Source organism: Triticum urartu, chromosome 6, assembly GCF_003073215.2.
Source record: "Triticum urartu cultivar G1812 chromosome 6, Tu2.1, whole genome shotgun sequence".
NCBI classification, from domain to species: domain Eukaryota; kingdom Viridiplantae; phylum Streptophyta; class Magnoliopsida; order Poales; family Poaceae; genus Triticum; species Triticum urartu.
Window position 1 is genome coordinate 24,860,167 of NC_053027.1, and position 72,089 is coordinate 24,932,255.

The 72,089-nt window shown below is 46.1% G+C and overlaps 1 protein-coding gene, 1 long non-coding RNA gene and 1 pseudogene across 3 annotated transcripts; 2 read left to right on the forward strand and 1 right to left on the reverse strand.

The window, feature by feature from the left end:
• The first annotated feature begins 15,931 nt into the window (after window positions 1–15,931).
• Window positions 15,932–16,666, forward strand: LOC125516436 (annotated as a pseudogene).
• Window positions 16,667–33,905: 17,239 nt separating this feature from the next.
• On the forward strand, window positions 33,906–34,954 carry LOC125514457 (probable LRR receptor-like serine/threonine-protein kinase At3g47570). Its single transcript, XM_048679800.1, has 2 exons — window positions 33,906–34,221; window positions 34,302–34,954. Exons 1-2 carry the CDS (start codon window positions 33,906–33,908, stop codon window positions 34,682–34,684), a joined length of 699 nt encoding a protein of 232 aa, XP_048535757.1. The 3' UTR covers window positions 34,685–34,954.
• LOC125514458 lies at window positions 34,413–37,380 on the reverse strand. Of its 2 annotated transcripts, none has more exons than XR_007286453.1 (6): window positions 36,865–37,380; window positions 36,460–36,789; window positions 35,856–36,043; window positions 35,625–35,765; window positions 35,413–35,532; window positions 34,413–34,634 (listed from the first exon to the last, which is right to left on the reverse strand). It is a non-coding gene; the product is annotated as an uncharacterized LOC125514458 (long non-coding RNA). The 2 variants fall into 2 exon arrangements; XR_007286452.1 differs by having other exon boundaries at window positions 36,460–36,765; window positions 36,865–37,378.
• Window positions 37,381–72,089: the final 34,709 nt, after the last annotated feature.

Below are 72,089 nucleotides of genomic sequence, written 5' to 3' on the forward strand. Positions count from 1 at the left end.
ACCGGACATGCTAGATCTGGCCTCCGTCGCGCGTCATCCACGCGTCATGTTGTGTCGCACGACAAGCTGCCCTTTCATCAGATTCAGGGAGCCGCCATCACGGGCTCGGCAGTGCGGGCACGAGCTCACAGCGCGGCCGGTCAGAGCAAGGGCCAGAAGTGACGGGCGCAGAGCGTGTCGTGTCAGTGGGGACTGCGACAAAGCACGCGGAGCTTAAGCTAAGCCGCTAGACCATCGGGGTGGGCGCGGAACACGAGCTCCCCCCCCCCCATTAGTGCAGAACCGGGCAATAGCACCGGTTCGTAAGGCCCTTTAGTGTCGGTTTGGTAACCGGCGCTAAAATATAGGCACTAAAGGCCCCTCTTTAGTACCAGTTCAGCACGAACCGGTGCTAAAGGGCAACCACGTGGCATGAGCCAGCTTCGGGGACAGGGAGCCCTTTAGTACCGATTGGTGTCACCAACCGGTATTAAAATGTTGGAGTTTTTTTGGGTTTATGATTTCTTTTTTATTTAATTTTTTGTTTTCCATTTAATTATTTTTCGTTTGCTGGTATTTTACGATATTACATATTATACACATTATGCATATATATAAATAGAATTTCTAGTAGAACCGATCATAATATATATATATATCATCGAATGTCTCACAACCACGATATAATTTCTCCTAATTGGTGCCTTCGGAGCCAGTGACATTAGCCTATAGCTAATTGGTGCCTTCGAAGCACGATAACAATTGGAAGTGATTCATGGGGGCGGTAGCGGGTAATAGTATTCTCCTTTGGGATCTATGACATGGTCGAGCAAAAATCCCGCTATTTCCTCTTGAATTGCTTCTATGCGGTCCGGTGCTAGGAGCTTGTCCCGCACCTCTTTGAACTATTAAGAAGGAGATCAATATGCATGTGTATTAGTTGTGTGACTAGATATCGATAATGGTGTAAAAATTGTGAATAGTGTTCTGACAATCAATATCGTACCCACTTCTGTCTTTGAGATTTGCTCTTTTCGGACGCCATCATGTGAATGTTCTCGCAAACGTAGTATGCACATAGATCATTCCCCGGCGCCTGCTTCAGGGCCTTTACGAGAATGGAATTTGATCAGATAATAATAAGCATGATAATTAAAGAGATGGCAGCTAGCTAGTACTACTTAATTACTTACCTTGGGTCGATACCATTTCAGACTTTGTTTCCATAGGCCTGGAGTGACCCTGATGAACTTTGCCCAAGCCCTGCCCGCCGACAAAGAAAATGAATAAATGGGTTATTAAATAGTTGTTATCAGGAAATGACGAACTAATTAAATAGGCCGAGATATAGTTAATAATGATTGAAATTACCTATTGACTATCCCCTTCACGATGGTGTAGTCACTTGCTTTCTTAAGTAGTGAGTCTAGTACTTCAACTGTTCCTTCATCAACTTTAATGATTAACAAGATCCAGTGAAATCTGCATGCACACACGTTTGCATGTCTTAATTAAGCGGGCATATGTAAGCAAAAACATGTAGCTATAGCTAGTAGGGAAAAACAGAATTTATAGTACAAGACAGTGTGACTCACTGGAAGTTGTAAGGAAGTAGTATATCTTCATTGTATTTGAGTTCCTTGAAGAACTGTATCATGCTTTCCTCTACACTTTTTTCGTGATATGGATATATTTTCCATGTGTATTCATTAATGGTATTTGGGTCAACGAACCCAATGCCATAGCGTCGACCTTTTTTTATTTCATAAATCTTCATCCTGCATAATACCACAGAAAAGAATATAGTGAGGATAAGTAATGATTGATCAAAATGATCACTACAGCTAGCTTGAGACTTAAATTACAGAAAGAAATCACTTACAGACAATAGCAACTGACGATAGATTTATCGAGTGCGTCTTTATTGTATAGCTGAAATAGTTCTGAATACTCAACGGTCACAGCTTTTTCATGGTAGTAATGCTCCTTGTTGACATTCACCATGAGGGACTCTCGATTGGAAATCTTGGTAATGTCCATGTACCATTGATGCAATTCATACATTCTCGTTGGGAGCTTATTGACCTCCTCTGCCTCGACCAAAGGTTGGCCCCGGGCATATTTCCGTTTTATTTCCTCCTCTCTAATCGGAGACATGGGCTCGATATCGAGGAGTTGTCCAATAGTGATCCCGATCGATTCAGCCTACGCAATATGCTCCTCGGTTATTACCACATCACCCACCCCGGGAACGTTAACGGTTTGCCCACAATAACATTGGGCGCGCCTACTCTCATGTGTTGTTGGCAAAACAAGCGGGGGGATTGATTGCGCCGCCTGTTCTCCCAGCTGGGGAACGGTTTTACCGCTCCTTTTGCCAGCTGATTTGCTCGAGCTCGAGCTCGCCTCTTTCTGTATACGTGCTCGATTTAACTTCCTGAGGTGGCGCTCATAGTCTGTGTCAACAGGCTTGGGAGCTGGTGGTCTAGCCATACGAATGAAGTGGTCAATCTTTTCCACAGGCACTTTCTCCCTTGGCGGCGGTGGCGGTTTCGGTGCAAAATGGGCTTCCACCTCGGCCTTCGATATGGCTACGTTTTCCTCCTCGGACTTGTCGTAAGGCCTCTGCGGAAGAGGCGCGAGGCTTGGACCATATTGAAATCGCTTGCCTCCGCCTATACCTGCAGTACTACCTCGACTTGTACCGCTACGCACCATAGCTGAGGCGGCTCTCTTCCGTGATTGCTGAGGCGGCGAAGACGGCTGACATGGCTGAGTTGGAGGAGGAGGAGTGGCCTGAAGCTGTGCCGGACTTGGAGGAGGAGTGGCCTGAAGCTGTGCCGGACTTGGAGAAGGAGTGGCCTGACGCTTTGCCGGACTTGGAGGAGGAGTGGCCTGAAGTTGTGCCGGACTTGGAGGAGGAGTGGCCTGACGTGTTGGTGGACTTGGAGGAGCGGGAGTCTGCTGACTCGGTGGCGGACTGCGACGAGGAGTTGGATGACGCGGTGTCGGTGGCCTTCGAAAGATGATGCAATCCTTTCTCCATAGGATGATACGATGGTTGGCCTCTCCTAGTGTGTGCTCATCGTCACCTCTAGGAATGTCAAGCTCTAGCCCCGAATATTAGTCCACCACCTCATCAACCAAGACACGAGCATAGCCCGCTGGAATCGGGTTGCAATGGAAGGTTGCCTTGGGGGGATTTGTAAAAGCAAGGGCGTTCGCCACCTTCATGGATATGTTCTTTATTTTGAAGTGTAGCTCGCAGTTAGTGTTCTCCATGATGTCATCCACTGGGTAGCTATCCAGCAATGCGTCGCCCGGGGCGAAACCCACGCTGCTTCTCGGCATGGATGGGACGGTGCTATCCATTGGTGGATCATCCGCTAGCTGCTGAGACCCCCTTTGCTGGCTAAGTGAGTCGATCTGCTCCTGCTGCCGCTGAAATTTGATTGCCAAGTCCGCGTGCGCTGATTCTAGTCCTTGAAGGCGTTCATAGTCTAGCTTCCTCTGCTCCTCCTCCATCTTCCTCTTCTTCTCCTCCGCAATCTTCTTTATCGCACGGGTTCTGTAGTCGGCGTTCCAGTCCAAAAACCCCTCATACCACGGAATAGCGCCCATGCCTCGTGTTCTTCTCGGGTGTTCAGGATTTCCCAGGGCACGCGTAAACTCGTCGTTCTCTCTGTTGGGCTCGAACAACCCGGATCAAGCCTCTTCTATTGCAACAAGTAGCTTATCTTCGGCTCCGTCCAGACATGCCTTCTTGGAAACTTTGCCTGTCTTTGGGTCCAACTCCCCCCCATGCGCATAGAACCAAGTCCTGCACCTGGGGGGCCAGCTCAATGTTTCTGGAGTGACACCTGCATCCAGCATCTCTTTCTCAGACTTATCCCACTTAGGCATTCCCACCGCATAGCCACCTGGCCCCAGCTTATGAAACTTATCCTTTTTTGCGGCATTGGCCTTATTTATTCTCGACCGTTCCTTAGATAATTCCGAATCCTTGAATTTCACGAAATCGTCCCAATGAGCACTTTGGTTATCTAGTGTTCCTCGAATACTGGAGTCTTCCTTCCTCCGTTGACGTACTTGGCCTATTCACGAATCTTGTGGTTCTTGAATGCAACCGCCATCTTCCTAAGAGCAGCGTCCTTGACTTTATCCACATCTGCATTTGTGAAATGATCTGGTAGGGTGAAATGTTCCATGAGCGTTTCCCAAAGCAAATGTTTTTGTCTGTCGTAGACAAAAGTAACTCCTGGACGTGGCTTTGCTGGCTCTCTCCATTCTTGAAGGGAGATCGGGAGTTGGTCCTTCACAAGAACTCCGCACTAACGAACGAACTTGTTCGCAATCTTCTTAGGCGCGAATGGTTCGCCATTAGGTCTGATTGCCTCAATATTGTACTTTACGCCCTCCTTCAACTTTTTGTTCGGGCCTCGTTTTGTCCTGTTGCCTGAAGATTTGCTCGATCCGGATGGCTGAAAGAAGAAAGATCGATTCGTTAATATATCTTCAAGTCATTTAAAACATGTGATGATCACCAGATGCCTGCTTATATAAATATATATACCTCGCCGGTCTTTGTTGTTTCAAGATCAACATTTTCTTCGCCATGTTCATAGTTCACGACTTCATCAATTCGGTCGTCACGATCGAATATCATATCACCCTCCCCGGTGTTGTTTAGATATTCGGAGCCGTCATAATCTTCTTCATTCTGATCATCATCTGGCCCGTGAGGATTGCGTATGATATTGAACAGGGCCTCTTCTCCCTCTCTGCCGGTATTGTCCGCCATAGGTTTTGTTTAACTAATCCAAAAGAAATATATTCAAATTACAATGCATGGATGCAATCAATTAATAAGGAAAAACTGAATCAATCATAGTACATAATAAGCATCATCGAATATAATCTTGAATACGTTGTCTCGAATAATAGATATAATCTCGAATACATCGTCTCGAATAATAGATATAATCTCGAATACGTCGTCTCGAATAATAGATATAATCTCGAATACATCGTCTCGAATAATAGATATAATCTCAAATACATCGTCTCGAATAATAGATATAATCTCGAATACATCGTCTCGAATAATAGATATAATTTTGAATACATCGTCGGATTATGCGACGCGGGCGGTGGACACCCAAAGAGAAGGAACCCTCACAGGATCATAGCTGAAGTAAGATCCCTGAAGAAACTGCCAGGTATTGGAGAACCTGCCGCCCTCTAACGCAACCATATAGTGATGGACGTGCTTGTTGTTGGAAATATTCCCTAGAGGCAATAATAAAAGTTATTATTATATTTCTTTGTCATGATAATTGTCTTTATTCATGCTATAACTGTATTATCCGGAAATCGTAATACACGTGTGAATACATAGACCATAATATGTCCCTAGTAAGCCTCTAGTTGACTAGCTCGTTGATCAACAGATAGTCATGGTTTCCTGGCTATGGACATTGGATGTCATTGATAACGGGATCACATCATTAGGAGAATGATGTGATGGACAAGACCTAATCCTAAGCATAGCACAAGATCGTGTAGTTCGTTTGCTAGAGCTTTTCCAATGTCAAGTATCTTTTCCTTTGACCATGAGATCGTGTAACTCCCGGATACCGTAAGAGTGCTTTGGGTGTATCAAACGTCACAACGTAACTGGGTGACTATAAAGGTGCACTACAGGTATTTCCGAAAGTGTCTGTTGGGTTGACACGGATCGAGACTGGGATTTGTCACTCCATATAACGGAGAGGTATCACTGGGCCCACTCGGTAATGCATCATCATCATTATGAGCTCAAGGTGACCAAGTGGTTGATCACGGGATCATGCATTACGGTACGAGTAAAGTGACTTGCCGGTAACGAGACTGAACAAGGTATTGGGATACCAACGATCGAGTCTCGGGCAAGTAACATACCGATTGACAAAGGGAATTGTATACGGGGTTGATTAAATCCTCGACATCGTGGTTCATCCGATGAGATCATCGTGGAGCATGTGGGAGACAACATGGGTATCCAGATCCCGCTGTTGGTTATTGACTGGAGAGTCGTCCCGGTCATGTCTGCATGTCTCCCGAACCCGTAGGGTCTACACACTTAAGGTTCGGTGACGCTAGGGTTATGAAGATATGTATATGCAGTAACCCGAATGTTGTTCGGAGTCTCGGATGAGATCCCGGACGTCACGAGGAGTTCCGGAATGGTCCGGAGGTAAAGAATTATATATAGGAAGTGCAGTATCGGCCATCGGGACAAGTTTCGGGGTTATCGGTATTGTACCGGGACCACCGGAAGGGTCCCGGGGGTCCACCGGGTGGGGCCACCTGTCTCGGGGGGCCACACGGGCTGTAGGGGGTGCGCCTTGGCCTGCATGGGCCAAGGGCACCAGCCCCAAAAGCCCATGCGCCTAGGTTTCCACAAAAGGGAAGAGTCCCAATGGTGGAAGGCACCTCTTGGTGCCTTGGGGGGGAGGGAAACCTCCCCTTGGCCGCCGCACCTAGGAGATTGGATCTCCTAGGCTGGCGCAACCCCCCCCCCTTGGCCCTCCTATATATAGTTGAGGAGAGGGAGGACTTCATACCTCAGCCTTTGGTGCTTCCCTCTCCCCTGTTACATCTCTCCCTCGTAGTACACGGCGAAGCCCTGTTACTGTGACGCCCTGCATCCACCACCACGCCGTCGTGCTGCTGGATCTTCATCAACTTCTCCCCTCCCCCCTTGCTGGATCAAGAAAGGAGGAGACGTCATCCGTTCCGTACGTGTGTTGAACGCGGAGGCACCATCCGTTCGGTGCTAGGATCTCCGGTGATTTGATTCACGTCGTGTTCGACTACATCATCCCCGTTCTTTGAACGCTTCCGCTCGCGATCTACAAAGGTATGTAGATGCATCCGATCACTCATTGCTAGATGAACTCCTAGATGGATCTTGGTGAAACGAGTAGGAAATTTTTTTGTTTTCTGCAACGTTCCCCAACAGTGCTTGTCCTCCTCCCTGACACGGCGGCGTACCATCTCCGGCGGGGCCGGCTCCCTCCGCACTGAAACTGGCCCACGCGAACGCCACCAAACGAGATCAGGGTCGACGACCGGGGCCGGGTTCCTCATCAAGCGGCGCGCTCCTCCAGGCAGCACCTCCCAGTGCCAGCCCGGCGGAGCCCAGTCCCAGACATGGGTCAGCCGGACGTCGTCGCGGACAGGTCGACGGCGAGGATGCGGGCCGGGCATCGTCGAGAACAAATACTAGCTATATGCCCGCAAAAAGTAACATTTTTTTAATGATTCGATTTTGATAACTAAAATTTCTAACGTTTCTATATAACTAACATTCCTATAACATTTGTATAACATTTCTAATATTTCTATAACTAAAAAACAGGAAAAAAAATTTATAACATTTATATATATATATAACTAACATTTGTATAACATTTCTAATATTTCTATAACTAAAAAAAGAAAAATTTCTAACTTTTTTATAACTATTTCTATAACTAAAAAAAGAAAAATTTCTAACTTTTTTATAACTATTTCTATAACTAAAAAATAGAAAAATTTCTAACAATTCTAACATTTCTATAACATTTCTAACAATGCTATATAACTAACTATTTCTATAACTAAAAAAAGAAAAATTTCTAACATTTTTATAACTATTTCTATAACTAAAAAACTAAAAAAATGTATGTGTGTGTGTGCTCACCGGCGAGGCGAGAGGCGACGGGGACGGCGACGACGAGGACAGGGACGGGGCGGCGACGACAGGGACGGGCCGGGGGGGCGACGACGGGGACGGGGACGACGCGGGAAGGGCCGGGACAGCGCGGCAGTGACGACGGGGACGACGGGGACGGGGACGACGGGGCGGCGACGACGAGGACGGGGCGGTGATGGGGGCGGCGACGAGGGATATGGAGACGGGGGCGGTGGGCGACGGGGCAGAGGAGAAGAAGCAGATGAGAAACTGAAATTTTTGAAGTGTTTAGTTATATAGGATGGACCTTTAGTACCGGTTGGAGCCACCAACCGGTACTAAAGGCCTGTTTTGGCCAGGCCAAGCGGCGGGAACCGCACCCCTTTAGTACTGGGTGGTGGCTCCAACCGGTACTAAAGACCCCCCCTTTAGTACCGGTTTGAGCCACCACCCGGTACTAAAGGGGGTGCGCTGGCGCAGTTGCGGTGCGAAATGTTTAGTCCCACCTCGCTAGCCGAGGGGCGTCCGCACTGGTTTATAAGCCCCAGTGCAGTAGCTCCCTCGAGCTCCTCTCCAAAGCAGGCCTGCTGGGCCTAAATGATCTGTGCTGCCTTGTGGGTCTATTGGGCCTTTGTGGGCCTGCATCCTGGCCCAACAACAGGTTGGGTTTCTAGTCGTATGCAGGCCGCTGTGGCGCAGTAGGTGGGCTTTTTTTTGCTTTATTTATTTTTGTTTGAGTTGTTTTTTGCTGTATTTAAAGTTTCTTTGTGAATATTTTTGCTTTAGGTACAAAAAATTACAAACTTTCTGTTAGTACCGGTAGTTTACAAATTTGAATAGTTTAAATTTTGATTTATTTGAAATTTGTGTGAATCACTAGTTTGTGAATAACTTAACTTTGAGAATAGATTTTCCAGTGATTCTTTTTTCTTATGTTTAATATTAGTGTGTTTTATCATTATATTTAATTTGGTAATGTTTAGGTTATTTAAAAAATGAAATGCCTTTTGTAACGGATGAGTTTTCGTCCGAAACCCTGATACTTCGAAAGAGATTGTCCATTTTGTACACGAACTGCATCCAGTTTTTGTGGTAACCCTCTCTACTTTTTTGCACATGCTATGTGGGTGAAATTATGATACCATGCCAACTTTCAACCTTTTCTGAGTTCATTTGAAATGCTTTTCAATTTCAAGGTCATTTAGCTTTAAAAAATCAGTAAAGTCATGAAAGAATTTGTTTGCACATAAAATTTCTTCGCGTTTCAAATGCCAAAACACATAACTACCCTAACTATTACAGAGATTCCCTTCTGGGTGTGAAACACAGAAGAAAGTGATGATAGTGAAGCCGATCACATCCCAGATCTTTGGGTGTGAAACTTTTTTTTCGCATGTGTCCCTTTGCACCGTAACCATGGAAAATCTTCTTCATTTAACGGGATGCTCGGGTCAATATTCACTCTGAATGGAGCAATTTCATCAAACTTTTCATAATCTTCTGACATGTCTGTCTTGTCATCCACTCCCACGATGTTTCTCTTCCCAGAAAGAACTATGTGCCGCTTTGGCTCATCGTACGATGCATTCGCTTCCTTATCTTTTCTTTTTCTTGGCTTGGTAGACATGTCCTTCACATAGAAAACCTGTGCCACATCATTGGCTAGGACGAATGGTTCGTCTGCATACACAAGATTGTTGAGATCCACTGTTGTCATTCCGTACTGCGGGTCTTCCGTTACCCCGCCTCGTGTCATATTAACCCATTTGCACCGAAACAAAGGGACCTTCAAACCACGTCGATAGTCAAGTTCCCATATGTCCTGTATATAACCATAATATGTTTCCTTTCCTGTCTTGGTTTCTGCATCAAAGCGGACACCACTTTTTGGTTGGTGCTCTTCTTATCTTGGGCGATCGTGTAAAATGTATTACCATTTATCTCGTACCCTTTGAAAGTCATTATATTCGAAGATGGTAACTGGGACAGCAAATACAGGTCATCTTCAATAGAGGTGTCATGCATGGTACGTGTCTACAACCAGCTGGCGAAACTCCTGGTTTGTTCACGTGTAATCCAGTCATCAGACCGCTCCGGGTGTTTGGAGCATAGCAAATTCTTGTGTTCATCCATATACGGAGCCGCCAAGGCAAAATTCTGTAGAACTGTGTAGTGTGCTTCAGTGAGAGAATGTCCGTCCATACATATTATTTGTTCCCCTCCTAGCGTGCCTTTTCCATACAGTCTGCCCTTATGCCGCGATTCAGGAACACCAATCGGCTTAAGGTCAGGAATAAAGTCAATACAAAACTCAATGACCTCCTCATTTTCATGGCCCTTGGAGATGCTTCCTTCTGGCCTAGCACAATTATGAACATATTTCTTTAGGACTCCCATGAACCTCTCAAAGGGGAACATATTGTGTAGAAATACAGGACCCAAAACGTTAATCTCTTCGCATAGGTGAACTAGGACACGCGTCATGATGTTGAAGAAGGACGGTGGGAACACCAACTCAAAACTGACAAGACATTGCACCAAATCATTCTCTAACCTTGGTATGAATTCTGGATCGATTACCTTCTGGGAGATTGCATTGAGAAATGCACATAGCTTCACAATGGCTAATCGAACGTTTTCCGATAGAAGCCTCCTCAATGCAACCGGAAGCAGTTGCGTCATAATCACGTGGCAGTCATGAAACTTTAGGTTCTGAAACTTTTTCTCTGCCATGTTTATTATTCCCTTTATATTTGACGAGAAGCCAGACGATACCTTAATACTAAGCAGGCATTCAAAGAAGATTTCCTTCCGTTCTTTGGTAAGAGCGTAGCTTGCATGACCCTGATGTATGCCGTCTTTTCCGTGCATATGTTGCTGGTCCTCCCGTGCCTCGGGTGTATCTTTTGCCTTCCCATACACGCCCAAGAAGCCAAGCAGGGTCACACAAAGATTCTTCTTCACGTGCATCACGTCGATTGTGGAGCGGACCTCTAGGTCTTTCCAATAGGGCAGGTCCCAAAATATAGATTTCTTCTTCCACATGGGTGTGCGTCCGTCGGCGTCATTCGGAACAGGTTGTCCACCAGGACCCTTTCCAAAGACCACCTTCAAATACTTGACCATATCATGTACATCAGCACCAGTACGGTGGCGAGGCTTCGTCCGGTGATCCGCCTCACCTTTGAAATGATTGCCTTTCTTTCTTACGGGATACCTGCTCGGAAGAAATCGACGATGTCCCAGGTACTCATTCTTCTTACAATTAGCCAAATATATACTGTCGGTATCGTCCAAACAGTGCGTGCATGCGCGGTATCCCTTGTTTGTCTGTCCTGAAAGGTTACTGAGAGCAGGCCAATCATTGATGGTCACGAACAGAAACGCCTTTAGGTCAAATTCTTCCCCCATGTGCTCATCCCACGCACGTACACCTGTTCCATTCCACAGTTGTAAGAGTTCTTCAACTAATGGCCTTAGGTACACATCAATGTCATTGCCGGGTTGCTTGGGGCCTTGGATGAGCACTGTCATCATAATGAACTTCCGCTTCATGCACAACCAAGGAGGAAGGTTATACAAACATAGAGTCACAGGCCAGGTGCTATGGTTGCTGCTCTGCTCCCCAAAAGGATTAATGCCATCTGCACTTAGACCAAACCATACGTTCCTTGCGTCATCTGCAAACTCCTTCCTGTACTTTCTTTCGATTTTTCTCCACTGCGACCCGTCAGCGGGTACTCTCAACTTTCCGTCTTTCTTACGTTCTTCTCTGTGCCATCGCATCGCCTTGGCATGCTCTTTGTTTTGGAACAAACGTTTCAACCGTGGTATTATAGGAGCATACCACATCACCTTGGTAGGAATCTTCTTCCTGGAGCGCTCGCCCTCGACATCACCAGGGTCATCGCGGCTGATCTTATAGCGCAATGCACCGGATACCGGGCAAGCGTTCAAATCCTCATACTCACCGCAGTAGAGGATGCAATCATTAGGACATGCATGTATCTTCTGCACCTCTAACCCTAGAGGGCAGACAGCCTTCTTTGCTTGGTACGTACTCTCGGGCAATTCGTTGTCCTTTGGAAGCATATCCTTTATCATTACCAGCAACTTTCCAAATCCCTTGTCAGATACACCATTCTCTGCCTTCCATTGCAGCAATTCCAGTGTGGTGCCCAGCTTTTTCTTGTCACCTACGCAATTCGGGTACAACAATTTTTTGTGATCCTCTAACATGCGCTGCAACTTCTTCTTCTCCAAATCACTTGCGCAGTTTCTCTTTGCATCGGCAATGGCCCGACCTAGATCATCAACGGGCTCATCCGATGCCTCTTCTTCAGCTTCTTCCCGCATTGCCGGCTCCGCTTCTTCCCGCATTACCGGCTCAGCTTCTTTCCTCATTGTTGTATCATCGTATTCAGGGAATCCATGGCCAGGATAGCTATCGTCGTCCTCTTCTTCTTCATTGTCTTCCATCATAACCCCTCTTTCTCCATGCTTGGTCCAAACATTATAGTGGGGCATGAAACCGGACTCAAACAGGTGGACGTGAATGGTTCTTGACGTAGAGTAATTGCGACCATTCTTACAGCCAGCACATGGACAATGCATAAAACCATCCGCTCGCTTGTTTGCCTCAGCCGCAAGCAGAAAAGTACGCACGCCATTAATGAACTCGGGAGAGCATCGGTTATTGTACATCCATTGCCGGCTCATCTTCAATACACAGCACCGAAAACATCAAATTAATACAATACATAAAGTTCATACATAAAGATCATACAACACTTAAATGCAACAAACAAATAACTCTCTAGCTAAAGAATTTAAATGCAACAACAAATGCGATCAAGATCGCAACTAAGGTAACAATTGATCCAACAGCATAATGATACCAAGCCTCACTATGAATGGCATATTTTCTAATCTTTCTAATCTTCAAGCGCATTTTCTCCATCTTAATCTTGTGATCATCGACGACATCGGCAACATGCAACTCCAATTCCATCTTCTCCCCCTCAATTCTTTTCAATTTTTCCTTCAAATCATCGTTTTCTCTTTCAACTAAATTTAACCTCTCGACAATAGGGTCGGTTGGAATTTCGAGTTCAACTACCTCCTACATACAAATATCTATGTCAACTTGATGGGCATAATTTGTCATAAACACGAAATGCAATGAATAGTTTTAAAAGAGAATATACCACATCCGAATCATAACCCGGACGAGGGCCGACGGGGACGGATATCAAAACCATGGCACTATGCATAACAAACAACGTATGGGTAAGATAATTATACGAGTAACTATATATCCAAATCACACAAACATCATTTTTTTTTTATATAAAACTTCATGAACAAGAGGCTCACCACAAGGTGGTGCCGGCGACGGGACGTTGCGAGCGATCGACGGTGGTTACGACGGAGATTTAGAAGGTACTAAGTAAACCACACCTACATATGCAAAACTAAGTGTTATTTTTGACCTCAAATTGCATATAAATCAAATACTAGCACATATATATAATTCCTCCCAAATTACTAAACTCAAAAATCAATCACTATATAAAGCATTGCACGAGCTAATCTAGCAATGAGAGATGAAAGGAAAAAGTTGCTAACCTTTGTGATCATTTGAATGGATGGGGGCCTTCAAATCTTGGGTAAAATGTGTGATGAGCTTGAGAGGAAGAGGGAAAAGAACAGAGAGGAGAGGGGAAAGGGGAAGAACAGAGCGAGCTCGGGTGGACGAAGGGTCTATGTAGGACGACCTTTAGTACCGGTTCGTGATACGACCCAGTACTAAAGGTGCTGGAGGGGCCCCGGACTGACAACATCTGCCACCACTCACTTTAGTACCGGTTCGTGGCACGAACCGGTGCTAAAGGTTCGCCACGAACCGGTACTAATGAGAGCGGCCCGGCTAGCCGTTGGAACCGGCACTAATGTACACATTAGTGCCAGCTCAAATTCAAACCGGCACTAATGTGCTTCACGTTTGACCCTTTTTCTACTAGTGCCCCCCCCCCCTATCCATCCGTGATCGGCGGAGGTCAATTCGAACGGCAAGCTCCTCATCTCCAAGGAGAAGTTCGATTCCTCCTTGAGAAGCACGTCTCAGTCGATGGTGTGAAACTAGTTGCCAGATCCGTCGCCAGAGCGGACTATCGTGGCTTGGTGAGGGGAAAGGATGGGGATTGAAGCAGAATGGATTGTGAGCGGAGCGATCAACACTGGTCTAGGGTTTGGTCTAAGGTTGTGCAGAGTGGGGTCGGACGGGGTAGGCCTGGGCCATTCCCACATGGCGGCCGCGTCAAGGTACATCCAGACATCCCCATATCTGCCACATATGGGCTACATTTGGGGAGTGTTGGACAACCCGGACATTTGGGCTTGGTGTGGGGGGCAGTTGAGCAGCCATTTTGTGACCGGGCAATCCACCCAGATGTTTATTAAGGGTTTAAGGGTTCTATTGTACACATGCTCTAAGGGCTCTAAAGTAAAATTCTTAAAGTAATATATCATGTAAAGTTGCTACAAAATTCCTCTAATCATAGAAATTACAAAAAAAATGTATGATTGTAATTCCATTGTATCAGTATTCAAAGTATTTTTGATATGTCATTCCAGACAACCCTGAACTTGTGATTGATGTGTCTAAATTGCTAATGGTGTGTGAGACATTGCACTTTGTAATGTGTCTGTGCCAATGAACTTGTCATATATTTATTTGACAATGAACTTGTGATAAATGTTTGATGATACGTATGTGTCAATTGCTTTATGATGTGACATGGCATTTGTGAAATGCTATATGAATGGTGATATGTGCCTCTGTTTACTATACTCCCTCCATTTCACAATGTAGTGCATATATATTTTTTCTGAAAGTCAAACTTTGCCAACTTTGATCAAAGTTTATAGAGAAAAATTTTACATCTACATGTACATTATGAAAATGTAACTCATTATGTATCCAATGATGTGTATTTGGTATTCTAAATGTACCTATTTTTCTCTATAAGTATGGTCAAAGTTTCTAATGTTTGATTTTTGGAAAAATCTATAGACACTACATTATAGAACGGAGGGAGTATGTGTTATTGCTGGGCTGGCTGCAAAACGTTTTCGAACAAAAAGGTGACTACACCTTGCCGAGTGCCTCTAGTATATCTAGTGATCATTTGCCGAGTGTAGCACTCGGCAACATGGCTACATGGCATCCTCTGGTATATTCTGATCATTTCCCGAGCTCTAGGTGTCGGGCACTTGGCAAATTTCCGTAAAGTAAAATAAACTAACATAGCTATTTGTGAGTGTCATCACTCTCGGCAAAACAAGCCATGTGGCAATACATGGGATCATCATAAGACCTTTGCCGAGAGCCTTGGCAAAAAAAACTCGGTAAATGGTTCCTGTGTTAAAGTATATGCCGAGCGTGCGTTGTGGCACACTCGGCACAATGGACCCCACCATTACAGAGCCATCAACCGCGGGCGGAAGGTGCATGTGGCGTCTTCTTTGTCAATGGCCGCGCTTGAGCTCTCACCTCTCGGTAAAAGGTAAAAGGTCTGTAAACCGAGTGTTTTTTGTTTGCCGAGTTTTTTGAAAGCTTTCTCGGTAATGGGTGACAATTGCCGAGTCCCTGTCTTTCCCGAGAGTTATACTGGGCAAAGAAGTGATTTGTTACGGATTTCCCAGCAGTGATTCAATGGAGTGTCCTTTTTTGATATATCAACTGTTAGCGTCGCATTATTTTAGAACAAAAAAAGAACAATCATACAGTTGGCCATCACCTGCATGTTAGCGTCATCGCTCCTGTCATCAGAGTCAAACAACGTTTTGCAGACATGAGAGACGATGAAGCGATCAACCGAATAAATTTGTCTTGAGCACCACGGCGGCATAATACACTATCAAGCAAGAATGATGAGCTTGACTAACTACTCCTACTAACGTGACATCTTAATAATTAGTTAATCCAAACTTCTCCGATCCACTTTCCAAGCCATCTATCACAACGTCAGCATTTTGAGCCATCGCTTCAGGTCGGAATCTTCCCAGGAATCAAGCAGAAGCATTGGTTCATTGACCAGGCTTGCGTACGTCTGACAAAGAATCATTTTCCGTTATAGTCACCAAGTTATAAAGCTCGGTCAGCAGGAGTTGGACGTGCAGAGCTGTAGCTAGCAAACAAGCAACAAGAACAAGAAGCAACTGACTCGATCGTGTCGAGATCGTTCGATCAACTTGGATTGACAAGATTTGATGGCGCGCGGAAAGGTGGCCGAGTGGATACGGAAGCGTACCATGCCGAGGAAGCCGGGGGCCAGGCAACAGAGCAGGAACAGCGGGGCGTCGGAACTGATACTGCGGAAGGAGGCAGCGTCGGAGAGCTGCGGCAGTGCCGCCAGCGGGGCGCCGGCGCCAACGGCTAGGAATGCGGCCGTGAGCACGGGAGCGGGAATGGTGCTGGCGGTGGCGGTGCTCCACCGGCGCATTCCAAGTCCCAGGCGAGGGCCTTCCTGTCGGCGCTTATGAGGTGGCGGCGGCGCATGAACGTGATGGCCGTGCTGTGGGACCATGTGGTGTACCACGTCATGTGGCTGGTGGAGTCCGTGGTGTTGGTGGGCAGGCTCTGCTTCTTCCTCATGCGCTTCGGCTTCAAGCAGCTCTTACTTCATTTCTCCCGTTACCGCCATGGCGTTGAGAGTGGAGGACATAGAAGGAGGTTGCTGTGGCTGGATTTCGTTTTCTTTTTCTTTCTTTTGTGTAGATTCGGTTGCCGTTTTCCGAGGCTTTCGATTCGTAAGAAGTTGTGTAAATGCCCTCAAGCCCCACTCTTGTGTATACAGAAATTTCTTTCTTGCTTCCAGGTAAATGGAAATGTCTCATAATCATAACATGTTCTGGTATTTCTACTTTCAGTCTATGGAACTTGGGATACACTCGCTCAACTCCTGAGATCGGCTCGGCCTCGTCCGCTCTTTTTTTTGGCTGGCAATTTAGAGAGCTTTATTCATAAAAAGCAGTCCTAGGACAGTCAGCCAACAGACTGGTCACTAGGAAGCTTGGAGTATCATTGAGCCAACACTCAGTCACATTCAAAGTGCAGGCACGCTTAGCACAGAGATGAGCTGGGATGTTTGCTGTCCTCATTACATGTTGAATCTCAAAAAGGGTAAAATCCCTAGCTAGCTCTCCAATTTCATCTAAAATAGGAGCCACAATTGAACATGTATTGTGGCGAGTGTTCCAGAGTGACACCACCTCTAGACAATCAGTTTACATTATCACATGCATAAAACCCCTCAGTTTGGCAAACTTGACACCTTCATGCATAGCAATAACTTCCATGATGAAAGGGTCCGAAATGCCTGGATGAGGTTTGCACCATGCCGCGAGCAGAGAAGTATTTGTGCGAGCAACACCTCCACCTCCTCCTCGCCTTCTTCAAAGTTTAGTGCCCCGTCAGTTGAGATCTTGATGATGCCTTGTTCCAGCGGTCGCCACCCGTGCCCCGGCAATACCACCGGCTCCTTCCTTGGTAGCTCAAGGATTGCTATCACTTCTCTTGTATGTCTTGCTGTAGTCACCGGATCAAGAGCTGCGCCATCATGCTTCACCCGATTCCTAGAATGCCAAACGTTCCACATGATGGTAATAATGATGGGTCGATCTTTGTCCATGATCCGCTGATCACATAAGATATCCCTCGCCCAACTGGCAGGGTGTAGACGTGGAAGAGTAATCTGGAACCATGCCCTCGCTGCATCCCAGAAACCAGCAGCGTTCACGCAATGAATCAACGCATGTTTTAGATCTTCTCCCATTGTATGAAAGATTTTGCATCCATCAACTTCTGCTATATGTCGCCATTTGAGCGTGGTCTCGTCAGGAAGGATTCCGCGGAGAACCCTCCACCAGAAAACACGCACTTTAGGAACAACATTGAGCTTCCACAAAGCCTTCCGTATCTGTTTTTCTTCATTTGAAGTTTCAGTAGTCGTTCCTTCCTCGAGAGCTGCACTCTCTTTCCGAGTCATAAGAATACGGTACATCGATTTAGCAGTGTATAAGCCTGATCGCTCAAACGCCCAAGCGAGGGAGTCCGCACCACTGTTCATGCTTAAAGGAATATTAAGTATTGCCTGTGCATCAGTTGCAATGAACGTGTCATAAACCAATTGTTCATTCCATCTACCAATCTGTGGATCCAGTAAATCTGCAACTCTGTCAACAGTGGTGCTCGGCCTTGTCCGCTCTTCTTAGCTGTGCCAGACCATGCCAGTTGTCACATGTACGGTTCATGTATTCATCAGCGCTGATCTTTAAAAGGATCAGCCAGGTCGCGAGCCGTTGGATACACCGCGCATCCACAAGGTTTGCAACATGGAGCATCTTGCGCTCGAGGTTGCAATATGGGTCATGTTGTGCTCAAAGACTTGCACGGCGAGTGCTTTGCAACATGAGCCATGTTGGACTTACAACATGACCCACATTCCGCTCAGTCGTCGCCCCCACGCAATATCAGTGCCCACGGAAACATTGCTGACAAGCTCGCATCACTATCACCTCCCACAACTGCTCGGATGTTGGAAAATGTCGTGTTCAAAAGCGTCCCGTTGCAACACAGTGACGCCTCCGAGCATTGTCAGCAGATGCGCCACTCCGCTGGCAACAACATTTTTACAGCGGTAGCCGGCCTCCTTTGACCGAAAATGTGGCAGCGGTGGTAAAATTCAGGCGACGGCCCTTAGCTTTGGGGAAGCGCATCCCGTGGCGTCTTACTGGAGGAAGAAGCCCATGGCGTAGGCACAAGAGAGAAATACAAAAGAGGAGGGGCGCTCCGGCGAGGCACATGCCATGGTGGTTGTTGGGTGATGGACAAAGATAGAAGAGAGGAGGCTGAGGAAAAACAAATGGATGTGAACCGTTCGGGCGAAAATAAGGTGGGGGAGATATAGTGGTACACGGGGCCCACCAAGTTGCATGGCATGCTAGCGATGCTGCCGTTCGGTCAAAGGATCGGCTGACTAAGATTACTCATAGTAAGAGTAATAAGACAATAACAGGAATGCCACATATGCAAAATAGATGATGTGGCAAGTAAGACGAGAGTGAGAAATTGAGTAATATAATATGTTATCATCATATAGCGCCTCCTAATGAAAAAATAACTCTACAAAATAGTCTCATATGCGTCTTAGTAATTCGTAGAACATGCACCTTTATTGACACTTCCTTTGCAAATAACAAAAGCTAGAGTAGTAGGCTAACATCGATTTTAATTTGCATGCTCAACGCTTTGGCCGACTGGGGCAAAGACTAGCCGGATGGCGAGCCGGCCATTGCATGTGATTACCACCGTGCGTTCGTCCCTCTCCCCGGCCCATCCCATGTTGCAACATGATCCATTTTGCAAACTCCGTCGCAACACGACCCATGTTGCAAACCCCGTTGCTGCACAACCAATGTTCAATGTTGCGAAGGCACATCCGGCGAGTCCGCGGCCCGACCCTGTAGGAAGCACCTCCGGCAAGCCCCCCCCCCCCCCCCCCCCCTTACATTGTATGTGTTGCCAATTCCGGCGTCCACCACAACATCGTAGATGCTCAAGATGAGTCCCGACTGCCGATCATCGCCTTGCCATACTTGTTGTAGGAGTGCCGCCCTGCCTTGAAGTCATGTCCATTGCCATTGCATCGGCGCCGAGATTTGTCCCTACTTGCAATAAACATGTTGTTGTGGGTTGCAACCATAACAGCGGGGGTGGCGGAGCCTTATCTTTCCTTGGACAACGATTGTTTTTAGCAGCCGTGGCGGGCGCAGCAACGCTCGACCGGAGATTTTCCAGAGAAACAAGAAGGCCATGATAGGATAAATGAGTGGACGGTGCTTCGCTAGGGGATAAGGCTTGAAGTGGTTAGCGGTGGGCATGGGATCCCATAGGACACACATCCCGCTGGGAAGGTGGTCGACGTGCGTCGAATTATCAAATAATTGAGTTCGAGGGTTCCCCTTTTAATTTATGTTGCAAGCTTCGTGTCCCGTTTGGACACATGAACTAAAGAAATAGAAATGGGAAAAGCATAATAATTAAGATGTCATCCACTCCCTTTGTACCAAAATATATGTCGCTGATGTAGCTGAGAGAGTATCCTCCAGCAACCGCCCCTGCTTGGGTTTGCAACAACGGCGGTAACTCTCGGGCCGCAAATCCGCAATGGTTGTCTGCTTACCAATGGTGGCCACTAGTTTGCGCTTGCCACTGGTAACAGCTGTCCGGATCTGTCATACTAGTAGAAAAAGAGCCATTTATCGTGGTTCATAAGGCCCATCTGTCCCGGTTGGAGAACCGGGACTAAAAGATCGTTACTAATGCTCTAGGCCTTTAGTCTCGGTTCTTATACTAACCGGGACAGATGGGCCTCCACATGGTCACTCCGGCGAGCCCAGGCACGAGGGTCTTTGGTCCCGGTTGGTAGCACCAACCGGGACCAATAAGTTTCCACGTGTCAGCATTTTAGGGGCTAGTTTTTTTTTTTGAAAGGAGGGTGGTTTATGGGTTTTGGGGTTAATTTAGGTTGGTATAGGTAGCTAATTAATAGAGCTGTGTCCTCTCTTATCTCGGTGTTACTACTACTGCTATGCCTAAACATGACTTAGATTGAAGTGAGGCAACATGTGGTGCATGTCGAAAGTAATACTAATCCTAACTTGATCAAGTTTGGATTGTACTACTTTTGACATGCACCACATGCATGTTGCCTTCACTTCAATCCAATTCATGTTTATTTCACCCGCTGATATATAATAACTCTTCATTCGCATCATGCATCATCATATATAATAACAAGTCTACTAATCATCATCATACAACTTCTACTCGTTATTAATAACAAGTCATACGATCATTATCCTCATAGTCATCGAACCAACCATACTTAATTATTCTTAGCACATGATCATCAGTATTAGGTAGGACCTAAATACCCTCTTTAAGGTAAAATAGCATAAAACAATATAGACCCTGACTCTCCATTTTGGAGAATGGAGATCATCCTGTCTCCAATTCTTGCGCTTCGCTTCCTTTTGCTTCCAAGAACCTCCTTACGTCTGTCCATATATTTTTTCCATCCTTTGATTTGCATGTCTCCATTCCTTTTAGAAATCTGGTATGGACAGATGAGATTCATAGGATGACCTGGCTGTATGTTCAAAACACTAAAGCTACCTTTCTGATACATCAAATGAGGCACACAGTTCTCTGAGATTATCTGCTGAAAAACATAGTAATAACTTCATAGTTAGCAATGATGTACTAGTTTTAGAAGTATGCAAAAGATGCACGAATGTTGTAATAGTAAAAAATCTTACCAGGGTATCTCCATGGTAGTTACCGTAGTTCAACACATGCACTAGTAGCACGTATTGACCATAATGTTGAGGAGTTTGATTGTAGATATTGTAATTCTCAATGTCAGTACAAAATTCGACCAGATGATTTTTCTCCTTGTAAGTTAATTCGGAGCCATCGGTGTAGTGGGTTTTGTCTACCATCTCCCGCACATTCTTTGAAGAATGAAAATAAGCTGTCAACTATTTTGAAATAAACAATATAAATTAGCTAATAACAATGTTTGAGAAACTCACATAGCGGTAGAATTGGAGGCGTATCAACAAGGACCCAAGTGTCCATATTGTCTTGCTCGATTTCAGGATCACCAAGATCCATGGTGACAAGCATACCCTCATCAAAACCATACATCTTGCAAAGTGCTTCCCATTTTTTGCAACCAAAATGGGTTACGCTCTCAGAATTGTATAACTTTACTTCAAAATCCACATCATGATGAGTCATTAGGTGAATTTTCTTTGTTTCGAAACTTTCATGGTCTTCAAAACCCATCCTCTCCAAGACATAGCGCCTTGCATGGCATGGGATAAGCTACTCGAATTATAAAAGATGAAAATTACACGTTGAAATAGTTGTAGTAATGCTTAGTTACGAAAAACACTTGTCGTCGTTGCATACCATTTCAACATCGAAGGTCTCCTCGAGCTTAATGCTGAAGCGCCGATTATCGTTCAGATGAGGCCTGTCGCACAGACCTCGATCGTCGTGGCACCAGCTGCACTCCCCCGGGAGACTTTCGTCGTCTGATGACGACATTTCCTACGTTCATAATTCAAAGATTAAACTTATACAATTAAATATATGTACTACAAAAACTAAATTAGATCATTATTATTCATCATGGGTTGACTATCGGCCTGTCGAGTCTTTTCTTGAAAACTCTTAGCCCACGTGGTGTATATATTCGACTCTCGGTGATGGTCGCTCCTCACTTCGTCCCCGAGTGCATTACACCAAAATGTCTAGCACACGGGAACGAAGGAGAAGCGACCCCCACGACAACAGTCGGGATTCTTCGTCCTCTATATATATATATATATATATATATATATATATATATATATATATATATATATATATATATATATATATATGGTGGAACTCTCCCTCACTGATTCCTCTCTGACATTTGCGACTGTCGGTGATGGTCATTACTCCTTCCCCTAGTGCATAACAAAGGTCTAGCACCCGGAGAAGAAGGAGAAACGACCCCCACGACAACAGTCAGGATTCTTCGTCCTCTCACATATATATATGGTGGAACTCTCCCTCACTGATTCCTCTCTGACATTTGCGACCGTCGGTGATGGTCGTTACTCCTTCTTCCCCTAGTGTATAACAAAGGTCTAGCACCCGGAGAAGAAGGAGAAACGACCCCCACGACAACAGTCGGGCTTCTTCGTTCTCTCATATATGGTGGAGACTCGACAGACTTAAAGTCAACCCGAAATATCGTTTAATTATCTTTCTAAAAAATGGTTTGGCTGGTCTCACATCGAGGTCGGAGGGGGTCGGTGACGGGGACGCTTGCAGGGATGATGGAGGGGGGCTCCTAGATTTCTGCGAAAACAAAAACCCTATAAGCTATCAACTAATCATATGCATACGCCTTGCATAGTGCTCTCCAATTTTAGCATTCAAAGTAGGCGTAGTTTTTCAATTTGAGCATTTAATAAGCAAAATCAAATCGCAAAATAAAGTAATATTCAAATTAGGATGCATTCAATTATAAGCAAAACTACATCATCGAATATTATCACTAATACACCTCGAATACTATCATACATATAACATCGCTAGTACAGCTAGAATCGTAGCGCCCGACGGGTATTGGCACGGGCGGTGGACACCCAAAGAGAAGGAACCATCACAGGATCGCTCCAGTGAGATCCCTGAAGAACTTGTCAGGTATTGTCGAACCTACCCTCCAACACAACCATGTAGCGACGGACGTGCTCGTCCTCCTCGCTGACACGGTGACGTACCACCTCCGCAGTGTCCGGAAGCCTCGGCACCGTCACTGGCCCACGCGACCGCCACCAAACAAGGATTGGGTCAACGACGGGCTGGCTCCTCACCAACCTACGTCCCCCGGAAGGTAGCACATCCCAAAACCATCCCGGCGGAGCCCAGTCCCGGACATGGCCCCTCTGATCAAGCCGGCCTCCTCCGCCGAGTCGACGACGAGGATGCGGGATAGGCATCGTCGACGTCGATGCGGGAATAATTGCTTTAACTAAAAAAATAAACTAGTTCTATTAATTTTCTTGCTAAAAATAAACTACTTCTATAGTAAAATAAACTAGTTTTATTAAATCAAGTAGTTCAACTACTAAGCACTTACTATAAATAGAATAAAGTAGTACTTACTAAAAATAAACTAGTTTAACTAGTTCTATTATTTTTCTAACTAATTATATTAAACACTTTCTAAGTAGTACTTACTAAAAGTTATCGGGGAGGGGGGGTATATCAACAACGACATACCCGATAAAAAAATAAGAAAAGGAAGAAGAATAAAAAAAGTAGAGGAGAAGAAAGGCTATTCATTCTTCTTCTCCTCTATTCCTTCTTCTTCTCCTCTTTTTTTTCTTCTTTTTTATCTTCTTATTTATTTCTCCTCTTCTTCCTCTCATCTTCTTCTTATTCTTCTTCTTCTCCTCCTTCTTCCTCTTCTTATTTTTCTTTTTTCTCTCCTTCTTTTTCTTCTAAATATGAACATATACATAAATGACCTTGATCATACACAATTTTCCTATACATACACAATATGAACATATACATAAATTGACAAAGAAAATTCTATGAACAAAAAAATCATAAAAATTTTATGAACAAAATAAAAATTCTATGAACAAAACTACAACAGAAAAAAATTATAAAAATTCTATGAAAAAATTGACATATTCTTTGCATATGAACATACAAACATTTGCATATTCGACAATAATATCACCAAAAAAATCTAAACTACACATATAAATTAATACAACTAAATTACAACAACTAAATTAACTACACATCCAAATTAATACAACTAAATTACAACATCTAAACTACACATAATATATAGGGGGCGCGGCGGCGCAGCGGCAGCGGCCATAACTAAATTAACTACACATACAAACATTTTGTTTCTAATTACTTATTTAATTTATTTTATGATAATTCTTTTTGCTATTAAAGTTTGTAACAAAAAGGTTCTTTATGAAAATTCTGTGAACTCCTGACTTTTTGTGTGTTTAAAATGCACCATTGAGCTATAAGCCACATCATCAATAAATTTTTTTTTTTTTGCTTTTAATGTTTTGAACAGAAAATACTGTGATAATTTTAGTTGCATAAATTCTATATAATTTTAGTTTCAATAATACTAGAGGTTTATAAAATGCAACATTCAAAGCATTTCAACAAAACATTCAAAGCATTTCAACAAAACAGACAATCTGTTTCGAGATATCAGGGTTTCATACGGAAACTCGTCTGTTACAACATGCATTTCAAATGAACTAGGAAAAAGGTTGAAAGTTGGCATGGTATCATCATAATAGTTATGGAGATAAAGTCTTCACTTTTCTTCGCTTGTGTGCTTTGCTTATTGCGCCGTAACCATGGATAATCTTCATCGTTTATCAGGATGCTTGGGTCAGCCTTGACTTTGAAGAGAGGAATTTCATGAAACTTTTCATAATCTTCGGACATGTCTGTCTTGCCCTCCACTCCCACGATGTCTCTTTTTCCTGAAAGAACTATGTGGCGCTTTGGCTCATCGTATGATGTATTCGCTTTCTTATCTTTTCTTTTTCTAGGTTTGGTAGACATGTCCTTCACATAGATAACCTGTGCCACATCATTAGCTAGGACGAACGGTTCGTCAGTGTACCCAAGATTGTTCAGATCCACTGTTGTCATTCCGTACTGTGGGTCTACCTGTACCCCGCCTCCTGACAGATTGACCCATTTGCACTTAAACAAAGGGACCTTAAAATCATGTCCGTAGTCAAGTTCCCATATGTCCACTATGTAACCATAATATGTGTCATTTCCCCTCTCGGTTGCTGCATCAAAGCGGACACCGCTGTTTTGGTTCGTTCTCTTTTGATCTTGAGCGATCGTGTAAAATGTATTCTCATTTATCTCGTATCATTTGTAAATCAATACAGTCGAAGATGGTCCCCTGGACAACGAGTATAGCTCATCACAAATAGTGTTCTCACCTCTGAGACGTGTTTCCAACCAACTGCTGAAAGTCATGATGTGTTCATATGCAATCCAGTCGTCACACTGCTCCGGGTGTTTGGAGCGCAGACTGTTCTTGTGTTCATCGATATACGGGGTCACCAAGGTAGAGTTCTGTAGAACTGTGTAGTGTGCTTGAGACCAAGAATGCCCGTCCCTGCATATTATTGAGTCCGCTCCTAGCGTGCCTTTTCCAGTCAGTCTCCCATCATACCGCGATCTAGGGAGACCTATCTTCTTAAGGCCAGGTATGAAGTCAACACAAAACCCAATGACATCCTGTGTTTGATGGCCCATGGAGATGCTTCCTTCTGGCCTAGCACTGTTACGGACATATTTCTTTAGGACTCCCATGAACCTTTCAAAGGGGAACATATTGTGCAGAAATACGGGGCCCAGAATGACAATCTCGTCGACTAGATGAACTAGGACGTGCGTCATGATATTGAAGAAGGATGGTGGGAACACCAGCTCGAAACTGACAAGACATTGCGCCACATCACTCCTTAGTCTTGGTATGATTCTGGACCGATCACCTTCTGAGAGATTGCATTGAGGAATGCACATAGCTTCACAATGGCTAATCGGACGTTTTCCGGTAGAAGCCCCCTAATGCAACTAGAAGCAGTTGTGTCATAATCACGTGGCAGTCATGAGACTTTAGGTTCTGAAAATTTTTCTCTGGAATATTTATTATTCCCTTTATATTCGACGAGAAGCCAGTCGGAACCTTCATACTGAGCAGGCATTCAAAAAAGATTTCCTTCTCTTCTTTGGTAAGAGCGTAGCCAGCAGGACCTTCATACTGCTTTGGAGGCATGCCATCTTTTTTATGCAAACGTTGCAGGTCCTCCCGTGTCTCAGGTGTATCTTTTGTCTTTCCATACACGCCCAAGAAGCCTAACAGGTTCACGCAAAGGTTCTTCGTCACGTGCATCACGTCGATTGAAGAGCGTACATCTAGCTCTTTCCAGTAGGATAGGTCCCAAAATATATATTTCTTCTTCCACATGGGTGCGCGTCCCTCAGCGTCATTCGGAACAGCTAGTCCGCCGGGACCCTTTCCAAATATTACGTGTAAATCAGAGACCATATCAAGTACGTGATCACCGGTATGCATGGCGGGCTTCTTCCGGTGATCTGCCTCGCCTTTGAAATGCTTGCCTTTCTTTCGACATTGATGGTTGGTCGGGAGAGATCGACGATGGCCCAAGTACACATTCTTCCTGCATCTGTCCAGGTATATACTTTCGGTGTCAGCTAAACAGTGCGTGCATGCGTGGTATCTCTTGTTCGTCTGCCCTGAAAGATTACTGAGAGCGGGCCAATCGTTGATGGTTACAAACAGCAACGCATGCAGGTTAAATTCCACCTTTTTGTGCTCATCCCACGCACGTACACCGTTTCCATTCCATAGCTGTAAAAGTTCTTCAACTAATGGCCTTAGTTACACATCAATGTCATTGCCGGGTTGCTTAGGGCCTTGGATGAGAATTGGCATCATAATGAACTTCCGCTTCATGCACATCCAAGGAGGAAGGTTATACATACATAGAGTCACGGGCCAGGTGCTGTGATTGTTGATCTGCTCCACGAAAGGATTAATGCCATCCGCTCTTAAACCAAACCATACGTTCCTTGGGTCACCTGCAAACTGAGCCCAGTACTTTCTCTCGATTTTTCTCCACTGTGACCCGTCAGCGGGTTCTCTCAACTTCTCGTCTGTCTTACGGTCCTCAGTGTGCCATCGCATCAACTTGGCATGCTCTTCGTTTCTGAACAGTCGTTTCAACCGTGGTATTATAGGAGCATACAACATCACCTTCGCAGGAACCCTCTTCCTGCGGGGCTCACCCTCAACATCACCAGGCTCATCTCGTCTGATCTTATACCGTAATGCACCGCATACCGGGCATGCGTTCAAATCCTTGTACGCACCACGGTAGAGGATGCAGTCATTAGGGCATGCATGTATCTTCTCCACCTCCAATCCTAGCTAGAGGGCATACGACCTTCTTTGTTGCGTACGTACTGTCGGGCAATTCGTTATCCTTTGGAAACTTCTTCTTCAATATTTTCAGTAGCTTCTCAAATCCTTTATCAGGTACAGCATTCTCTGCCTTCCACTGCAGCAATTCTAGTACGGTACCGAGCTTTGTGTTGCCATCTTCACAATTGGGGTACAACCCTTTTTTGTGATCCTCTAACATGCGATCGAACTTCAGCTTCTCCTTTTTCACTTTCGCACTTTTCCCTTGCATCAACAATGACCCGACGGAGATCATCATCGGGCACATCCTCTGGTTCCTCTTGATCTTCAGCTTCCCCCATTGCAGCATCACTGTATTCAGGGGGCACATAGTTGTCATCGTCCGCTTCTTCTTCGCTGTCTTCCATCATAACCCCTATTTCTCCGTGCTTCGTCCAAGCATTATAGTGTGGCATGAAACCCTTATAAAGCAGGTGGATGTGAAGGATTTTCTTGTCAGAGTAAGACCTCGTATTCCCACAATCAGGGCATGGACAACACATAAAACCATTTTGCTTGTTTGCCTCAGCCACTTCGAGAAATTTACGCACGCCCTTAATGTACTCAAAGGTGTGTCTGTCACCGTACATCCATTACCGGTTCATCTGCGTGCATTATATATAATTATGTGTGTCAAAAGTAAGAAAATTAAACAAGTATCTATCTAAAGTAAGATTTTTTTTCTTTCAGAAAAAAGATAAGAACAAGAGGCTCACCACGGTGGTGCCGGCGACGAGATCGACGCGGGCGATAGACGGCGGTGAAGATGAGGACGGGGCGTGACGGACCGCTAAACCAAGACAAATCTCGGAAAAAATGGAGAGAAATCTTAACTAGTGTGGCTCGGGCATTTCATCGAACACCTCACCTGCATAAGAGATGAGTTAGAGCACCCAAATGCCCTTCCTCGCCGGCCAGCAAAAAACAGAGCACTGTGGAGTGCTCTGCTCGCCGGCGATGGGGTATATATAGGCAACTCATTTGTCCCGGTTCATGGCTGGAACCGAGACTAAAGCCCAGCCTTCTGTCCCGGTTCGAGCCAAGAATCGGGACCAATGTTTGTGGGTCAGAAGCGAGGCCCATTGGTCCCGGTTCGTGCCTAGAACCAGGACAAATGGGTCCATACGAACCGGGACCAATGCCCACAAGGCCCCAGCCGGCCCCCTGGGCTCACGAACCGGGACGAATGCATCCATTGATCCCGGTTCGTGGAAGAACCGGGACTAATGGGCTGGCCAGGCCCGAACAAAAGCCCCTTTTTCTACTAGTGTCATGTGACAAAACTTACCAGTGGCATGCAAAAAAACGTGCCCGCCACGGCTGCTTGGGTTACCAATGGCGAGCAGCAATACGTGTCCAACACTAGATTGTTTGGTCCAGTGGCAAATCTGTCAAAAAATACCAGTGCGGGCACCAGTACGTGTCTGCCAGTAGTAACTCAATTACCAGTGGCAGACCTTGTTTCCTGCCCTCCGCTAGTAACTTTTTCTGCCTGCCACTACTAACATACCGTTCAAACGAGCTCCGAAATTGATGAAAATTCGCATGGTGTCTTCATAGAACCCTTGTAGGGTGTGGTAAAATTTTGAGAGCCTTACGGTAAAAAAATGTATGCACTTCATGTACAAACCGAGCGTCTCCAACGAAGTGTAAGGGTTTTGAATGGAAACCGTCACCTGCCACACTGAAGTCAACTTTTATACATTAATTGAACTTCAAGATTTTTCCATAATTAACAAAGACCATGGGAGCCCATGGCCAAATCTTACCACTTGTTGAGTTGGTTTGCTATTTTCAAAGCATTAACTAATTTACCAGCCACTAACAATGCCAAAACGCAATTTCATTCAACATACCGTGCAAAGGAGCTCCGAAATGCATGCAAATTGGCATGATGTATTCATAGGACCCCTGTAGGGTATAGTAAAATTGAGAGCGTTACAGCAAAAAAATATGCACTTCGTGTATAAACCAAACACTCTCCGGTGAGGTTTAAGTCTTTCTAATGGAAACCACCACCTGCGACATTGAAGTCAATTTTTATACATCAATTCAACTTCAAACGTTTTCCATGATTAACACAGACCGTTGTAAGCCCCATTGTCAAATTGGAGCATTTTTGAATTGGTTTGCTATTTTCAGAGTATTAACTGATTTACTGGCCACTAAAAGGGTCAGAACGCAATTTCTTTCAATATACCATGCAAAGGAGCTCTGAAATGCATGAAAATTGGCATGGTGTATTCATGGGAACCCGGTAAGGTGTGGTAAAAATTTGAGAGAGTAACCACAAAAACTTTATGCACTTCATGTACAAAGTGAATACTCTCCTATAGAGTGTAAGCGTTCCGAATAGAAAACGCCACCTGCCACACTTAATTCAATTTTTGTACATCAATTCAACTATAAACTTTTTCCATGATTAACACTACTCAAGTCTCCGGATTTTTGTTGCTTTCTTCGAATAAAGATGACAACAACTGTGTACGCCCCAAAGGTACCTAAGGGCTGAGAAAAGATAGCATAGACGCGAAAAAATATACAAAAAAGACATATACAAAAAATAGAACGACCGAAAGTATAAAACGTCATACGCGTGTAAGTAGAAGCTGAGGTTGCAGTAGCACAGTGGAAGCGACAGTGAGCTTAGAACGCCACGGCCGCACACAGTGAACGTTTTTATAATACGGAAAAAATTATACACATATATATACATCATATACTAAAAATGTTCAATATATGTACGATGAACGTTTTTATAATATGGAAAAAATTATACACATATATATACATCATATACTAAAAATGTTCAATATATGTACGATGAACGTTTTTATAATACGGAAAAAGTTCATGGTATATTTAAACAATGTTCATCTTATATTTAAATAAGATCATTGTATATTAAGAAATGTTCAATATATATATTGAACGATGTGATGACATTTTCTAAAATACGATATGCTTTTGTAATATACGATGAACTTTTCAATATATGATGCAATGAACATCTTTTTAATTATATGATGCAATGAACATTTTTTTAATATTATATAACCTTTTTTAGTATCGTATACCATTTAATATGAACATTTTGTTATACACATTTTTGTAATATACAGTGAACTTTTTTGTAAATAGGGAAACACAAACAAACATATATGTTCAGAAAGATGGCATATATGTTTTTATACACTTTAGACATGTCCTAGCCTTTTTGACTCTTCCAATTTTTTGCATATGTTTTTTTTATTCAGATTTCTTTTATCTTTTTTTCAGTCTTGGGTATTCTTCAGACATATGTCGTGTGCGTATTGTTTATTTAAATAGGAAAATGTCTTGCGTATTCTTCAGGCATATGTCGTGTGTGTATTGTTTATTTAAATAGGAAAAAGGTATCTGAATTATACAATTTTGCGTGCTGTAATATATATGCGTGTCCTACATGTATCTTACATTATTCAGCGGTGTATACACTTTAGACATTATCTTTTTGTTCATATATATCTGTGTGTGTGTGTGCGCGCGCGCTACATAAATTGTACAATTTTGTGTGCTGTAATATACAATATACGTAGATATCTGATTTTTTTTCAATATACTATTAGTTTTTCAATATACATATTGTATTATATGATTATAGTCACTGCCCATAATGTTGACAGTATACGTATTGTATGTTATCTGTATAAATACACATCGTATATTGCATATATGATAATTATACAATGTATACACGGTGACTATAATTTTTGAATAGTATTCAGCGACTATAATTTTTGTACACAGTATATTATATAATTATAGTCACTGCCCATAATGTGTACAATTTTTGAATATACGATACACACACTGCATACAGCTGAAAGAATACCTAAGATCTGAAAAAAGATAAAATAAATCCAAAAAAAAGACATAAACAAAAAAAAACGAAACAGTGGAAAAGGCTAGTACTCCCTCCGTTCGGAATTACTTGTCTCGTATATGGATGTATCTAAAACTAAAATACGTCTAGATACATTCATTTCTGTGACAAGTAATTCCGAACGGAGGGGGTACATGTCAACTGGTATAGTATAAATAGGCATGTGCCTAGTACATCAGGAGTGGCACAGTTGTCAGCACACGTATGTTTTGGGAGCCAGGGCGCGGGTTCGAATCCAGGCCTCGCGCATTGAAGAATTTTTATTTTCCCTGACAGGACCATTTTTGGGTAAAGAAGGATGGATGTGTGATTAAATAAAAAATAAGGGTCTTTTTTGCAAAAGATCATTCCACGTAAGCACCTGAGAGGCAGGTCCCAACGGTCAAATACAATGTCGTACGTGGCTTAGACTCTTTTGCAACAGACTGCCTCAAACATGGTACTGTCTTGTAAAAATTACAAAAAGTGATACCAATTTATACGCGCTGCCCCAATTGTGGTACTTTCGTGTGACTAACTCTATGCTATTGGTAAGCGGTGCCTGAGAGCCAGGCCCGTGTAAACAGTAGTAGCGCATGTTAGTGGGTTGAAGAATTTTTATTTTCCCTGACAGGACCATTTTTGGGTAAAGAAGGATGGATGTGTGATTAAATAAAAAATAAGGGTCTTTTTTGCAAAAGATCATTCCACGTAAGCACCTGAGAGGCAGGTCCCAACGGTCAAATACAATGTCGTACGTGGCTTAGACTCTTTTGCAACAGACTGCCTCAAACATGGTACTGTCTTGTAAAAATTACAAAAAGTGATACCAATTTATACGCGCTGCCCCAATTGTGGTACTTTCGTGTGACTAACTCTATGCTATTGGTAAGCGGTGCCTGAGAGCCAGGCCCGTGTAAACAGTAGTAGCGCATGTTAGTGGGTTGAAGAATTTTTATTTTCCCTGACAGGACCATTTTTGGGTAAAGAAGGATGGATGTGTGATTAAATAAAAAATAAGGGTCTTTTTTGCAAAAGATCATTCCACGTAAGCACCTGAGAGGCAGGTCCCAACGGTCAAATACAATGTCGTACGTGGCTTAGACTCTTTTGCAACAGACTGCCTCAAACATGGTACTGTCTTGTAAAAATTACAAAAAGTGATACCAATTTATACGCGCTGCCCCAATTGTGGTACTTTCGTGTGACTAACTCTATGCTATTGGTAAGCGGTGCCTGAGAGCCAGGCCCGTGTAAACAGTAGTAGCGCATGTTAGTGGGTTGAAGAATTTTTATTTTCCCTGACAGGACCATTTTTGGGTAAAGAAGGATGGATGTGTGATTAAATAAAAAATAAGGGTCTTTTTTGCAAAAGATCATTCCACGTAAGCACCTGAGAGGCAGGTCCCAACGGTCAAATACAATGTCGTACGTGGCTTAGACTCTTTTGCAACAGACTGCCTCAAACATGGTACTGTCTTGTAAAAATTACAAAAAGTGATACCAATTTATACGCGCTGCCCCAATTGTGGTACTTTCGTGTGACTAACTCTATGCTATTGGTAAGCGGTGCCTGAGAGCCAGGCCCGTGTAAACAGTAGTAGCGCATGTTAGTGGGTTGAAGAATTTTTATTTTCCCTGACAGGACCATTTTTGGGTAAAGAAGGATGGATGTGTGATTAAATAAAAAATAAGGGTCTTTTTTGCAAAGATCATTCCACGTAAGCACCTGAGAGGCAGGTCCCAACGGTCAAATACAATGTCGTACGTGGCTTAGACTCTTTTGCAACAGACTGCCTCAAACATGGTACTGTCTTGTAAAAATTACAAAAAGTGATACCAATTTATACGCGCTGCCCCAATTGTGGTACTTTCGTGTGACTAACTCTATGCTATTGGTAAGCGGTGCCTGAGAGCCAGGCCCGTGTAAACAGTAGTAGCGCATGTTAGTGGGTCGGCGCTACTGCCAGGGGCGAAATTGGGCCTGGGGCAGCTGGGGCTATAGCCCCAGGCGTGGCCCAAGTAGTGCTACACATCTAATAGGATTTTCTATCAGATTTGTAGCCTTATAGAGGCCCAGCCACAGGCGTGCTAACCCATCTTCAGCCCATGCCTCAGCCCACTCAACTTCTTAGCCCAATTGATCTCCCACGACGCAGCCCACTCAACTTCTTAGCCCAGTTGAGCTCCCACAACGCGCGCCAATCGCTAGTATTTTCCTTTTTTTAGGGCAATCGCTAGCGTGATGTGGCCAATCAGAAAAACTACTTCGTTCCCATGCTGCGCCGCCCCCCACTTGTTTCCCTGCTCCACAGATCGAACGTCCGGACCTGCAACTCTCCAGATCATCTCGCTTTGGAATAGGATCATCGCGGCATCATAGGAGCAGCCAGATCCATCTTCTACTCCCTTTCTGTTCCATCTCCACTACCGCTTGCACTGGTAAATTAGGTAATCTCTTGTTCTTGTATCAACTAATTTCCCCCCTAGTTCCTTTGTATGAGACAAAATCAATGAGTTGGTGCTGTTAAATTGAATTACGTTGCTCACATGTTTCATTTTTATTTGTTAACAGGAACAAAACGACTTCAAGGCCCTTGTGTTGGAGTTCATGCCTAATGGGAGCCTGGATAGGTGGTTACACATTGATGTACATGCATCACAGCAACTGCAAGGTTTGACATTGATGCAGAGATTAAATATTGCAGTTGATATCGCTGATGCATTAGATTATTTGCACAACAACTGTGAACCACCAATAATTCACTGCGACTTGAAGCCAAGCAACATTCTTCTTAACGAGGATTTAGTTGCGCACATTGGGGACTTCGGCCTTGCAAAGATTCTTTCTGAACCAGCAGCGGAGCAGCTGATTAATTCAAAGAGCTCCATTGGAATAAGAGGAACGATTGGATATGTAGCTCCAGGTAGCTCAAATTTTCTAACATTACATTCCACAACATACATTTTTGCATGCAAAATGACTATATTTGTCTACGATATGTAGAGTATGGCGAAGGTGGTCAAGTTTCTTCATGTGGAGATGTATATAGCTTCGGAACTGTCATCCTCGAGTTGTTTACAGGCATGGCACCAACTCATGATATGCTCAGAGACGGGTTAACCTTGCATAAGCATGCCGAGAATGCATTTACAGGGATGCTAATGCAGATTGTTGATCCAGTACTACTTTCCATTGAAGAAGCCAATCTGACTAGTCTGCAGGATGGAAGCAACACAATGGAACATGGCAGCAATGCCATATTGTCTGTCATGAAGGTTGCGCTATCATGCAGCAATCATGCACCAACAGAGAGGATGTGCATGAGAGATGCTGCTGCTGCGATTCGCAGGATAACGGATAGCTATGTTAAAAATAAGACAAACTGAGGAAGTTGTTGCAACTGCATATAACACAAAGCATTTTGCTGAAACAAGATCAGCACCTGAAACATCCAGGTCAGCCCCCCTGAAGTGGCGTCATGCTTAATTTGCTTTGTAGTGGTTATGATTTGCATTCCAAGTGTGGTGTTGTATATGTTAGTTTCTGCCTAGCCATTATCTTTTAGTTACATACATATGTAATTTGTTCAGAGAGGTCCAACGAGTGTTGAAGGCCTTAGCCTAGGCCAAGTCGGGCTTCCGAGCCTACTCTCTAAAAAGCATAGTTTTAAATAGCCGGCTATAGCCCCGCTATAGCTGTTTGAGGGTGTTGCCGCTAAATGATTTCATGTACAATTTGCCACTATAGCTCCGCTATAGCCCAGCTATAGCTGTTTTTAAGGGTCGCCGCTAAATGCCATAGCCCGCTATTTAAAGAGTTGTGTAAATGGAAGGCGGATACAAGTCGCATCTGGGTTGAGTTTGAATAAGACATTATATCTCATCAGATTTTAAATTGGTGTTGTATTGCATTTGAGTTGGGATGTATCGGACCCGTCCGATGTTGTTCTTGACTAGTTTTTCTAGTGGAACTTGTTCTATCTAACTGTGTTTAATCTTCTGATGTATGACGCGCAAAGCTTTTGTGTGTTTACAAAAAAAAAGGGGGGGGGATTCAATATGCATATCTTCTATTCTACAAAAAAAAAGATGGAGAAGGGATATTCAATACTCACCATACTTCAGGAGGTCATCACAACACCATCTCAAGTGCAATGCCAGTCTGGTCCGGGTGGCGCTTGCTCCGGTCGTGAAGGCACTTCAGACTTCAAGATTAGGAAGCCCACGTGCACTACCTGGCATATAATTAAGAAAGAGAGACTATAAGCATCATATTCGGGATTATTTTCCAACGTCTATCAGTGGGGCTAATGTAACTTCTCCGTACAAGTTCCGAGGCATTCATGGTTATGCAACACCCTGTGCGCACATAAATACCATACCAGCCTCCATCTTCCGTCCTTAACAGGCTTAGCATCGCAGGGCACTTTGTTCTAGCGGATGAACTGTTCTCCCTGTCCGGCTTGCCCTGCAGAAACACCACCATGTAAATTCATACTCCTGCACATAAATCTGCAAGCACTTCATTCCAGTAGAAAGGGAAAAAATAGGGACTCACTGCACAACTGCAAACAATCTCTGGGACGTTTTGGTGACACTTTCCTGATACGAACACCATACTCCCACGAGTACAGATTGCAGAATTCGCTCCTTGAGGAAAACTCCTGATTGCCGCCACGAGTGGAGGTACATGGTTTACAATGACCACTCTTCATCACGTACAGCACTACAGCTGGATGGTGCTGCCTGAAAAATGCCACCAAGACATACAAACCCACTAAAAACGATCACTATTGACTTTTTAGTGCTGATCAGAACCACAAACCATATCCGCAGGGAAAAGGATAGGGTTGAAATTGGAGGAGAAAAATAAGTGCACGCTATTATAGTTGGATTTTTTTCCTTGATTCAAAAACTTTAATTGGATTTGGGGATATGGATAATGTCTCTGCAAAAACAAATGCTGGATTTGTTTCCAGTAAGAGTTTTTTGCATGTATCTATCATGGAATGCACTTTTCTGAGCGAAAACTACAGGGCACACCAAGCTGGTCTTGTTCTCCGATAATAATAAGGAAACATCGAACAGGTGAACAGCAGTTAAGTAATTCGCAGAATTCTTCATACTGCAATTCAGTATCAACAAAGACAAAAAGGTTGTACCTGCGCTTCCACCCACCCGGGACACGTTGAGAGATGCATCCACAGAGCGGTTCGGATCAGGGACAACTGGACCGGCAGGCCGGTCCGGTATCGTGCCCGGAGCCCGGAGACCGCGCAACGGCCACCGGCTGGTTCGGCACAGCCGGCTGGGGATGCGGGCGATACAGTAGGGTGCTTGAACGGCCACATCCGCCAGACCCGGAGAGGCGTCTGATTCCCAAAGGCTACCTCAGTAAGTACTCCGCCCCAGCTATTGGATCTGCGGTCTCTTGGCCGTGCAGCGAGCCACCCTCTATATACAGGTACCTAAGAAACATAGCAAATATATTTCTATGGCGGCTTCAGAGCAGAAGAAGATGCACAATTGCTCGAGCTGTGTGCCAAATGAGAGCCCGGGGAACTCACTGATTTTCTCCCACGAAGCGCCGCCGTTACCGTACTCGATGCTGATGGAGCCACGGCCGAAAACGAGATTAGTTGGCGCATCTCCAAGGGCACGCATTTGATCGAACGCCTGGTGTGCACCATCCGGCTCGACGAGAAGCGTCCTGCTGCCTCCCGGCTAGTCGGCTACCTCCCTCCATTTCGTCGGAATGGAGCCAGTGCCGTCCGGTCGCGCCGCCCAACGCACAGCCCGGGTGCTTGGGCCAGAGTGCGTGCGTGTGCCAGAGAAAGGAGGCTGCTAGCTCGGGGAGATGCGGTAGGGACGACGGCCGGGCAGGCCGGCGATGATGCGTCATGGCACGGTGAGGCAGAGCTACGGGAGGAGGGGTCACGCGGTGGCGCCGGAGTGCTCGCGCGAGGTGGGCATCTACGGGGAGACGAGCTCGGCGGGGGCGGAGATTCAACATAGGGCTTGGGTCCAATCCAGACCTCGCCACCTGGACCGCGCCCGGCTAAGCACATGGCTAAATGCGCCTCCCGTGAAATCATAATCGTGGCTCCAGCAGAAGCAAAACCGTGCCTTTCTTAAAGAAGAAAAACAAAAAAATCCGAGAGGCACCTCGCAACAGCACAACCATACGCCCTTGAAACAAAACCGTACCGCTCGTGAAAGGAAAGAAAAATAAAAAACATATTTTTTTTCCGTTCCAAGAGGCACGGACATGTCTCCCACAAAAGCAAAATCGTGCCTCTCGTGAAAGAAAAAAAATGAAAACGTGTTTTTCACGCAAAAAAATATTTTTAAATTATTTTATTCAAAAGTTAAGGAAGATGGGTGAAAAACCAAAATGTTAAAAAAACCCAGAAAAAAACCATTTAAAAAGTCGAAAACGTGTGCGGAAAAATAAAAAAATTAAAATCTGAAGAAAGCGTACAGAGCACGACACATGACGGCCGGCTAAGAGCACATCAAATAACGTTGATAGTTGCGAGGCTTCCGAAAAAGTGCTCGTTAACTAATTGCTCTTTTGTTTTTGTATGTGCAAAAAAAAAAGGGAGCTCCTAACCGGCGTCTTCAACGCCCTCTGGAGTTTCTGGCGCCACACGCTTCCTAATATTGGCCGGCCCATGCTGTGGTAAAAACCGAAGCGCTCGCTGCTCACAACATAAACGCTCCAAACAGAAGCTTTACAAGGAATCGAACCCGAACGCTAGATTCCTTTGTGGATCTTGCGAACCACTGGACTATCCTGAAAAAAGTTCATTCAATTTGAGAAAAGTTCATCAAATTTGAAAAGAAAATAAAAAATCATCTATTCTGAAAAAAGTTCATTCAATTTGAGAAAAGTTCATCAAATTTGAAAAAAAAATCATCTATTCTGAAAAAAGTTCATTGAAATTCAATAGAAAATCATCAAATTTGAGAAAAGTTCGTCAAAATTTGAGAAAACGTCCATCGACTTTGAAAAAAGTTTATCAAATCCAAAGAAGTTCATCGAATTTGAGAAAAGTTCTTCGAATTTCAAAAAAAGTTCATCAAATTTGGAAACAAGTTCATCGATATTGAAGAAATATTCATCAATTTTGAATAAAAAATCACGAATTTGAAGAAAATGTTCACGCATTTAGCAGAAAAGAAACAAAATAAAGTAAAAAAAAAGTTCACTGATTTGAAAAAAAGTACATTGAATTTTCAAAAAAAAATCAGAAATTTGAAAAAGTTCATCGATTTTGAAAAAACATCAAATTTGAAAATATGTTCATCAAATTGAAAAAAAGTTCATCTAATTTGGAAAAGGTTCATCGAATTTGAAAAAGAGTTGATCAAATTTAAAAATATTCATGAAATTTGAAAAAAATTCACGAATTTGAAACAAAAATTCATGTATTCGCAAAAATTCACTATTAGGGAAATGCCTATACACAGGAGCTTAGTAGTAGCGCTTTTTATTATAAAAAAACACTATTACTACTTATCAGTAGCGCTTGCACATGATAAGCGTTGCTACTATGCATTTACCAGTAGCGCTGTGTTAATAAAGCACGCTCCTACTACAACTGTCAAACCGTTGCCGATAGGCCAGGCTTAGTAGTGGCGCTTTTATGTAGAAAGCGCTACTACTATTGAACATAGCAGTAGCCCTTTTCTGCATACAAGCGCTACTACTAAGGGCTCCTTATCCACACCCACGGCCCACGCTTGACCTTACTCCTCCCCACACACTCTCACTCGCGCGCCTCCGCCACACGTCGTCGCTGCTGTCGTCCCCCGCGTCGGCTCTCCCGCCGACTGCCCTCGCTCGCGCCGGCTCTCCTCCCCCGCCAGCCACCCTCCCCTACGCCGGCCTCCTCCCCCGTCGGCCGACCTCCCGCGCCAGCCATCCTCCCCCGCCGCCCCCTCCCCGTGTCGGTCGTCCTCCACCAAGAGGTACTCCTCCTCCCTCCTCCCTCTAGGTTAATTAGATTAACTAAGTGAACTAGCTAGGTTAATTTTGTTTACTAACTAGGTTAATATGATGTTTTTAGATGGTTGGTTAACTAAGTAGATGTTAATTAGGTTAGGGCAGTAGTGGTACTGTTAATTAGATGTTTTTTAGTTAGGGGAGTAGGTTAGGTAACTAAGTAGATGTGAATTAGGTTAGGCAACTAAGCAGATGTTAATTTAGGGCATGAGTGTTTAGTTTAGAGAAAAAAATAATATAGTTTTTTTACTGTTTTTAGTAAGTGTTTAATAGAATTAGTAAGAAAATTAATAAAACTAGTTGAACTAGTTTATTTTTTGTAAGTACTAGTTTATTTTAGTTGAACTAGTTGAATTAAAAGAACTAGTTTATTTTTAGTAAGAAAATTTAGGTATATGATATTTGATGATCTAATTAAAATTTTACTATAGAACTAGTTTATTTTTAGTAAGAAAATTAATAGAACTAGTTTATTTTTTTAGTTAAAGCAATTATTCCCGCATCGACGTCGACGATGGCTATCCCGCATCCTCGTCGCCGACTCGGCGGAGGAGGCCTGCTTGATTAGAGGGGCCATGTCCGGGACTGCCGGGCTGGTACCGGGAGGTGCTACCTTCCGGGGGGCGCAGCTTGGTGAGGAGCCAGCCCGTCGTTGATCCGAACCTTTTTTGGTGGCGGTCGCGTGGGCCAGTGACGGTGCGGAGGCTTGAGGACCCCGCGGAGGTGGTACATCACCGTGTTAGCGAGGAGGACGAGCACGTCCGTCGCTACATGATTGCGTTGGAGGGCAGGTTCTTCAGGGATCTCACTGGAGCTATGATCATGTGATGGTTCCTTCTCTTTGGGAGCATCGACCTCTTCCAAAAACTTGGTCGAAACGACAAGAACAATGTGCACACCTCGGCATGAAACAACACTTGAACACAAAAGAGGGAGCTAGAGCCTACACCACCAATCCTGCCATCATGACCCGCAACCATGGACCTCATAATGGCTAAAGCACCCTCTCACCAAAACAATAGACAACCAACGATGGTCAATGGCTTCAAGACGATGCTCAAAGTGGTTACGACGCCAAAGATATCGTCGTTGCCAGATCTAGAAGCTAGATCTAAGGCTTTTGCCCAGAGAGCAACATGCAAACAAGGAGCTGAAGCTTCACGATGAAAACAAAGGAAAGTGGAGGGAGTAGGAACGAAGGGAGGGGTGAGTGAGGGTGGAAGGGAGGAGGCAGACGGATGAGGCAGGGAGGAGAGGACGAACGAGGCAGGGAGGGAGGTGGGAGGAAGGAGGCAGGAGTGAGGAGGGAGATGGAGAGGGACGAGGAGGGGAGGGAGGTGGAAGGAGGAGGGATGGAGGAACTACCTCGGTGGAGGAGGAGTAGGAGTGTCGACGGCGGCGGGCGATGACGGTGGTAGGGGAGGGCCGAACGTCGGCGGCAACGGACGACGGGGTGCGTGGGGAGTGAGAGTGGGAGTGGAGAAGAGGAGAGTGAGGGGCGGACGACGGAGAAGATAGGATGGGTTTAGCAGTAGCGCGTGTTAGGGGAAAGAGCTACTGCTAAACTACCTAGCAGTAACGCGTTTTATGGAGAAGCGCTACTACTACACTTAGCCTAGCGACAACGATGAGGCAATTTTAATATAGTGCTCTTTGTCCTTGCCGCGTTGTTGCTATGTCTATAGCAATAGCGCATGCTTTCAAATACGCGCTACTGCTAAGTAGCAGCAGCACCTCATTTTATACAGCGCTACTGCTAAGATTATGTGTATAACGTTTTCTCTAATAATGCGGACCTTATTTATTCCCACCGAAATTCATAAGCCTGCTACTTTACAAGCTTAAGCTCAATGGAAGTGACCGTAGGACCGCTCGAAAGCCTCAATACAATACACAGTACCGTATGGCAATATCTTTCATCTTACATATCCATTTATTCTACTGTCTATTAGTACAAGTTACAACATACATTAACAATCTGCACTGTACCCGTACCGTGGCAACAATTGATCCAAGGTTCACCAGAAAGCCATCTTTCGATCATAGCAACACACTCCATGGGCATGTAGGGGCAGTTTGGTTCTTCCGGGAGGAAGGCCGAAACGAGCTGTTCCGGGAGGTGATTGACGGCAACGTGAGCGCGTTCGGCGGGTTCAACCCGCAGGACTACTTCCCGAGCCTGGCCAAGGTGGGCGCGCTGGCGCGGGTGTTGTTCCCCAAGATGACTCGGCTGAGGAAGAGGTGGGGCGGGCTGCTCGACAGGATCATCGACGACCACGCCAGCAAAGCTGCAAAGCTGGATCGCTGCAGCAAGAAGATGAGGAGGAGGTAGACTTCGTGGACGTTCTCCTTGCTCGTCAACACGAGTACAGCAGCATGAAGACATTAGTCTTCTACATTTTGAATGGCATCCGATTCAACACTCATGATTTCTTCATCTGTCAGTTGGCAGCTTCACGCATTAATCTTTTTGGTCTCAAATTCTATGCATCATGGATTATGCGGCTGATTAGGCTTGACTTCACCATCAACTATCAAGTTTCAGCGGAAATATTTCCTATTGATGGTGGGAGATGCCTTGAGTTGTCCCCTCTCCCCCTCTCCCTCCCGCGACGCTCTCGCGGGCGTCCGGGGGGCAACCCTAACCTGCGCCGCTGCCGGTCCCCCCCTCCTCCTCTCCCCCCTCCCTCGCTGCCGCCGGAGGACGCGAGCGGGAAAAGTCCGCTCGTCGCTGGCGGCGGCGGGGCCTTCTTGTCTCCGCTCGTGGGGGTTTCGGCGCGGGCCAGAGTCTTGCGGCCAGATGCGGCACTCGGCGCTGGGCGCGGCAGCTCGGCGGCGCGCCAGCGTCGGCTGGCGACGGCGTGTGACGGTGATGCGACGGTCGGCGTGGCCGTGGTGCGGGCTCGAGGATGGTGGCGGCTGCTGCGTCACGGCGGCTCGTCCAGATCCGCCTCTGGCGCCGCGGGTCGTGGGCGACCTGGGCCGCGGTCGGCCTTCCTTGCCATGGCTCGGGGGCAGGGGGCGGCGCGGCAGCGGGTGGATGTGTGCGCCGCGGCCAGGCCGGGCCCTTGCGGCTGGTCGCCGACGCATGGCACGGGGGACTCCCCTGGTGGCCATCCTTGGACGCGGCAGCAGGCTCTGCTCCCTCCTCTCTGGTGACGGGCTTCTGCCGTGGCCGTGCTCGGGACCGGGCCTATGACAGGGTGGGGGTGAAACGGTGGTTTCGGGGGAGGGGGGAGCCAGTTGGAGGGACGGGAGCTCCGCTACCGAGCTGCCCGTCGCCGGCACTGTGTTGTCGCTGGTCGTGGCCGCGGGCCACCCCTTCCCCTTCCCCCTTCCCCATCTCTGTTTGTTATCGGTTCCGGCATTGTTCGGCGGGTTTGCTGGCGGTCTCGAAGGTGGTTGTGGTGCAGATTGCTCAAAGCCTCGACCTTTGGTGGTTCTCGGGGCGGTCTGGATGCAGGGCGGCGGCTCTGGTGGTGGGAGGTGTGTTGGTCGTGGGCTGGCCGCATGGCTCAGGTGCGGGCGGGCAGCCATGGTCGCTTGGGCGGCATGGATGCGGGTGGTTGGCGGAGTGAGGTTGCCACGGAGGGGGAGGAGCACCGGGGTTCATCAGTCGCCCAGTCTCGATACTGGCCGACGGAGGCGGCGTCCGTGGATGTCGTTCTCCTTCTTGCAGGCTCCGTCATGGTGCTCCCATTGCCTTCGTGTCACTCCGGGTGAAAGCCTGATCTTTGGGATCAGATGGTGACGGCTTCCTACAGTCGTTTCCCTCTTGAGGGCATCGTATTGGAGTCCTCGCTCCGGCTTTGTCCGTCTCATTACCCCTCGGTGGATTGCTCATCTTCATGGTGGTCTTCGGCTTATCATTAGGGTGCTTAGTCGTTGTTGGGCTGGTGTTTTCGGTGCTCGGCACCTTTGTATCTCGTCTTGGGTGTGTGTGTTGAGTGTGGTGATGGCGTGCGTTTGTATCTTCTTACTCGATGTTGTGGTGATGGTGCTTTATATATAAAGCGGGGGGAAACCCTTTTTCTTAACTATCAAGTTTCAGCACGCAATCATGTTGTATTCCTGCCTGAAATTGATATGTCTCATGAAGCTATCCATATGCTATGTAAAATCTTGAATTCGTCCATCTTTGAATTCCATATAAGCGAACATGAGGGTGGCAAAGTCACCGAAGTGTATGATGAGGAGCATAGTGTCCGAAATGTATTACATCCGTATCTAGACAAATTTAAGACAACTAATTCAAACGGAGGGAGTAGAATATTTTCAGGACAGCCAGAGAGTTTGTTGCTGAAAATTAAACAATGTGAAAGCTTGAGCCTAGGCCGTGCAGTAGATAGAACTTCTGCACCATCATGGAATTCCCAGAGAACATCGCTTTTGAAGGAATATATCCTCCATAAAATCTCAAATTCGTCCATCTTTGAATTCGATCCAAGCAAAGATAGCACGGCAGTGGCGAACTCACTAAACTGACAGGATGTTATAACAAGCTAAATCAAATTTATCACAGGAGATAGTTGTGGCAAAAAAAAACAGGAAAAAAATCACATTTATCAGAGCCAAGTTTCAATCTTGAGACCTGTGGATTTTGGGCGCACCATGCTTCCGCTGCGCCACCCTGGTTTTTCTTGTCACAACTTGAATTTAAACCTTTATATACAAGCACTCAGGTCCTGATTCCGATAAAAGTGAAATCCAGAGAATTTGGCGACAGATGGATTCATCGGTTAGCGTAAGTAGGCCAACCAGTTAAGCTAACGGTGACAGACAGCTTAACTGATAATCAAAGTGGTTGGACATTAACATCAGCTACGTACGATCTACAGTACTTTGTTGATGATAAGACATGCAATGGATTTCCATTTAGAAGGCGTCTAATTGTTATGGACTACCAGCTTGAAAACAACAGTCGACTATAGGCTGAAGTCGCTGAGTATAACCTTGAATCGGTGGAATTTCAAAAAATGTCGTTCGTGATGCCCTATTGAAGTTGGACTTGAGCTAGCTTGGTCCATACGGAGCAAAATTGTTGGATTTGAAGGACCGAAAGGCCATGCCAAAGCTTGCAATTTGCATAAGCATTTATACATTATATTTAGTCTTTGTTCAGTGCCTACTTCCTAGCATGGCTATAGTTTACACCTATACCAAAGTTCAAAGTTGTGAATCTGTCGAGATAATATCGAGCAACATGGCTATTGTTTACACCTGTCCCAAAGTTCAAAGTTGTGAACCTGTCGAGATAATGTCGAGCAACAACAAGTTGGATCAGATTCAGCAATACATTAGGCCTTTTTCTCTTCTTGCTTGGACTGATGCATTAGGTTTTGGTTCAACAATACATATGAATGTATATTTTTTTTTCTTTTCATGGCGGTCAACAGACCAAAAATCAGGAAAAGAAAGGAGATACAGTGCGCATTTACTAGCATGATGGCAGTGTATTTAATTATATTACTGTAAGCACAAATGGTATCTGTTGATCTTCTGAAAGTATGCACCGAAAATGCTCAATTAAATACACGTGCCCTGAACCGGTTTACCACGATGTCATTTTCAGCCAAGTGGTGAAACGTCGAAGCAAAAACATCCCCAGAAATAGGAGTTTGGGTATATATAATATAGAAGCCAAACCTTTTTTTTTTGAGGTGATGCATATCAAGTTTTTAACTGTACCAGAACATCTTCTGCAGCAGAACAAAGCTTGAGGATAGGCCCTGCGGTAGATAGAAGCGGTTCAGCCGATTGTCTCCATATGTTGGAGTTGTGAAAGCATTGAGGCAGGATCAGTTCCAGTTCCAGTTAAATGTATTCATAACTTGTCCTCGTAGTTGGTCCAAGCATGGTTTTGCATCGTCACTCGAATTTCAGAGAACATCTGTTGGAGTCCAGGACACCTCCAGCTACACCCTCACTCTCTCTCTCGCACGGACGGAGGAAGAAGAAGAACAGTGGAGCACACAAAAGATATTCCGGCGACGAACGCCGCAGCAACGAACGCCTGTATCTTGGCCTTTTTATTTCTCTGGAGTCAAAACCAAACAAACATGAGTACAAGTGCTTAAGTAGCATCCGGCCACACACAGGCACGTAGTCAGCCGGAGCAACAACCTGCCCAGATTTTGTGCCACTCACGCACTAACCAACTAATCCACGCATGCACTATCCGACCATCTAGGCCACTAGCTAACCATGCGCACAATGCAGCTCGTCTTCCCTATTCTGGCGCTCGCGCCTTGCTTGCCCAGGCTAATCCACGACGCGCTCTAAAGCGTACTCTACGGCTGCTACTAACTACGCCAATGAACTACGCGACCGGGGCTCATACCATCGCGACGCACGCAATGACACACTCGTTGTTTATTTCCTAACATATTCTCCCTAAACCACAACGTCGTCGTCCATCTTGACGTACAAGACACCGGCTCCTCGTCGACTGTCGTGCCATGGCCGTCGCACCGCGCTGCTGTGGCCTCCGCCGCGCAGCACCCCACGTCCCGCGCTCCCAGGCTCGTGTACACGACACGCACGCACGCAGTCGCCACGACCCGAATCCAGCGCCCCGACGCGGTCAGTCCTCCGCTGCCTTCGCCATGCCGTCGTCGTCATAGCCGCACTCCCCACGTCCCCGCGCTCCCGGCCCGCGCTCCCGCCGCGCACGTACGCAATCTACGCAACCAGGTCCAGCGCCTCGACGCGGTCCACTCCCACGGTCCCGACGCGCCCGACGCGTCCGGTGTGCACCTATAACACGCACTGGTCACGCCCGGCTCGCCGCCGTGCTTATTGCCCTGCACCGCTGCGCCGTCAACCGCAGCGCAGCGCCTCCATGGTCCTCGCGCCGAGCCGCCGCGGCCTCTGCGACACCTCGCAGGTCCTCCGCGACCTCCTCGTCTCTGCGACCGCCGCTGCTCGTCGCGCGCACGGCATCACGCCACACCGCCGTGGACTCACCGCGCATTGCCAACGCCACGCGCTCGCCGCACGCCATTGCCAAGACCTTCATGTCCGCCGTGCACCGCGCGCACCGCGGACGCCACCGTGTGCCACGGCCGCCCCTCGAACCTGGCTCTGTATACCAATTGTTGGAGTCCAGGACACCTCCAGCTGCACCCTCACTCTCTCTCTCGCACGGACGGAGGAAGAAGAAGGACACTGGAGCACACAAAGGATATTCCGGCGACGAACGCCGCGACGACGAACGCCTGTATCTTGGCCTTTTTATTCCTCTGGACTCAAAACCAAACAAACATGATGTAACGCCCTCGATGCGGCTATATCTCCTACGTGTCGAAGCACGACTTAGAGGCATAACCGCATTGAAAGCAATGTCGCAAGTAAGGTAATCTTCACAACAACCCATGTAAATAGATAAATAATAAGGGGAAAGGAACATAGTTGGCTTACACTCGCCACGTCACACAAAGTACATAAATAGCATTACATCATCCAATACACTCATGGTCCGACTACGGTACCAAAATAAAAGATCAACCCCAACATGCGACACGGTCCCGATCGCCCCAACTGGGCACCACTACTGATCATCAGGGAAAGACACATAGTAACGGCGTGAGTCTTCGTCGAACTCCCACTTGAGCTCAAGCGCATCATCTGGAACGGAGTCCTCGGTCCCTGCATCTGGTTTGGAAGTAATTTATGAGTCACGGGGACTCAGCAATCTCGCACCCTCGGGACCAAGACTATTTAAGCTTATAGGTAAGGCAAGGTAATATGTGGAGCTGCAGCAAGCGACTAGCATATATGGTGGCTAACCTATTCGCAAGAGAGAGCGAGAAGAGAAGGCAAAGCACGAACGAAGAACTAGAGAAGAAACTACGACAAACATTACTCCAACATTGTGTTCACTTCCCGGACTCCGCCGAGAAGAGACCATCACGGTAACACACGCAGTTGATTCATTTTAATTAAGTTAAGGTTCAAGTTATCTACAACCGGACATTAACAAATTCCCATCTGCCCATAACCGCGGGCACGGCTTTCGAAAGTTCAAATCCCCGCAGGGGAGTCCCAACTTAGCCCATGACAAGCTCTCACGGTCAACGAAGAATATACCTTCTCCAGAGACATTCCGATCAGACTCGGCATCCCGGTTCTACAAGACAACTTCGACAAGGTAAAACAAATCCAGCAACACCGCCCGAATGTGCCGACAAATCCCGATAGGAGCTGCACATATCTCGTTCTGAGGGCACACTCAGATGAGCTCTCCATACAACTAAAACCAAACCTCGAGTTTCCCCGAGGGGGCGCTACACAGGACTCTAGTTTGGACCAACACTCAGAGGAGCACTGGCCCAGGGGGGTTTAAATAAGATGACCCTTGGGCTCCGGAAACCCAAGGGAAAAAGAGGCTAGGTGGCAAATGGTAAAACCAAGGTTGGGCATTGCTGGAGGAGTTTTATTCAAGGCGATTTGTCAAGGGGTTCCCATTATCGCCCAACCGCGTAAGGAACACAAAAATCCGGGAACATAACACCGATATGACGGAAACTAAGGCGGCAAGAGTGGAACAAAACACTAGGCAAAAGGCCGAGCCTTCCACCCTTTACCAAGTATATAGATGCATTAAGATAACAAGATAATATAATGATATCCCAACAAGTAAACAATGTTCCAACATGGAACGATCTCCAATCTTCACCTGCAACTAGCAACGCTATAAGAGGGGCTGAGCAAAGCGGTAACATAGCCAATCAACGGTTTGCTAGGACATGGTGGGTTAGAGGTTTGACATGGCAATTTGGGAGGCATGATAAGCAGGTGGTAGGTATCGTAGCATAGGCATAGAAAAAGAGCGAGCATCTAGCAAACAAAGATAGAAGTGATTTCGAGGGTATGATCATCTTGCCTGCAAAGTTGTCAGAGTTGACTTGATCCTCGTAAGCAAACTCAACGGGCTCCTCATTAGCGAACTCGTCTCCCGGCTCTACCCAAACAAGACAAACAAGCAAAAGGAACACAATCAACCACGTGCAAATCTCAAACAACATGATGCAAACATGGTATGCTATGCGGGATGCGATATGTGATGCATATGCAAGATTTGACAAGGAATGAATGAACCTGGCCTCAACATGGAAATCCAAGATTGCCAATGGAAAGGTGAGGTGATTTAGGTTGAAATCGATATAAAGAACACCAGAATCGGATGCACGGTTTGGAAATGGCAAGCAAAACAAATATGGCACCGGTCTGCGATAAACAGCAAGTAGCCATCTAAATGCATCAAGATAAATATGCTACAGAAATCGAACATGGCAACAAAATACATGGCAGGGATCCACTCATGATGCTTGACAAAAGATGAACACTGAGCTACGGCCAATTCATCCATTAACAGATTTAAACAAGCATGGAAAAAATGCAAACTATAACAGATTTCAGACTTAGTGAAATTAACACAAGCCTGGAATTTCAGATCAGGTAGCACACTTTGGAGCATGAAAACTATATGCTACAGGAACTTAACATGGCAAAGTAAAGCATGGCATAAAGCTACTCAAAGATCTTAACAAAAGTCCCTTAGTGACCTTGAGCCAAAAGGGATCAGAAAATACAATTGCAAGCATGTGAACATGGCAAATACACAATCAGGTTACAGACTTGGAGAAAAACTGGAGCATGCAAATCTGTTAACGAGTAGGCATGTTTATGAGCTCGATGCACTCACTACAGAGCATGGCACGAAAAACTAAGCATACACCCGTCAAGAATACATATTATATAAGCTAGACGTGGCAAGAACAACAACATAGCATGCACGGATCAACAACATCCTCAGCAAAATCGCTAACAAGTAGACAATCTGCCAGGAATCGCGAAATAGCAAAAGTAGAGCTCGACTGACTCAAGCTAGGTTGCTCTATAAATGCAAACAAAGACACGGATGGATAGAGCACCACAATATTAGCAAAACATCCTTACTGATCATCCTCAAAAGAGGCACGGATCACTAGGAAACAACATGAACATATGGCATATTGATAAAAACAGATCAAGGACTACTTTGCAGGCAAACCTGAAATCAGCATTAACGAATGCACTACTTTGCAAGCTTGTGCTAGTCACCACACATATCACAAAAATACATGGTAAGCACCTCTGTAAAGATGGCATGGCATATAACAAAACTCATGTAGAGCTCAGGAGCATATCATGCACACATTAATCATGGCAAAAATGACAAATAGCTAATTGGTGCAGCAGATCTGACAATTATCTCAAATAGCTCTCTTTCAACAGCATTTCGGGCATCAAGATGACCTCAAATAAAAATGATGCAATGATATGAAATGATGTACTCTCTGAGGTGAACATTTTGATATGCTACACGCGCAAAACGGAGTTACGGATACGGAGTTACGACATGATGAAATATGCTAAAAATACTGAAAACGAGGGCAAAAGTCAACCCTAGGGTTCCTCAGATCTGGATCCGCGGCACGTTTCCCGAGGTTTGCCGAGATCTCGCCGGAACAGTGGATGCGGTGGCCGGACTTGCCGGATCTCGTCGGGAAGAAGAGGCCGGGGTGGCTCGCCGGAGCTTGGAGCGGGCGGCGCGGCGTTGCGGAAGCGTCGGGGTGGCGCGGCGAGCCGGGAGGTAGAGGCGGCGGTCGCCGGCGTCGGGGAGGCGCGGCGGCCGGCGAGGGGAGAGTGCGGTGGCGCGGCGGAGGGGCGGCGTCGGGTAGTGAGGAGGAAGCAGGCGCGGGCGGCAGAGCGGCTGGGCCTCGCGGGGGCCCGACCTGGGCTCGGTGGGCCGGCGGCGCGGGAGGCGGTGCGACGCCACTTGGCGCGCGGGGATTCGTCGGGCGGCGGCGGTGCGCTTTGTCCGGCCGGACCGGACGTGTCCGGCGGCGGCGGGAGGAAGAGGATCTAGGGTTTCGGGGAAGAAGACCCGTGAATCCCGGAGGGGGTTCTTTATATAGGCATAGGGGGAGCTAGGAGAGTCCAAATGAGGAGCGGTTTTCGGCCACGCGATCGTGATCGAACAGTCTAGACGATGTAGAGGGTTTTGGTGGGTTTTGGACCAAATTGGAAGGGTTTTGGGCTGCAACACACACGAGGGCTTCTCGGTCCCTTGGTTAGCCGTTGGAGTATCAAACGAAGTCCAAATGGTACGAAACTTGACAGGCGGTCTACCGGTAGTAAACCAAGGCCACTTGGCAAGTCTCGGTCCAATCCGGAAATGTTTAACCCCCACACATGAAAAGAAGGTAGAAAGGACCACCGGAGAAGATAGGAGCGCCGGAATGCAAAATGGACAACGGGGAAAATGCTCGGATGCATGAGACGAACACGTATGCAAATGCAATGCACATGATGACATGATATGAGATGCATGACAATGACAACAACACACGGAGACAAAAACCCGAACCCGAGAAAATAAAATAACTTAGCGCCGAAAACGGCAAGAGTTGGAGTACATATTAGGTAAATTACATCCGGGGTGTTACAACACTCCACCACTACGAAAGGATCTCGTCCCGAGATCTAGGACTGGAAGAACACCGGGTACTCAGAACGGAGGTGATCCTCGCGTTCCCAGGTGGCTTCATGGTCGGAATGGTGTGACCACTTGACTTTGAGGAATTTGATTGACTTATTGCGAGTCTTGCGTTCAGTCTCTTCAAGAATACCAACGGGGTGCTCACGATAAGAGAGATCTTCTTGGAGATCAATGTCTTTGAAGTTGACGGTGCGGTCAGGAGTCTTGAAGCACTTGCGGAGCTGAGGGACATGGAATCGTGCACATTTGCAAAGTTTGAAGGAAGCTCGAGTTGATAGGCGAGATCGCCTCTCTTGCTGACGATTTTGAATGGACCCACGTATCTAGGGGCAAGCTTCCCTTTGATACCGAAGCGACGAGTACCTTTCATTGGAGAGACGCGGAGGTAAACATGGTCTCCGATCTCGAAAGCCAAATCATGATGCTTATTATCATAGTAGCTCTTCTGGCGCGATTGCGCGGCTTTGAGGTTATCACGAATGACTTTGCACATTTCCTCTGCCTCTGTGATTAAGTCATTTCCAAGAAGTTGACGTTCACCGGTTTTTGACCAGTTAAGAGGAGTACGGCACTTCCTGCCATACAGGATTTCGAATGGGGCCTTGCCCAAACTGGCTTGAAAACTGTTGTTGTAGGAGAATTCGGCATATGGAAGACAATCTTCCCACTTCATACCGAAAGAGATAACGCAAGCCCTGAGCATATCTTCAAGAATCTGATTGACACGCTCGAGTTGACCACTAGTTTGAGGATGGAAAGCTGTGCTGAAGCGGATGTTGGTGCCCATGGCCTTCTGAAAAGACTCCCAAAACTTGGAGGCAAAGATGCTGCCACGGTCTGAAGAGATCACCTGTGGAATGCCGTGCAAAGAGACAATCCGAGAGGTATACAGCTCCGCCAATTGAGCTGCAGTGATAGACTCTTTGATAGGCAGAAAGTGAGCCACTTTAGTGAGTTTGTCGCTGACAACGAATATAGCATCATTGCCACGCTTGGACTTTGGAAACCGAGTCACGAAGTCCATCTCAATGTGGTCAAACTTCCATTCTGGAATGGCAAGAGGTTGGAGGAGACCAGCTGGCCTTTAATTTTCTGCCTTCACTCTTCTGCAGACATCACACTCATTCACGAACTTAGCAATCTCGCGCTTCATTCGAGTCCACCAATAAGCCTGCTTGAGGTCCTGAGACATCTTCGTACTCCCAGGGTGGATGGAGAGGAGAGAATTGCGCGCCTCATTCATGATGACTTTACGAAGGTCACCTTTGGGCACAACAATACGATCCTCGAAGAAGAGAGTATCCTTATCATCAAGGCGATAGCACTTGTACTTGGGTTGACTCTTGGCAATCCCAATCTTCACCTTCTTCACCATAGCATCAAGAAGTTGAGCCTCGCGAATCTGATCTTCCAAAGTAGGAGAGACTTGAAGGTTGGCGAGGAAACCTTGAGGAACAACTTGCAAATTGAGTTTCCGGAAAGCTTCACAAAGCTCGGGTTGGTAAGGCTTGAGAATCAGACTGTTGCAGTAAGCCTTCCTGCTCAAAGCGTCAGCAATCACATTGGCCTTGCCTGGACTATACTCGATACTCGGATTATACTCTTGAATCATTTCGACCCAACGAGTCTGCCTGAGGTTGAGATTTGGCTGAGTGAAGATGTACTTGAGACTCTTGTGGTCAGTGAAGATGTCCACTTTTCTTCCCAATAAGAGATGTCTCCAAGTCAAAAGAGCATGCACAACTGCCGCCAACTCGAGGTCATGAGTGGGGTAGTTCTTCTTGTTGGGCTTCAACTGGCGAGAGGTATAAGCCACAACTTTCTTCTCTTGCATCAACACTGCACCAATACCTTGAAGAGAGGCATCGCAGAAGACCTCGAACGGTTTGGATTCATCAGGAGGAGTCAGAACTGGAGCAGTGACCAATTTCTCTTTCAAAGTGTTGAAAGCGATGTCACATTCCGGAGACCAAATGTACTTGACGTGCTTCTGGAGAAGGTTTGAAAGGGGCTTCGCGATCTTAGAAAAGTTCTCCATGAACCTTCGACAGTAGCTTGCGAGACCAAAGAAGCTGCGGAGTTGCTTCACGTTCTGAGGTGGTTCCTAATTCACAATTGCAGACACCTTCTCAGGATTCACCGCTATGCCCTTGGCAGAGATGATATGTCCAAGATAGAGAACCTCATCGAGCCAAAACTCGCACTTTGAGAACTTGGCGTAGAACTGATGTTCCCTGAGCTTATCGAGCACCAACCGCAAGTGCTTGGCATGATCTTTCTTGTTCTTCGAAAAGACTAGAATGTCATCGAGGTAGACCAAAGCGAATTCATTTGTGTAGGCGTTGAAGATGAAGTTCATCATGTGTTGGGGATATTACTACTGGGCGTAAACCGGCCTATCTGGGCCGGGTTAACTTCGTCAGTAGTTAAGTATGTTAAAGCCCAAGAAGACAGAGGAGGGCTCAAGGCCCATGGTCGGTTCAAGACCTGTAGCCGTAAACCGGTGTTAGTAGTTAACCTGTATTGCAAGTTAGGAATAAGTAGAGACCAAACCGGACACATCTATGAGCCGGTATTGGGACTCCGTAAGCCGACGGGAGTCACCCGTGTATATAAGGGGACGACCCGGCGGCGGTCCAAGGACAACAGACAACAACTCGAGACATAGGCAAGGCTTGTTTTCTCCCTAGTCATCGAAACCCCATCAATTCCATAACAACTAGACGTAGGCTTTTACCTTCATCAAAGGGGCCGAACTAGTATAAACTCTCTTGCGTCCTTGTGTCCGCTTTAACCCCTTCAAGCTAACCCGTCGCGATGGCTCCACGACTAAGTCCTTTCTCTAGGACATCTGCCGTGACAAAACCACGACAGTTGGCGCCCACTGTGGGGCCTCCGCACGATGGTTTCCGGTTCTTGGAGGGCCGCTTTGAAGGACTCGAGGGCTACGCTGTAGGCCGGATGACTAAGAGTCATCGCGGTAAGGTCTACATCGACGACGCAGGCTGGGGCCCCGAGGCCGGCTCAATTGAGTACGGGTACCGGGTCCCCTTTGGTAGCTTCACGTTTTCATTGGCAAGATCGGTGAACCGGGCCCTGAGCCGGACATCTGCACCGACCTCGTCGAGACGGCTCAGCGTGCGTGATCCGCCCGGGTTAAACCGGCCATGAAGCGTGCCTTCGTGGGAGTCATCCATGGAGGAAGTTATGAGGACGGATCGGAATTTCGCAGCGCGACCGTCGTTTGTTCCGGTGACGAATCTTCGACCGGAGAAACCGAATCTCTTTATCAGCTACAAGATGGCCGGATTGGGAGTTGTTCCGATGGCGATAGTATTCCGGACCCCTCTGATCTGCCCAACCGGGTTGGAATATTCATGGCCAGAACACAAGCAGCGCTTCATTCTTCGACAGCTGCGGCAACGGTCTCCGGTTCAGCAGCGGCGACGGCTGCCGGGGCAGGAGGCCCTGTGCGCCCGCCGGCTCAGGTTCTATCAGAACTAGTTGATGTGTTGGCTGCGCTTATGGCGGAAGTTAATCCGCCGGATCAGGACGTTCACAACGTGGAGATTGCAAAGGTAAAGGAACAGATCACCCAGGCCAAGGCGGATCTGGCGGCTGAGGACACCAGGATGGCCGCAGAGCGGGCCGCTTTAGATGCACAGGCCTACAAGCTTATGTTGGACCAGAGCGCGTCGCATGAAGTCATGAGGAGGAAGCACCGATCCCGCTTACCTCCGGTTTTCAAGGCCAGAGACCTTTTCAACACTCAAGGACCAAGAGCCGACAATCCGCTGGAGGGAAACCGGGTAGAAGCCCCTGGGATCGGTGCACCAGTTCAGCCTCGTCAGAGGGACCCGCCTCGTCAAAACACCGTTGTACCTCAGGCTGCTTTAACACCTCCGGGTGACTACTCCAACCCAATGGACAATCTTGTTGCCGCTGCTGCACGGCTGGAGGCCATTCCAATTGAAGGTGACTCGCCGCAGGCAGTAGAGACGCGACGGGTCAAGGAACTTCTGAGGACAGCTTTGGCCCAATAGGAAGCGTACTCGTACAGCCGCGACCGGTTCCACTCGACCCCCCGTCCAAGCCGGAGCTATAGCAGACATATGGATGAACCGGCAGTGTCGAGTAATGAACGACGTGGGGCACCCCGTGACAACAACCCGGCGGGTGGTGCTGATGACGCTCAGGGAGTGGTGGACCGGGCCCGCGCACGCAGGGAGGCCGAGTTAGCCACACAGCATCAGGCTCGGCAGCTCACGCCGGTTTGTCCAACCACCTTGACTGAACCTGGTGTTACTTCTAGTTCTTTGGGGGTGCCTTGCTTTATCCCCGCTTTACACAATGTGCGCCTGCCCAAGGATTTCAAAGGCCCACGCAAGGTACCAAATTACATGGCGGATCAACCTCCAGAGACATGGGTGGAGAGCTATGAGATGGCCATGGAGATGCTTGATGTGGATGACGCGGCGTGTGCGAAATACTTCACCATGATGCTCGAAGGAACGGCCCGTACTTGGTTAAAAAGCTTGCCGGCTAATTCTATCAGTTCATGGGCCCAATTACGAGCCCGGTTTATCAGCAATTTCAAAGATACCTATAAACAACCTATGTCGATAGTGGACTTAGCTGCATGCGTCCAGGAGGAAGGAGAATCAACGACTCATTGGGTGCGCCGGGTTTCACAAGTGTTGCACTCCTCAGACCGCATCAATGCTGACACCGCAATATTAACCCTAGAAGGCAATTGCTGGTTTGGACCCCTGAAGCTGAAGTTGGGACGGATGAAACGTCATTGCACCGACATGGGGACCCTCATGGCCGCTTTGGTGAAATATGCTGATTCTGATAGTACCAAGGATCCCGAATCTGATGATGACAAGACAGGGAAAGGGAAGAAGAACAGCAGCTCCAAAGGTCAGCAACATCACTGGGCAGGCAATGGTGGAGGAGGCAAGCGTAAAGCGGATGGTAACATGCTTTGTGGCTAATACCAACGCACAGGACAATGGCCAGCGACGCAAGGGTAGGCCGAAAAATCGTAATGGAGCACCCAACCCTAACCCAAACCGCCTAAGTTATCTGCTAAGCCAGCCCTGTCCAAGACATGGGACGAAGGAGGCACCAGCAAACCACCTTTGGAAAGATTGCTTTATTATGCAGGAGTTCAAGAATTCTAATAATTTCCGGTATGATCACGAATCTGGCGGTGGCTCAGGATCCGGGCTGGGTTACGGAGGAGGAAGTTCCGGTTCAGGATTCAATGGTAATCCGGGCGGACATAATGGTCAAAATAGTCAGAACAACCAGGGTGGTTACAACCAACAGCAGCAACAGTCAGGTTACCAGAGCAACCCAAAGCAGTTGAATAATGGGCAGTACCAAGTCTTCACCACTATTTTGGACAAGCGAGACCGGAAAGTTCAGAGGCAGGCGGTCAACTCTGTTGAACCGGCCATACCCCGTTATTTACGTTGGTCTGAACAGCCAATCATATGGAGCAGAGAAGATCACCCTCCCCAGGTCGATAATCCGGGTCAGTTGGCTCTGGTGGTGGCGCCTCGGGTGGGAGGTTACAAGTTCACCAAGGTGCTCATGGATGGAGGGAGCAGCATTAACATCCTGTACTATGAGACCTTCCGTCGTATGGGACTAACAGATAAGAATCTCAAACCGTCTAATACAGTATTCCACGGTGTAGTGCCTGGCAGATCAGCATATCCCGTTGGTAAGATAGCTCTGGAAGTGGCCTTTGGGGATGATCATGATTCCAGGTCAGAGATATTGACGTTTGAAGTGGTGAAAATCCAAAGTCCATATCATGCCCTGTTTGGGCGACCGGCCTACGCCAAGTTTATGGCTCGGCCCTGTTATGTGTATTTGCAGCTCAAGATGCCGGGTCACAAGGGGACAATAACGGTTCACGGAAGCCGCAAAATCGCTTTGGAATGCGAGGAAGGAGGTGCGGCTTATGCAGAGTCGGTTTGTGACACCGAGGAGTTGAAGTACTATAAAGACAATGTTGATCCAGCGGACATGACTCCATTGAAGAAGCCAACTACGGAGCATGATCCGGCCCTGAAGTTCAAATCGGCAGCAGAAACTAAGCTTGTTGACTTCGTACCTGGTGATTCGTCCAAGCAGTTCAGTATTAGTGCCAACTTGGATCCGAAATAGGAAAGCGTGCTCATCGAGTTCATCCGTGAGAATCGGGACATTTTTGCATGGAAGCCCTCTGACATGCCAGGTGTACCGAGGCAACTCGCTGAGCACACACTTAATGTGGATCCTAAATATAAACCGGTGAAACAGTTCCTCCGTCGGTTTAACGAAGAAAGACGCAAGGCAATTGGAGAAGAGGTAGCCAGGCTCTTAGCAGCTAGCTTTATTGTTGAAGTTTTTCACCCTGAGTGGCTTGCCAATCCGGTGCTGGTCCTCAAGAAAAATGGCACCTGGCGCATGTGTGTGGATTACACAGATCTTAATAAGGCTTGTCCAGCAGATCCTTTTGCTCTCCCCCGTATTGATCAAATTATTGATGCTACGGCGGGCTGTGAGCGTTTAAGTTTTTTGGATGCGTATTCTGGCTATCATCAGGTCAAAATGGCAGTTAAGGACCAGGAGAATACAGCATTTATAACTCCCTTTGGAGCCTTCTGCTACGTATCTATGCCCTTCGGGCTCAAGAGTGCCCAAGCGACTTACCAACGGTGTGTACAAAATTGTCTTCACAAGCAGATTGGCCGTAATGTACATGCTTACGTGGATGATATCGTGGTTAAGTCCAGGGAGAAGGAGACTCTGATTGATGATTTAAAGGAAACATTTGATAACCTGAGGACATACAAGATGATGCTTAATCCGGACAAGTGTGTCTTTGGTGTACCGGCGGACAAGTTATTAGGCTTCTTGGTGTCCAATAGGGGAATTGAGGCTAATCCGGAGAAGATCACAGCCATCACCTCCCTCGCTAAACCGAAGTGTATCAATGATGTTCAGCGCCTGGTAGGCCGGATTGCTGCGTTAAGCCGGTTTATTAGTCGCCTCGGTGAGAAGCCAATCCCTTTGTATCAGATGTTGAAAAAGACGGATCAGTTTGTCTGGAGTTCTATTGCTGATGAAGCATTTAAGGACTTAAAACGGCAATTGGCCAATCCGCCTGTGCTCGCTGCTCCCATTGACAAGGAGCCGTTGCTGCTATATGTTGCTGCTAATGCTCGGGCGGTCAGCATGGCTATTGTGGTAGAGCGCAAAGAGGCAGGTAAGGAGCATCCGGTTCAACGTCCGGCCTATTATATCAGCGAGGTGCTCATTGAGTCCAAGCAAAGGTATCCGCATTGGCAGAAGCTGGTGTATGGAGTTTTTATGGCAAGCCGGAAGCTTAAACAATAGTTCCAAGGGCATCCAATTACAGTGGTCAGTTCTGCTCCTTTGGGAGATATCATCCAGAACCGGAAGCAACTGGCCGGATTGCAAAGTGGGCTATAGAGCTAGGGCCGTACGGTTTGAAGTATGTGCCTCGGACAGCGGTTAAGTCTCAAGCACTTGTTGATTTCATCAACGATTGGACGAAAATGCAAGCACCTAAAGAAAAGCCAGATCATACATATTGGACCATCCATTTTGATGGATCCAGGCAATTGGAAGGCTCGGGGGCTGGAGTCGTATTAACTTCCCCACGAGGTGATAAGTTTTGTTATGTTCTCCGCTTAATGTTCCCTTGTACTAACAATGCAGCTGAGTATGAAGCCTTGCTCCATGGTCTCCGGATTGCTAAGGAGATGAATCTAAGTCGAGTTAAGTGCTTCGGTGACTCGGACCTTGTGGCTCAGCAGGTGTCTGGCACTTGGGACTCCAAGGACCCACTCATGACAGCATATCGTCGTGAGGTGGATATTGTTGCAGGTTATTTCAGAGGCTATCAGGTGGACCACGTGGACCGGCGGAAAAATGAAGTGGTGGACGCTTTAAGCCGGCTGGGCTCTCAGCGCAAACCGGTCCCGCCCAATGTTTTTCTGGATGTGTTGCACAACCCGTCGGTAAAGATCCCTGGTGAAGAGGATTTGGCTATTCCTGATCCGGAGGCTCAATTGGTGGCAGCTCTTCATGTTATTCCGGATTGGACGCTTCCTTACCCGACGTACAAGAACCGGGGCGAGTTGCCAGAGGATGAGATTCTGGCCCGGCAGATAATCCAGCGATCCAAGTCCATGGCTATCATCAACGGCGAGTTGCATTATTGCAGTGTATCAGGAGCTTTTCAACGTTGCATGTCTCCTGAAGAAGGCCATGAAATTTTGCGTGAGATCCACGAAGGAGATTGTGGTCACCACGCCGGTTCAAAGTCTCTGGTGGCTAAAGCGTTTTGCCATGGCTTCTATTGGTTAACTGCTCATGCTGATGCGGAGGATCTGGTCAGACGATGTGATGGTTGCCAAAAGTTTTCAAGACGTGTTCATGTACCGGCTCAAGAATTGAGAATGATTCCAATTACTTGGCCATTTGCAACTTGGGGGCTGGATATGGTTGGGCCTTTCAAAAGGTCCAAAGATAAGAAGACCCACCTCTTGGTGGCGGTTGACAAGTTTACAAAGTGGGTGGAGGCAGAACCTGTTAGCAAGTGTGATGCGGCCACGCCGGTTCAGTTCTTCAAAAAAGGTGATTTTCCGGTTTGGCTTTCCGCACAGTATTATCACAGATAATGGTACCAATTTATCCAAAGGTGCTATGAAGGAGTTCTGCGAACGGGAGCACATCCGGCTCGACGTTTCATCAGTGGCACATCCACAGTCCAATGGTCAAGCAGAAAGAGCTAATCAAGAGATCTTGAGAGGCATCAAGCCCCGGCTCATGGTTCCTTTGCAGAGAACGCCGGGTTGTTGGGTAGAAGAATTACCATCTGTGTTATGGAGCATCAATACAACACCCAACAGATCAACAGGATACACACCGTTCTTCATGGTTTATGGAGCGGAGGCGGTTCTCCCCAGTGATATCCGTCATGATTCACCTCGTGTAACGGCTTATATTGAAGCGGACAACGAGACAGCACGGCAAGATGCTTTGGACCGGTTGGATGAAGAGCGTGACATCGCAGCCGCCCGATCGGCGATTTACCAGCAGGATCTTCGTCGTTATCACAGTCGCCGGGTCAGAACCAGAACCTTTCAGGAGGGAGATTTGGTGCTTCGGCTCATCCAAGATCAGACCGTATGCATAAGTTATCCCCACCTTGGGAGGGGCCTTTCGTGGTCAGCAAGAATCTGCACAACGGGTCATACTATCTGATCGATATTCGAGAACATAAGGACTCACGTACATCAGAGGAGGAGACCAACAGGCCGTGGAACATAGCTCATCTTCGGCCTTATTATACCTGAGCCATTGGTTCTACTTATGTACATATTACAGCGGATGTATATATTAACTATAATAAACCGGAACCTCAGCTAAAGCGGGGTATCTGTTCTTTTACATCATGTGTGGTTACACGGAGTTGTTTTAAAGTGGCTTCCGGTTTACCCCTTGAGTTCGCTTTGCTAAAAGCATCGTGTTATATCACTTGGAGGATTGGTCGTGTCCGAACCAATACCATGCCTCTTGATAGGCGAGAGCCACCAGATCACTTGGCGACTTGGTCATGTCTGAACCAGTCATGCCTCTTGATCGGCCTAAGGCCACAGAATCACTTGGGGGCTTGGTCGAACCCGAACCATGACCATGCCATTTGGTCGGCATAAATGCCACGGTTTCATTTGGGGACGTGGCTGACTAGAACCATAGTTACACCTAACGGGAGCTTGGTCATGTTTGGCCATGGTAACGCCATTTGATCAGCTTAAATAAACCTTTTTTGGCAAACAGTTTTGTCATTGCTTTTTCTTCACACTTTTCTTCGAAGGTTTTTTTTGCTTTTTATTGCGTTTTTTAAACCGACAAAGTTTTTTAACCAATCAATTGACAGAACACAGTTCACGTCAATCCGGAGACTATTTGCCCAGTTTAATCCTTGTTGTTAACATCCTCTTATGGAGTAACACGGTGTTTATTATAACCCGGCACGGTTTACATGGTAAACCAGCGTCATATATATATACAGGAGCTGTTATCTCCTCCAACAGTGTGGGTTTGCAAAAACTCCGCTTCAAGATTGGCCAAGCCAACTTCACACTCAACGATGGCAGGTATTATATATCTCAAAAATTTGATCATATACTTAAAATTTTGTTTTGGATGTTTTGATTTCATATATACAGACATCATATTCCGCCTGACGGTACAACCGCGATGGCACTTGACGAATTTCTCATTTCAGAAAGTGTTTTGGAAAGTTTATTACCACAGGAAGAACAAATTATGCACGAAGGCATATCAACATCAAAGGTATCAGCTAGCCTATTACAAGGCAACATGGTGCCCATAATAATATAATTGTTTTTCTCAAAGGAGAGGCAGTTTTAAAACCGGCTTCCGATTCAAGCTTGGTCACCAGCCTGGCCTGATGGTTGTGGGTCATCCTGCGCCGCTTCAGCCTCCGTTTCTCGACCTAGTGGCTGGAAATCCACAGTTGTCCAGTCGATTCCAATTAATGCTTGAAAAACAGCTTCATCATGGATCAGTAATGACGGGTCAATATCGGGAGCGTAAGTATGCTTACGAATTGGAGGGATCAGATTTTTCGATTCATGGATTGGTGCAGCTATTCGCTTGTTCTGACTGTCATATTGCGCTTGATAATGAGACAAGTCTGCTTCCTCAGCCAACTGACAAGCTAGCGGACGTACCTCCCGGTTTATTGCTCGCAGATCCGCTTCACCAAATTCTGACCCGTCTTCCTTCAAGCTGGGATAGCCCTGAGCCGCTTCAATAGGATCAAAATCCGGCACCCAGGCTTTTGCCTGGATTAAGGCATTGATTGCACCGGTTCGAGCAGCAGATTTCTTCAACCTGGGCAGGAAGCACTGACAGTTTCATCAGAGTATCTTGAATCAAAGTGGGCGTCGGTTTGTTATGAGAGGCGGTACAGATAATCCGCTGGGCACCAGTATACAATTGTTCAACCAATGTATAGGCGGCTTTCAATTTCTTCCGCACATCTGACCCCAAGTGACCAATGCGTGTCCCTAAAATACCATAAAGGGTTAATAAACCGGCGACTCTGTAAGAAGGCAGAGCCAATTCAGAAGGCAAGCTGGCTTACCAAAGATAGCCGTGGTCATGGCATGCACGTGCCGCTTTATGCTGGTCAGTTCATCCGTCACTGGTTTTAGTGCAGCCTCGGCATCCTCTGCTCGTTTGATCAAAGCGGACTTTTCAGTGGCCCAATCCGCCCGTTTCTTCTTGAAGTTCTCCTTAAGTTGTTCCATGGCGCTTAAAGCGCTGGCCAATTCTTCTTTTGCTTTGGAGGTTTCAGCCTGTTGGGTTTTCAGGTTTTCTTGAAGATCGATGACTTGGTTTTCTTTCGTCTTCAGCTCCGCCTGCATGCATACAAATATATGCTTCAAGAAATCAGTATAAGGATTCAAGTTCCAACCACATAACAAGTTATGCGCTTAGCACTTGGGGGCTAATGCATATTCGATCTTCATCTTTCAATTGTTTACAAAGTCCCAAGATCAATACAAGTATTCAGCTTGGCACTTGGGGGCTAATGGCTATTTGATCATATATATTCTGATGTGGCAGTTTCGATTACTTAAAGTACCGATTTAACTACGCTAAGTTGAACCGGCCCTTGGGGGCTACATTAGCGAATTTCAAAGCATCAAGATTTATATTATTAAGTCCCGGTTTGAAAGAATATTCCAAACCGGCCCTTGGGGGCTAGGAGAGTCAGCAAGAATGGAAGCATACAAGCAGGAAGAAGCATATGGAAGTTACCTCATATTTATCTTTCATCATATTAACCAGACCGGCTTCATAGTCACGACTGGTATACAGCCGGTTCAGATAGCCGGAATGGATATCTTGGGCGTTCAGAGCAGCGTAAGTCGTCAGATCAGCGTTCCACTTGCCTTTGCCAAAGGCAGCAAATTCTTCCTTGGCAGAATGTTTGGATAAAGCGACATGATTGTTTGGCTTAGTATGGCCAGTGCCAGTAATGACAACCTCATCATCCTTGGTACCGCCGGTTTGCACTGGAGCTGTTGGCTTGTTAGTAGGTTTTGCTGGACCGGTGGAGCTTTCAATCCGGATGGAACCTGTGGGCTGATGGATAGGACCTGAGGTATCAGTAGGTCTCTCTTCAGCAATAAGATCATCATCTTGCTGCAGTGGATCGTTGGGAATACCTCAGGAATAGCCGCTTCAGCATTGGGTGTCTTGCCTGCTTCAAGAACGACATCTTCTTCGGCCGTTTTGTCCAGGCGGGCCTTCTTTCTTGGCCTAGGTTTGGCCCTGAGAAGAATAATAAATCAAATACAGCATATGTTCTAAAGCGATGTACTGCAAACATCACAATAAGTATAGCTTACCCAAGCACTGTTTTAAGCGGTGGGAGCTGAGTAGCCGATGACTCGCCAGAAGATGAGTGGGAAGTAACCTGGTAATCGGAGTCAGACGGATTAAGAGGTTGACGAAAGCAGCCCGCCTTTGGATAAGCACTGACAAGCAAATTAGAGACCTCTGAATGGCGTTTCTGAACCGGACTATTCGGTAAACCGGCGGAGGTAACTACCTGGCCGCTGTGCCGGGTTGTGCGACGAGCTTCATGTTGTTGGGTCTTCATAAGAAATTTGGGATCCAAATAAGAAAGAGGATGAGAAAATTTAACTTTGCGGTTTGCCTGACGGATTTTTTGTGAAGGCAAAGTTTCTGAATCGGAAGAGAGAATAATTACCTCTGCAACATCCGCGTGGCTGGCTTCAGCATCATCCTGACAAATATCATCATCAATAAGACGCATGAAAAATAAACCAAGTGAGTCAAGCTCTACCTCAAAGTCCGGATTATCCACATCATCATCAGGGGCTGGATTAGAAGATGCAGTGGTTCTTTTCCTATGGGCAGTCTTCTTCACAGCTTTAGTCTTTTGCCGGGTTGCTCTTTCCGATTTGTCTGGTTTTTCTGGTTTCTCCTGCGGCAGTTTTTTGCTCCAAAACGGATCATTGCCCTGATTATGCAGACACTGATATTAAACAATGACCAGACATATCAATAACAGATTCAGCAAAGAGAAAAATCAAAGTCTTACAGCTGGCGGTTTGTTGGTGGCACAGAAGGGAAGCAGGCCGGTTCTAGCGCAGACGTGTTCCGGTTCATTCAGCATCTTATTCACAGCCTCTGTGATTTCTTCATCGGAGAGCTGGATTTTTGAATGTCGCAGTGGGTCATCAACACTGTCAGTATACTCGCACATCAAACCGGAGCGCTGACTAAGGGGCACTATGCTCCATGATATCCAACAGCGAGCGAGATCAACCCCTGTTAAACCGTTGGCCATAAAGGCTCTGAGCTTTGACAGTTGGGGAGCATATTTGCTTCTCTCCTGGGCAGTCAATCTTTGAGGAAAAGGGTGTGTATTGCTGAGCCGCTCCGGACGAAAGCCAGGCAAGGGATTCTCACCAGCAGGGGAGGTGTCTTTGCAGTAGAACCATGTCTGATTCCACTCCTTGGGTGACTGTGCAGCTTGGCGTGAGGGTATGTGACCTCTTTCCTTTTCTGAATCGCCACGCCACCCAACTCTGTATTAGAGCCATCAGTAAACTCAGTACGGCGGTTTAGATGGAAAAGGCCTCTGAACAATTCCACTGTGGGCTCCTCTTGAAAGAACACCTCACAGAGCACTTGGAAGTGACACATATTTGTAACAGAGTTGGGGCCAGTGTCTTGCGGATGGAGTTGGAAATCAGCTAAAACATCCCGGTAAAATTTAGAACCGGGCGGCTTAAAGCCCCGGGCTAAGTGATCTACGAAAACAACAACCTCTCCTTCTCGAGGTGTGGGTGGGCATTCTTTGCCAGGAGCCCTCCAATGGATGGTATCTTTGATGCCTAAAGCACCAATCAGGACTAAATCGTCCAGTTGATCCTCTGTGACACGAGAAGGAACCCAATTGCACTCATATACTTGCTTGGCCATGATGGAATCTGCAAGGTAGAAGATCCCGGTTCAAAAATGCATTTGATCAAGGTACGTTGGTATGTGCACTGTTAAACCGGAGACAGAACTATCTGAACCGGAGTTTCATGAAGCAACCAACATCTGGCGGTTCAACAAGGGGACTAATGGCATATACCGGTTTGGAAAATTTTCTATAAGGTTAAACCGCCTGATCTAAAGCATTGAAAAGCTGAGATTGCGGATGGACAAGCACGCAGAAACAGGTTTCACAAGATTTCTTTACAGCATTGGATCTGAAGCAAGTTCAGAAAAGAGATAAATGCTTAGAGGTTCAAAGGAGCAGTACCGAACCAATGATCAAAACGTTCATATAGATCTATGGTTTGAGATGCATAAGTGAAGGCGAAGGTCAAACAACTATCGTTGCACAGAGTAAAGATTGGCGGATTCATCTAAAGATCTATCGTATGAGCAAGATGCAGACGATGAACACTGAAGAACTGCGAAACCCTAGGCCAGATCTGTGGGGGAAAGGATAGAAGATTTACCGGAGCTGAGGAAGATGCGGAAGGTTGCCGCGATGTTCTGGTGCGCTCAGGTTGATGCAGCGGCCAAGGATGAGGCAGAGGTCGACGGCGGCGGCGGAGCTCCGAGGCTGGCGATGCGAGGAAGACGAAGAAGGCACGGAAGGAGAAAATAAATGACCCTTCGGTCCTATTTATAAGGTGAAAGAACATGAGTCAGGTGCGACAATCAAGGGGCCACAAAACGGAGCTGTCGCCTCGATTTCCGCCGATCTATTAAACAAAGAAGCATAATGGATAGCTTCGTTATGACAGGTGACGTCACTACAGTTTACAGCAATCAGAGAAGATGACATCATGGCGGTTTACCAATTTATAAAAAGATGTTGAAGATGAAGCTTTTATTAAAGGATTGATATGAACCCGTTCAAATCAATCTGGGGCCTAATGTTGGGGATATTACTACTGGGCGTAAACCGGCCTATCTGGGCCGGGTTAACTTCGTCAGTAGTTAAGTATGTTAAAGCCCAAGAAGACAGAGGAGGGCTCAAGGCCCATGGTCGGTTCAAGACCTGTAGCCGTAAACTGGTGTTAGTAGTTAACCTGTATTGCAAGTTAGGAATAAGTAGAGACCAAACCGGACACATCTATGAGCCGGTATTGGGACTCCGTAAGCCGACGGGAGTCACCCGTGTATATAAGGGGACGACCCGGCGGCGGTCCAAGGACAACAGACAACAACTCGAGACATAGGCGAGGCTTATTTGCTCCCTAGTCATCGAAACCCCATCAATTCCATAACAACTAGACGTAGGCTTTTACCGTCATCGAAGGGGCCGAACTAGTATAAACTCTCTTGCGTCCTTGCGTCCACTTTAACCCCTTCAAGCTAACCCGTCGCGATTGAAGGAAATATGCCCTAGAGGCAATAATAAAGTTATTATTTATTTCCTTATTTCATGATAAATGTTTATTATTCATGCTAGAATTGTATTAACCGGAAACATAATACATGTGTGAATACATAGACAAACAAAGTGTCACTAGTATGCCTCTACTTGACTAGCTCGTTAATCAAAGATGGTTATGTTTCCTGACCATGAACAATGAGTTGTTATTTGATTAACGGGATCACATCATTAAGAGAATGATCTGATTGACATGACCCATTCCATTAGCTTAGCACCCGATCGTTTAGTATGTTGCTATTGCTTTCTTCATGACTTATACATGTTCCTATGACTATGAGATTATGCAACTCCCGTTTGCCGGAGGAACACTTTGGGTGCTACCAAACGTCACAACGTAACTAGGTGATTATAAAGGAGCATTACAGGCGTCTCCAAAGGTAGATGTTGGGTTGGCGTATTTCGAGATTAGGATTTGCCACTCCGATTGTCGGAGAGGTATCTCTGGGCCCTCTCAGTAATGCACATCACTTAAGCCTTGCAAGCATTGCAACTAATGAGTTAGTTGCGGGATGATGTATTACGGAACGAGTAAAGAGACTTGCTGGTAACGAGATTGAACTAGGTATTGGATACCAACGATCGAATCTCGGGCAAATAACATACCGATGACAAAGGGAACAACGTATGTTGTTATGCGGTCTGACCGATAAAGATCTTCGTAGAATATGTAGGAGCCAATATGGGCATCCAGGTCCCGCTATTGGTTATTGACCGGAGACATGTCTCGGTCATGTCTACATTGTTCTCGAACCCGTAGGGTCCGCACGCTTAAGGTTCGATGATAGTTATATTATGAGTTTATGCATTTTGATGTACCGAAGTTAGTTCGGACTCCCGGATGTGATCACGGACATGACGAGGAGTCTCTAAATGGTCGAGACATAAAGATTGATATATTGGAATCCTATGTTTGGATATCGGAAGTGTTCCGGGTGAAATCGGGATTTTACCGGAGTACCGGGAGGTTACCGGAACCCCCCGGGAACCATATGGGCCTGATGGGCCTTAGTGGAAAGGAGAAAGGGGCAGCCCAAGGTGGCCGCGCGCCTCCCCCTTCCCCTAGTCGTATTAGGACTAGGAGAGGTGGCCGCCCCCCTCTCTCTCTTTCCCCCCTCAAGGAATCCTATTCCAACTAGGATTGGGGGGGGGGAATCCTACTCCCAGAGGGAGTAGGACTCCCCTGGCGCGCCACACCTTGGCCAGCCAGCCTCCCCGCCTCTAGTTCTTGATATACTGAGGCAGAGGCACCCTAGAACACACAAGTTGATCCACGTGATCTATTCCTTAGCCGTGTGCGATGCCCCCAACCACCATAGTCCTCGATATTACTGTAGCGGAGTTTAGGCGAAGCCCTGCTGCTATAGTACATCAAGATCGTCACCACGCCGTCGTGCTGACGGAACTCTTCCCTGACACTTTGCTGGATCGGAGTCCGGGGATCGTCATCGAGTTGAACGTGTGCTCGAACTCGGAGGTGCCGTAGTTTCGGTGCTTGATCGGTTGGATCGTGAAGACGTACGACTACTTCCTCTACGTTGCGTCAACGCTTCCGCGGTCGGTCTGCGTGGGTACGTAGACAACACTCTCCCCTCTCGTTGCTATGCATCACATGATCTTGCGTGTGCGTAGGATATTTTTTGAAATTACTACGAAACCCAACAGTGGCATCCGAGCCTAGGTTATTTGTGTTGATGTTATATGCACGAGTAGAACACAAGTGAGTTGTGGGCGATATAAGTCATACTGCCTACCAGCATGTCATACTTTGGTTCGGCGGTATTGTTGGACGAGACGACCCGGACCAACATTACGCGTACGCTTACGCGAGACCGGTTCCCCCGACGTGCTTTGCACACAGGTGGCTTGCGGGCGACTGTCTCTCCTAATTTAGCTGAACCGAGTGTGGCTATGCCCGGTCCTTGCGAAGGTTAAAACGGAGTCTATTTGACAAACTATCGTTGTGGTTTTGATGCGTAGGTGAGATTGGTTCTTACTTAAGCCCGTAGCAGCCACGTAAAACTTGCAACAACAAAGTAGAGGACGTCTAACTTGTTTTTGCAGGGGATGTTGTGATGTGATATGGTCAAGACATGATGCTGAATTTTATTGTATGAAATGATCATGTTTTGTAACCGAGTTATCGGCAACTGGCAGGAGCCATATGGTTGTCGCTTTATTGTATGCAATGAAATCGCGATGTAATGCTTTACTTTATTACTAAACGGGAGTGTTAGTCGTAGAAGCATAAGATTGGCGAGACTACAATGATGCTGCGATGGAGATCAAGGTGTCGCGCCGGTGATGATGGTGATCATGACGGTGCTTCGAAGATGGAGATCACAAGCACAAGATGATGATGGCCATATCATATCACTTATATTGATTGCATGTGATGTTTATCCTTTTATGCATCTTATCTTGCTTTGATTGACGGTAGCATTATAAGATGATCTCTCACTAAATTATCAAGAAGTGTTCTCCCTGAGTTTGCACCGTTGCCAAAGTTCGTCGTGCCCAGACACCACGTGATGATCGGGTGTGATAAGCTATACGTCCATCTACAACGGGTGCAAGCCAGTTTTGCACACGCAGAATACTCAGGTTAAACTTGACGAGCCTAGCATATGCAGATATGGCCTCGGAACACGGAGACCAAAAGGTCGAGCGTGAATCATATAGTAGATATGATCAACATAATGATGTTCACCATTGAAGACTAATCCATTTCACGTGATGATCGGTTATGGCTTAGTTGATTTGGATCACGTGATCACTTAGAAGATTAGAGGGATGTCTATCTAAGTGGGAGTTCTTAAGTAATATGATTAATTGAACTTTAATTTATCATGAACTTAGTCCTGGTAGTATTAGCATATCTATGTTGTAGATCAATAGCTCACGTTGTTGCTTTCATATGTTTATTTTGATATGTTCCTAGAGAAAATTGTGTTGAAAGATGTTAGTAGCAATGATGCGGATTGGATCCGTGATCTGAGGTTTATCCTCATTGCTGCACAGAAGAATTATGTCCTTGATGCACCGCTAGGTGACAGACCTATTGCAGGAGCAGATGCAGACGTTATGAACGTTTGGCTAGCTCAATATGATGACTACTTGATAATTTAAGTGCACCATGCTTAACGGCTTAGAATCGGGACTTCAAAGACGTTTTGAACGTCATGGACCATATGAGATGTTCCAGGAGTTGAAGTTAATATTTCAAGCAAATACCCGAGTTGAGAGATATGAAGTCTCCAACAAGTTCTATAGCTAAAAGATGGAGGAGAATCGCTCAACTAGTGAGCATGTGCTCAGATTGTCTGGGTACTACAATCACTTGAATCAAGTGGGAGTTAATCTTCCAGATAAGATAGTGATTGACATAATTCTCTAGTCACCATCACCAAGTTAGTAGAACTTCGTGATGAACTATAATATGCAAGGGATAACGGAAACAACTCCCAAGATCTTCGTGATGCTGAAATCAACGAAGGTAGAAATCAAGAAAAACATCAAGTGTTGATGGTTGACAAGATCACTAGTTTCAAGAAAAGGGCAGAGGGAAGAAGGGGAACTTCAAGAAGAACAGCAAGCAAGTTGCTGCTCAAGTGAAGAAGCCGAAGTCTGGTCCTAAGCCTGAGACTAAGTGCTTCTACTGCAAAGGGACTGGTCACTGGAAGCAGAACTACCCCAAGTGATTGGCGGATAAGAAGGATGGCAAAGTGAACATAAGTATATTTGATATACATGTTATTGATGTGTACTTTACTAGTGTTTATAGCAAACCCTCAGTATTTGATACTAGTTCAGTTGCTAAGATTAGTAACTCGAAACGGGAGTTGCAGAATAAACAGAGACTAGTTAAGGGTGAAGTGACGATGTGTGTTGGAAGTGGTTCCAAGATGGATATGATCATCATCGCACACTCCCTATAATTTCGGGATTAGTGTTGAACCTAAATAAGTGTTATTTGGTGTTTGCGTTGAGCATGAATATGATTTGATCATGTTTATTGTAATATGGTTATTCATTTAAGTAAGAGAATAAATTGTTGTTCTGTTTACATGAATAAAACCTTATATGGTTGCACACCCAATGAAAATAGTTCGTTGGATCTCGATCGTAGTGATACACATAATCATAATACTGAAACCAAAAAGATGCAAAGTTAATAATGATAGTGCAACTTATTTGTAGCACTGCCGTTTAGGTCATATTGGTGTAAAGCGCATGAAGAAACTCCATGCTGATGGGCTTTTGGAATCACTTGATTATGAATCAGTTGATGCTTGCGAACCATGCCTCATGGGCAAGATGACTAAGACTCTGTTGTTCGGAACAATGGAGCGAGCAACAGACTTGTTGGAAATCATACATACTGATGTATGTGGTCCGATGAATATTGAGGCTCGCGACAGGTATCATTATTTTCTGATCTTCACAGATGATTTCAGCAGATATGAGTATATCTACTTGATGAAACATAAGTCTGAAACATTTGAAAAGTTCAAAGAATTTCAGAGTGAAGTGAAAAATCATCGTAACAAGAAAATAAAGTTTCTACGATCTGATCGTAGAGAAGAGTATTTGAGTTACGAGTTTGGCCTTCAGTTAAAAACAATGTGAAATAGTTTCACTACTCATGCCACCTGGAACACCACAATGTAATGGTGTGTCCGAACGTCATAACCGTACCTTATTAGATATGGTGCGATCTATGATGTCTCTTACCGATCTACCATTATCGTTTTGGGGTTATGCATTAGAGACAGCTGCATTCACGTTAAATAGGGCACCATCTAAGTCCGTTGAGATGACACAATCTGAATTGTGGTTTGGCAAGAAACCAAAGTTGTCGTTTCTTAAAGTTTGGGACTGTGATGCTTATGTGAAAAAGGTTTCAACATGATAAGCTCGAACCCAAATCGGAGAAGTATATCTTCATAGGATATCCAAAGGAAACTATTGGATACACCTTCTATCACAGATCCGAAGGCAAGACTTTTGTTGCTAAATTCGGAGTTTTTCTAGAGGAGTTTCTCTCGAAAGAAGTGAGTGGGAGGAAAGTAGAACTTGATGAGGTAACTGTACCTGCTCCCTTATTGGAAAGTAGTTCATCACAGAAATCTGTTCCTGTGACTACTACACCAATTAGTGAGGAAGCTAATGATGATGATCATGTAACTTCAGATCAAGTTACTACCAAATCTCGTAGGTAAACCAGAGTGAGATCCGCACCAGAGTGGTACGGTAATCCTGTTCTGGAAGTCATGTTACTAGACCATGACGAACTTGCGAACTATGAGGAAGCGATGATGAGTCCAGATTCCGCGAAATGGTTTGAGGCCATGAAATCCGAGATATGATCCATTTATGAGAACAAAGTATGGACTTTGGTTGACTTGCCCGATGATCGGCAAGCCATAGAAAATAAATGGATCTTCAAGAGGAAGACAGACGCTGATAGTAGTGTTACTATCTACAAAGCTAGAATTGTCACAAAAGGTTTTCGACAAAGTTCAAGGTGTTGACTACGATGAGATTTTCTCACTTGTATCTATGCTTAAGTCTGTCCGAATCATGTTAGCAATTGCCGCATTTTATGAAATCTGGCAAATGGATAAACAAAACTGCATTCCTTAATGGATTTACTAAAGAAGAGTTGTATACGATGCAA

Excerpts from the sequence above, each read along its gene's own strand:
- LOC125514457 (XM_048679800.1), top strand. The coding sequence starts at position 33,906 with ATGCCTAATGGGAGCCTGGATAGGTGGTTACACATTGATGTACATGCA. Across the intron at positions 34,222-34,301 it reads GATTGGATATGTAGCTCCAG|AGTATGGCGAAGGTGGTCAA; the intron begins GTAGCTCAAATT and ends TACGATATGTAG.